Source organism: Cervus canadensis, chromosome 1 (assembly GCF_019320065.1).
Source record: "Cervus canadensis isolate Bull #8, Minnesota chromosome 1, ASM1932006v1, whole genome shotgun sequence".
Lineage (NCBI taxonomy): Eukaryota > Metazoa > Chordata > Mammalia > Artiodactyla > Cervidae > Cervus > Cervus canadensis.
Genome location: NC_057386.1, coordinates 100,258,456 through 100,319,403, shown reverse-complemented (window position 1 = coordinate 100,319,403; position 60,948 = coordinate 100,258,456). Strand labels below are relative to the sequence as shown.

Sequence of the window (60,948 nt, the reverse complement as noted above, 5' to 3'; positions counted from 1 at the left end):
ACACACGTTGCAAACGACACACACACGTTACAAACGGCGCACACACGCACGCACACACCCCTCCTTAGTCTGTGCTTCCCCGAGGGCATATCTTTGCATAACAATACATTTGGTGAGACCACAGCAGCTGCGTTCTCCCCGCCCCAGAATCGGTGCCCGAGCCCGGCTGCGGCCTCTCCATCGTCACTGCTGCGGCCTCAATCCTCGTCACCGAGGCGGGGGCGGGGGCGGGCAGGCGCGGGAGCGCGGCGGCACCCGGAGCATCCGAATTCCCTCCGCGGCCGCCGATTGGTCAGGAGCCGGGAGGCGGTGGCAGCCCCTCGGCTCCGCTCGCGGTAGCTGCAGGGAGGTGGCCATCAGGGCGCGCCGGGCCGGGGGCGCGGGCTGGGTGCGGGGTCGCCGCCGCCGCCTGGGTCCCTCGGCCGAGCCGGCGCTGACACCATGGTGAGTGGGCTCGGCCGCTCGGACCGCGCCTCCCGCCAGCCGGGCCTGGCTGCCCGAAGGAACCGGCTGAGCGCCGAGGAAGCGCGCTGGGGGCCCGGGAAGCGCAGCGCTGGCCGCGGGGCGGCCTCGCGTTTCGCCTGCATCCAGAGCGGGGAGGCGGGAACGTCGGGGTTAGCTGCAGGGGCGGTTGGTCCCTGGCTTCCCGGGTGTCCGCACGGCGCGCGCCTTCCTGAGCTCGACGAGCTGCCTTGCGCAGGGGCGCCCGGCCAGGGCCGGCCCGCGTGTGTGGCTCTGGGCGCTGCGGCTGGAGAGGCGTCGGGCTCGCGTCCTCTCCGCCGGGCTCTCCTGGGGCGCAACCTGCCCTGGCGCGGGGACAGGTGAGCGTGGGAGGGGGTGGCCTGGGGATGGGGCGCACAGTGACGGAGAGGAGCTGCCCCAGAATGGGGCGGAGGTCGCGCCCTTGTACTACCCCTCCTTAGCACCCGGACCCCAAATAGAGCGGAAGCAGGGGGCAGGGTACCAGGTTCCCCAGCGCGGTGCCGGCAGCTGCCGAGGCCTGGCCCCCAATCCCCTTCCCACCGCAGCCGGTCCCTGACGCTCGGGTCTTCCTGTCCCGCAGTATGGATTCGTGAATCACGCGCTGGAGCTGCTGGTGATCCGCAACTACGGCCCTGAGGTGTGGGAAGACATCAAGTAAGTGTAGGGTCCCCGCGCCCCGCTGCGCCCCCACTTCCTGCCCGAGGCGCGCATCTTCGGCGCAGCCGCGCTCCCACGCTCCCGAGCCCAGCCAGGGGTGGCGGGGCGGGGCGGGGCGGCCCGGGGGGAAGGATCCCCAGGGTCACCGCGGCCTCTCAACCCGGCCGGGCGTGGGAACGCGCTGCCCGCGCCCTGGCGGCTCCCAGGCTCCGAGCCCGGGAGGCTCCCACGCGGAGGGGCCCCGGGGACCGCAGAGGCCTCCGCAGAAACGAATGAAGACGGCTCGCTGGTCGTTCACACACTTTGCAGACTTGTACGATAAATGGGGAAGCCTTTTGGGTCTGCTGAAACTCACTTTTGAGACTGCCTATCGAGCAACTGTGAGTCGACCTCGTGTATTCGTCTGAAATAAAGTGAATCCCCCGCCCCGTTTATTTTTGGTTTCTATTACTGTGGTGAGGCAGGAGGGTATCCTAGTTTTCGTCTGGATCTGTGAGCCCAGTGCTTGGGATGTGAACGGAAATAGCGCAGCCACTGGGGGTTTCAACCTGCTGCAGTGACGGTCACCAGCTCTCCGAACACCTTGAGCATTTCAGTCCAACAGAGATCTCTTTTTCTCTCTCTCGCTCTGGTAGAATTTGCCTTTCACTTGTACGGTTGATCACAACCAAGCAGCCACATCAAAAGCCACCATTATGTGGACTTGCATTTTGGGACAACACTGTAACTGTCACGTTCAATTAGAGGGACAGAGAGTGGTACCCGGATGGACAGAGAACACATTGTTATTATTTACTCTCATTTCCTGTGCTCACTGATTTCATTTTGTTGTATAAAGTAGGTGATGCTTTCATGCTGTTTGTTCCTAAATATATTACAGTTGCAGTGAATTCTAACAGGCTCTATTACGAAGTTCCACGACAGTGATTTCTTACACAGATCTGTTTCCATGGAAATTACCAGAATTAAATATAGAGCAGTAGACTGCAACGTTTCCTTCCCTTGGGTCAGTATCCTTGAGCATTATTTCGTGTTCCCTGAGCCGTTTATGTTAAGACGGAGTACATCCGCATGCTATAAAGAGAAGTAGGGGTTTTGTGATTATGGGGTTCAATTAAATAAGAATCTAGGCACTAAAGCTTACTTTGGGACTTGAATTCTCTATCTACCTTATTAATACCTTCATAATTTTTATTTTGCTTGGCAGACAGTTACAGAGAGGCAGGCATCAAGAGAAAGATTTTTAACAGTGTAACCTATGTATAAGACTATTTTAAAGCCATTTTCTTTGTGAATTTATGAAGGTATCATGTATACCAACCATGTGGTAATTTCTCATCCGTAAGATAGAAATTCCCAAATTTCCTAGTGGATGTGTGATGACAATGAATATATTCAGAATTTTCAGAGCACGGGATGGCTCTTGTGGTTAAACAGTCTTATGCATAATTGGGTTTAGAACATGTGTCTTCCCCATTATTGATTTCGATGATGTCAAATACAGAAATGAAAAATTGTACCTCATAGAGAGAAGTGTAGGAGATTTAGAAATGAAATTATCAAGTGCTTCATTTATACTGGCCATATTTTCCACAGAGAAAGTCAGAAATATCTAACGATTTACAAATTCCCTTGATGTGAAACCTTAACTCTGCCAAATCACACTAAGAATGTTATTGCATTCTTTTTACAAACATATTAATTTTAGTTAAATATCAATATCTTCTAACCATGAATTTATTTTTAAGTTGCATCTAAAAGTATTCTTCATCTGTTTAAGTGCTAATAATTTAAATCAGATGAAACTTTTTTTTTTTTTTTGTAAAATGGAGCAAACCATAGGAATCTTTTTCAGGGATCATGTGCCCCTGCAAGAGAAATGCTATTAGTTTTACTAGTGTTTGCAATTCAGGTATTAAGTTTGACTTTTTTTTTTTTTTTAATTTCAGCATCCCTCCTGGTAGAGCCCATTTTGTCTTGGATACAATTTAGTATCTGGATGAGAGAACCTTGCTGAGTTTTTTGCATGGTGGGCCTTAGAATGGTTCACTGTTGGGACCCCTTAGAACCACAGAGATCCTCATTGCCTGGGCCCGGATGGGAGACTTTGGCAGGGTTTAATTTTGAAATGCTCCCTAGGAGATTCTGAGTTCTCCTCTGACCTGACCACCTACTCCAGGGAGGATCTCTGTAGTCAAAGGTCCAAGATACTTTCAGTTGTACCTTTTTATGAAAACTGAATATATGAAAAACATTTTTTTTTATCTCAGTAAATACCAAACTCCACTAGCTTCCTTTTTGCACTGTGAAAAGCTATCTAAATTGATTACAAAATTTCATATCATACTCTTTTGGTTTAGGAGGAAATGGCCATCCATCCTTCTTCAGAAAGGATGCCAAACATTTAATGACAAGTAAAATCCAAACAGGTTCCAGACAGAAAATCCTAAATGGTAAGAGCCAGAAATGCTTCATTGTAAACTCCCTATTCACTTACACTCTTACCAACAATGTAACCATTTCACAAGAGTTTTAAATTCCACTGTAAAGAAAAAGAAAGTTTGTCAAGACTGAGGGTCAGCAAACTTTCTCTTAAAAGGCTAGATAGTAAATATTATAGGTGTTGCAGGCCAAGAGTCAATTTTGAAGATATTGTGTGTATCATCTTTAAAATGTAACCATTAAAAAATGTAAAAGCCATTCTTAGATCCCAAAGTGGCAAAAACCAGCAGTGTGTGGTACTTGACTCACGGATTGTCTTTGTCCCTCTGATCTAGATCATAACTGCATGTAAAAAAGCCAAAGAAACTTCTGAATCTACCTCAGATCCTGTTTTGTTGCTTTCCTTTCAGTTTTGAGATGGCCCTTTCTGGAAGCCACGGTTCCTAAGTGATGAGAAATATCAATCATTATTTCAGGAAAACATGGAGCCAGGATATATGTGTGTATATATCTAATATATATATGTATATATTAGAAAAGCACCTCAATATGGAATTTAATAACCATTTCTGTCACCTTGCCATTGGCCCTGGCTAGACTAACTTTGATTCAAACTAGTGGGTTCAGAATCTTCGTATGAGATTTGGAAAGAAACTAATGGCTCTGTTAGTTGATAAATATTGAAGTGCATTCCTGTAGAAGACTGTCAGGAAGATGATTCCCTTGTGTAAAGAATGCATACGGATTTGGTATGTTTTTATGTGATTTACCTATACAGGGCAGCATGCTTTTTTCATTCATTGATTCAAGTCTTCTTTCATTCTCTAGTTAAGCTTATTTTTAAGGAGCATAGTCAAGTGTTTGAGTAGTGAGGATAGAAAGTTTCTGATATGTTAGTTTCTACTGTACAGCAAAGTGAATTAGCTATAATTATACATATATCCCCTCTTTTTTGGATTTCCTTTCCATTTAGGTCACTGCAGAGCGTTGAGTAGACTCCCCTGTGCTATACAGTAGGTTTTCATTAGTTATCTGTTTTATGCATATATCAATAGTGTATATATGTCAATCCCAATTATTTCCACCCTCCCTTTCCCCCTTGGTATTCATGCATTTGTTCTCTACACCTATCTATTTCTGCTTTGCAAACAAGAGCATTTATATTCCAATAAAAATTAATTAAAAAAAAAAAGACTGAATAGAATCACCTCCAAATAGCAATTGAGAACAAAGAGTGGCAGGACTTCATGTTTTATGTATTAGTTTTTGTTTATTTTGGTTTTTCTTTTCTTTTTTAGCATTTTTAAATTGAAGTATAGTTGATTTGCAGTGTCATGTTGATTTCAAGTGTATAGCACAGTGATTCATTTATACATACATATATGCATATGTATATATTCATTTTCAGATTCTTTTTCTCTTACAACTTATTACAAAATACTGAGTATAGTTTCCTGTGCTCTATCTTTCTTTTTATCTCCTTTTTTTTTTTTTTACAAAGTAAAACCATGTTGATTTGGAAAGCTTCCCCAAAAATGTGTATGATATAATCCTTGCTTTCAAATACAGTTTAGAGATATAAAACTGTTTCTAATCTTATTATATCTTGATTTTTTTTGCCTGTAGCTAAATGTGGAAACATTTGGCTGTTGGATAGTATATTCTGATCTTCCAGTTTTGAAAATAATGCTTCTTGGTGAATTTGCTCATCATGAATTAATCATTATGGTTCATGTAAGCAGATGCTTGGCTGTAGGCTAGTTATATGTGACTTTCCCAGTTGCATAAACTTCCGAAGACTAAACTCTATAAGGAAACGGATAATAACTACTTCATGGGGTTTTATACTGAATGATGCCTGCAAAGTGCTTAACACAGTTCTTGATAAATAAGTGCTTAGTAAATGGTAGCTGTTACTTGTGTTACTCTAGAACCAGAGTTTTCAGGTTTTCCCTTCCCAGCTCCCCTGAAAGATAAGAAGCACCCTCACATGACAATAATTGACTGATTCTGCACACTATACCTGTTTAAGTGTGCACTCATCGCGCTAGAACAGGTAGTGACTTCTTGTCATTTCCCTTTCTCTTTCCCTTTCTCCATCTCATGCAGCTGGTACCTGCCCTTTGGATTTGAGGTGCTCTGAAATGCTCATCTTCTCCTTCTCAGCTCTGAGCACTTTCCCTTCTTACCATGATGGCCCCCATCAAGTTTTCTGCGTCTGACTAGTCCCGCTTCTCCCACTCTGCACATTGTGGGAAGACTCACTCTCATGATGCTGTTTTTCTGCTGAAGTTTTACTTTGGAATCAATCCTACCTTATATTCTTCCACCTCCCAGTCTCTATCTGTTATTTGAAGATGCAGTGTATGTTCTTTTTCTTTTTATAAACTCATTAGTTTTTAATATTTTGGATCCCATGTGTAAATCATAACACACAGTATTTGACTTTCTTTGTCTGACATTTCACTGAGCATAATACCGTCCAGTTCATCCATGTTATTGCAAATGGCAGAATTTTACTCATTTTTATGGCTAGTAATATCCCATTGTGTATATGTTGCATCTTCTTTATCCATTCATCTGTTGATGGACACTTAGGTTGCTTCCATATGTTCTCTTTTGGTTTTGTTTTGTATTTTAGGCTGTACCATGCAGCATGTAGGATTTTAGTTTCCCTCAGGAATTGAACCTGTGACCTTTGCATTGTGGGGTATGGAGTCTTAAACACTGGACTGCCAAGGAAGTCCTCGTATGCTCTTAATATTCATTTTATCAAAACAAAACCAAATCAAGTACCACATTTTGCCTTGTTTTAATCAGATTTTCATATTCCTGTGGCAGTATAATTAAATTTTTATACCTTCCTGTATTCTTGCTCAAGTGGGCTTTAAAACATTAAGTCCTTTTTATTATAAAAGCTGTTTAAAATTTCCGAAGTCCTTTCCTCACTAATTTCACATGAGTGCCACAATACCCATTTGAAGTAAGAAAGGCCTTCCTAGCTCATTTTTTCCAACTTTATTGAGATATAATTGGCACATAACATTGGGTAAGTTTAAGGTGTTTTATGTATGGTTTAGACACATTTGTAAATTGCAGAATGATTCCCACCATGATATTCACTAAAACTTCCATGCTGTGGCATAGTGACTGTTTTTTTGTGGTGAGAAGGTTTAAAACCTACTCTCTGAGCAGCGTTTCAGTCTGTGATACAGTGTGAGCTGTAATCATCAAGCTCTGCACTGATCCCCAGACCTGTTCATCTTGTAACGGTTGTCTGTACTCTTGGAGCAACACCTCCCCATTTCCCCACTTCCAACCCTACTGAGCACTCTACACTGCTTCTCTGTTTGTCTGTTTTACTTTCTACATAAATAAGTGAGCTCAGTGCTCTTTGTTTAATGATAAAGTTGAGTCTCAGGAGGTGGAATGACTGTCTAAGGAATGACGTCAGAAAGCTGTAGATTCAGACCAGACTCTGCTCTTCTGATGGCAGATCTGCAGCTCCTTTTAAGATAGAAAGTATGAAAGTTGTTAGTTGCTCAGTCGTGTTTGACTCTTTGTGACCCCATGGACTGTAGCCCACCAGTCTCTTCTGTCCATGGAATTCTCCAGGCAAGAATACTGGAGCAGGTTGCCATTTCTTTCTCCAGGGGATCTTCTTCTTAGCCCAGGGATCGAACCCAGGTCTCCTGCTTTGAAGGCAGATTCTTTACTGTCTGAGTCACGGGCATAATACCAAAGTAGGAGCTAATGAAGTGACATACAAACATGAAGCCATATTCATTTCATCCCCAGAAACTTTCTCAGTACAAATCAATGAATACATTGAATTAAAAAATAGGTGAACCAGATAATTGTTACAATCAGGGCCTTTTTCTTTAGAAAGACCTGCTGGTCAACCTGGAAGGTGGAGGGAGGCCCAATGTATCCACTGGAAGCCACCTGTGCCTGTGGAACTGGGTGCTCAGGGCAGACTCCTTCTCATGACCCCCTAAGGAACCTGAGGTCCTTAATTCAGGGCTTTTCTTTGGTGGTCTGAAGTATCCCCCAGCCAAACAACCTGGGTCTTTATTTTCCTTACATCTGTCATCTTTGCAAAATTAAAAAAAATCATAGATGCATATTACTTAATTACATGTCAGAGGAGGAGCTTTGTCCAATAACATGAGCAGCTGAGGAGTGGCCTGAGGATCTGTGTTCCCCTCTCATTCCCAGACTTGCATGGACGAATACTGACTGGACCTTGGACCTGGTCCCCACAAACAATGTTCTTCCTGCCCTCGCTGTTCTCCAGAGTGAGAACGTCTTGCAAATGTTTCTCGTCATTGTGTCAGAAAGTGATGGTCATCGTTGATACTGTGCAGACATCACCAGGAAAGCACACTTAAGGAAAACTCTAGAACCGGCCCCACTCAGAGGCTGATGACTGCCAGGACATAGGGCCGGGGGGCTTTTCCATCGTTGCTTTGTCTCTTTGCTGATTCAACAGAAAGCAGGGGAAACAGTGTTTATGTCTGGCCAAGTGGAGTGGCTTTTTTTATACTGATACCGAGATTAGAGGTGTCTACTATATGAAAAAGGGGAACATTTTTTTTAATGTGTAAGAAATTTTATTGTAATACAGAAATTTTTCTCATAGGAATGTAGCTTGAAGAGTAGTTTAAGGTATATAGAAGGATTTAACTAGAAGGATATTGATCACAGCCCCTTATAATAGCAAAGTAGTAAGAATAGTGAAACTAATCAAAGATAGAGAACTGTTTATTTGTATACTGGTTTTAAAAGGTGTTTCAGAGAAATATGACTTTATATATGTCTTATATATAAGGCTTATATAAGACTTATATAATTATATAAGAAATATAAGGAAGAGGTGATCTGACAAGCATTTTAAAAGGAAATGGATCAGTATTTCTTGAGAGGTCCAACAGATTTTTTTCATTGAAGGTTTATTAATGAAATTAATTCAAAGTTGAAATTAATTCAAAGTTAATTTCATTGAAATTACTGAGATAATTATAGATGCAAATGCAGTACTAAGAACTGATGGACAGAAGCTGTGAACCTTGACCTTCTTTCCCCTAGTGTGTTTCAAACTGTAGTATAATGACATTAATACATCCATCTTATTCATATTTTTCAGTTTTACTTAAAATCCTTTCTGTGTATCTATTTGATTTTATCACATGCACAGGTTCACATATCCACAACCACAGTCAAGATACAGGACATTTCCATCACCACAAGGATCCCTTATGTTGTCCTTTATAACCTGGAAAGGGAAACATTCTGACATGTTTATTATTCCTTTTTGTTACCGTGCCTTTGGCTGTGCTGGGGATTCTGATCTGTTGCCACTTATTGTTGAATCATGAAACACTACCGTGTTCCTCTGTTGAGATTCTTGGTGGTCAGACTTCAGATCAGCCAAACATGGGAACGTTCAGCCCTCAAACCCCACTTGCTCTCAGCACCCTAGCCTCGTGGGCAGGTTTTCAAGCCAGTTTTCAAGTTCCTCAACCAGGCTGACCTTTGCCATCCAGGGAGGGTGACACCTGTGCTCAGAAGGGTCTCACTCCATGCTCCCCACTCCTGCCTCCCCATGAAAATATTTCCCAGCCTTAAGAAAGTGAGAAAAAATCTTACTTTTTTATTTTTTGCATTTTTATTTTTAAAATCGAGGTATAGTTGCTTTACAGTATTGTGTCTTCCATACAACGAAGTGAGTCAGCCATGTGTATACATACATCCCCTCCCTCTTGGGCCTCCTTCCCTCCCGGACCCCTGCCATCTCGTCACAGTGCCAGGCTGGGCTCCCTGTGTGGGCAGCAGCTTCCCACTGGCCGTGGTTTACATATATTGGTGTAGATATGTTAATCCTACTGTTTCAAGTCGTCCATCACCCCCAACCCGTGTTCCCGTGTCTGTTCTATATGTCTGTGTGTGTGCTCAGTCGTGTCTGACTCTTTTGCAACCCCATGGACTGTAGCCCGCCAGGCTTCTCTGTCCATGGGATTTTCCAGGCAAGAATACTGGAATCGGTTGCCATTTCCTACTTCAGGGGATCTTCCCAACCCAGGGGTTGAACCTGGGTCTCCCACATTGCAGGCAGATTCTTTACCACTAGCGCCACCTCTACAAATCTTACTTAAGGTATGGCTTCTTTCACCTCCAAAAGTATACTTTTCCTTCATAGTACATGCACACGTTTATAAGTACTTATTTGTACTGTCATTTGATTGCTCTCTGTCTTGTCTCGCTAAACTGTGGCATTGATAGCTAGCAGAAGGCCTCTATGTGTGTGTGTGTGTATAATATATGTGCATGAATTATCTTTCTGATTTTCAGAGAATAAGAGCCCGTCTGTATGTGTCACACATATTTCTTTCCTGTAACAAGGATTTATTATGTCAGAATGGTGACATCTTCAGCTTCTTTTTAATAAAATATAAGCTCTGTTGAAATGGGCATTTCTTATATAAGCAATGACAGAAGATATAGCAGTAAATTATAACATCTCTGTTTGGAAGGGTCAGAGTTCACACATGGATATAATAAAAGGATTAAGAACACTGCTTTTGGATTACCAGTTGCATAAACCCCCAAGACACTGGGTTGGATTCAGGACAAGACTGACTCCTTTAGCAAATGTCTCAAAGGCAGGCCTGTGCGGTGCTGTTTGAAGGCCATGTCTAGACTGTAGGTGGGCTTCCCTGGTGCCTCAGCTGGTAAAGAATCATCCTGCAGTGCAGGAGACCTGGGTTCGATCCCTGGGTTGGGAAGATCCCCTGGAGAAGGGAAAGGTTACCCACTCCAGTATTCTGGCCTATATAGTCCAGAATATAGGACTATATAGTCCATGGGGTCGCAGAGAGTCAGACAGACTGAGCTACTTTCACTTTCACTTTCAGACTGTAGGTAGATGTTTATGATGCCGAAAGTAAAATTTGAAACCAGATGAGGATGTTCCCCATGACCTACAGTATTGACTGTAACAACTCATGTACGTAGGACACACCATGTGTTCCGCAGTCGTGGTCCTTTTTAGGCTTTGTACTTGTTAACTCACATAATCCTCCCGCCCACCCTAGAGGACAGATTTGTTCTTTATTCTTATTTTAGAAATAAGGGAACTGAGGCTTCATGACTAACTCCTACCTCAAGCCACCCATGTCTTAATCATCAGAGCAGAGTTTGGGGCACAGGTGGGCTTGTAGTGATAGTATTATGTGCTTTCCTGTAAACACGAAGGACTCTACAACCTTCTCTTTTCCAAAGACAATTTATAAAGCATGAGGCTGGGCAGCATACGTGTGTGTTACTACTACCGTCTTTGTTTTTCTGTACTTTTCACATGCTTGTCCAGGTGCGTGTGGCTGTTATATTTTTAAAGGTGTTTTACTCAGAGATAGGGCTTCCCAGGTGGCACTAGTGGTAAAGAACCCACCTGTGCAGGAGACAGAAGAGACTTGAGTTTGATCCCTGGGTTGGGAAGATCTGGAGGAGGGCATGGCAACCCACTTTAGTATTCTTACCTGGAGAATCCTCATGGACAGAGGAGCCTGGCGGGCTACAGTCCATAGGGTCACGAGGAGTCGGACACGATTGAAGTGATTTAGCGCTTACTTAGAAATAGAACATCTACATCGACAAAGAAAATCAGAGACTCAGGACTTTTGAGCAATTGACTTTTGTGCGGTTTTGGAAACACTCTGAGCTGTGGTGTTGTGAGGAGAGGTCAGGATGAAGGAGGCACAGGGCTGAGGGAGTCATTTGTTCTTATGAAGCTGCTGAACAGGTTTGGAATGTTTGAGATTGTGTTTTCAGAACTGGGACAATTTACTTAGGAGATTCTCTTGTGCCACCACTGGACACAGTCAGAAAAAATACCGTTATGTATCCAGAGTGGGTCTTTCGTTAAACCCATGTTACCTGGGAAAGGATGACTGTCACCACTTACAGGACTTGGGTGAATGAAGACCTGGCCTTGGAGGACTGACCTTCAGCATCTGGTGAGCAGTCAGAGCAGAAGGCCTCTCTCCTCCAGATCCCCCCCAAATTAGTGTCTTCTTCAGGGACTCAGACTTTCTGGGAATCTTCAGATCGTGCTATTGAAAATCAAGGGGCTGTTAATGCTTCACAACTGTTCCCCAAAAAGCAATGTAGATTTTTAATTTGTAAATGTCATAAGTAGTTATTATCTGTGCTTCATGGTGGGAGGGTTTTAATTTTAATGATTGGACACAACCCAGCCTTGAGAATGTCCTTACCTCTCAGTAAATTAGACAGACCATTCTGGGATTTATTGTCAAGACTCTGCATACTGTCTTTAAATACAGCCTGTGGTGGGGTAACAGTGTTTACAGGATCAGCGGCCCTGGGAGCTGTCATGAGTTGGGTTGATTGATATGAGCTGAGTTTTCTGCCTGAGACCAGACTTTGAGACTCCTGTATTCAAGACGCCTGTGTTTAGCCTCTCCTGTATTAGAATTCCTGTTCTCACACCTCCCTAGGAAGCTTCTTTGCCTACTTGCCAGCAGTTTCTGTAGTATACTCAATTTACCTGAAAGGTTTATAATAGCAGGAACTCAGCGTCCGAATATGAATTCACTTTCTATCCATTCACATCTCTTAGGCAAGGAAAATCCCTTAGGTATGAGTTATGAGAAATGCTGCCTGGATATTTCTCACAGCTTGTATACCTACTTAAAAAAGATAAATAGTAAAGACATTCCTCAGTTTGAGAATAAACTGGACTTCTGCCAGTAATGTTTGATTGTTTGATTTTTGGTAGGAAGTTTTGGAACGTGTGGAGGATATTTAATTAACTCATTTCTTTTAAAACATGCACACATTCACTGAGTGCATGCTGTAATCTAGGCACCTGTGTTTAGGCATTAGTGATTCAAAACCAAAACCAAAACCACAAAACCAAAAAAATCCTACCATAATAAACATGCCCTTGTGGGAAAAGGTAATTTGTGTAAGTAAATGATCAATTTAAATTCCAGCAAATAGCCATCTCTAAAAGTAAGTAGGAAATCAGTTGCTACTGGGAAAATTTTTCATGGGTACAGGCTCAATTTTCAAATACTTTTTATGGCCACAAATGTATAGAATAGAATTGTTTCCTGTTTTGTCTCCAGGTGCAAGTCAGGACTTTATTTTTAAAGCTCTTTGGAGAGATGGAGCTTGCTTTGTTTCAGCTGCCTGAAGTCATGCATTCTGTCAGCTAATGACAGATCGCGTACAGCTTTGGTTGAACGGTTTGGATGCTGAGTGGACCCTCCCCCCTCCTTCCACTCGCTGTTTCCTTGTCCTCCTGCTGCTCCCGCCTCCTTCTTCCCCACCTTCTGACTCTTGCCAGCTAGATGTTTGGGGCATTGAGTGTGTGAAGAGCCCTCTCCCTAGATTGGTTGTGCATCTGTTGCTCGTTTCTGTCTGTGAGGGGTGAGCTTGCGCATCCTCTGGGGACATGGGGTGAGCTTGGTCCTTCTTCCCGCTGCTGTGCAATGGAAGGCTGTGACCTGGGATGCAGATGAAACCTGGTCAGCATCTTTCTATCTGGGTTTACTTGGTTAAAGAAAATGCCCTTTTACCTCATCCGGACTCACTTAGGCCAACTTAAAACTCTCTCTAAATATTTATCACTGTCTGCAGATTTCTTTCATAGAATAATGCATCAACCAGAAAGAGCTAATGCTTAACCCCCAAACAACTGTTAAGTATACAGGTAAAGATAACACACCCTGCTGTCAGTCACACTGGAAATTGTGGAAACATATTTGTTTGGGTTTATCCAAGGGATTTTTATAATTATAATGGGAAACAGCAGAATGTAATCACACAAACCCAGATCGTTTGATGATAGCAGTTTCATTGGTTGCTATTTGATAGATGAACAGTATTGAATACATTTTAATCCAATTTGCCTATGGCTTGATATGGTATTTTTTTGTCACCTAAAAATCACTGGAGGAAAAAAAGTCTTTCATTTTCAGGAAAATTTCCTATCATATTTCTCAGAGAAGCCTGTGTTTTCCTCACTTGTAAAAACTGTATGCTTTAAAATGTATCAACATATTAAACAAAATTGGTGCTCAAAAATATATTCTGAATAATGAATGAGTCTAGAAAATTTGGTCAAGGTATATGGCTGAATTTGGGTAACTTAAGCACAAAAGGAACTCTACGTGTAAAAAATAAATCAAATATTGTTAGAAATGATGTACCTGTATATTTGACTGATCCTTTGCTTTTAATGAGAAAAACACTTGGCAGTTGTAAGATGAGAAAGTGAAGGACAGAGAATTATAAGGTGATATTACCTGGATTATGGACGTTGTTAATGTGATCTGAATAGTAGCTCACATCCCAACTTTTCCTACATTTGTTGGTCACCCTCTGTGATTCTGGTTAGCTGATGAAAACAGATTTTCTTCCCTCAGAAATCAGGTATATCTGAGGGATTGTTGTTATCACATCTGTGCTCTCTGGAGGCCAAAATGTTTGGCAGAATAGAGTCTGAACAAGCCTAAATTTACATTTAAGTTAGAAGAAAAGCAGTGCTGAGAATTGAGACATTCTCTCAAAATGTCTGCTGGCTCCAGTGGCCAGGTTGCTGGAGAGTAATTTTTTGGATATTTACTTCTTTTGCACTGTAAATTCTGCTCAGTTTAATGGAGGAAACCAAGTATCAATGAAATGTTTGTAATATCCTCAATTAGCTTTTACTCCTAAAAGGAAAAAATTTGAAGAATGGGCTACAGAAAGAATTGAGTTGGGTCTAGAGAGATTAGGTCCTAGACGTATGTGGCCTCCTGGAGCCTCTGCTTGGACATAACTTCAGGATGCCTCACATAGTCACTGCATACCCTTGCATCCCGCCCCTCCTCCTACATCCCCACTTGTCCCTTCAGCCTGATCTCATAATAAATTATAAAATTTGCATATATATTATGAAAACATAATAATTTATACAGATTATAATAATATATGACCATAATAATGTATGCTTATTGTTTGTTTCCACCAGCTAAAGTGTAAACTTTAGGAGGGCAGGGATCTTTATGTTTCATTCATTGATATGTTAAACATGCTCAGAAGAGTGCTTGGAGCATAACAGGTATTCAGTTATTTGTGGCAAGACTTCTCCCCCAGGGGAAAAAAAGAATAATTAAAGGGTGCTTTCTGAGATGAAAGCAAATAAGGAATACTAAGCTTATTGAATAATTTATTGGAATTCATTGTGAAATTTTTGAGAAGGTGATTATTTCCTTTCATGTACTACTCTTTATACTTTAGGCTCCCTCCAGGGAGCATGTTGGGCTGATTATTCCAGGAAGTAAAGCTCAAAAGATAAGGGCGCTTATTTTATTAAAGCAAGAGAAAGAAGAAAGAAGAGGGATGCATTGACTCTTGGTTAGGGGATTTCTAAGGAAATGGCCGTTTCTCTGCTTTATGCAGAAGAATTTTGTATTCTGTTTAAGAGTTATGAATTGATGACTTTCTGAAAATCTAAGTGCATTACAAAAATTTATGTTGTTTGATTTATTCCAGTTGGAAGAAAAAAAAAAATAGGGCATAGTGAGAGCATGAGTAAATTTGTTCTTTATTATATATTTAATTTAAAAATTTTTGTATTTTATTAGAATACCCTAAATCAGAGTCTTCAGAATTCCAGTGTGTTGACCAATGCTGTTTCATAATAAAATGTTAGTTGTAAAATGAGAAAAATTAGACTCTATATATCCTGCAAATCAGCAATTCCATTCCTAGGGATTTATTCTAGAATAAATTAGAATTTAATTCTAAACCTAGAATTTTTACAGAGAAATAGAAGTATTAGCTACAAAGATACTGATTGCAAGATTTTGTTTGGACTTGTGAAAAAAAGGTATTTAATATCAACTAAAACTTCAGCATGCCTAACCAATGCAATTTTATGTAGTCAAGGTATAGAAATATATTTATTGACATGAAAGGATGTCCATCAAATAGTAAGTCAAAAAGGAGGTTTAAGAACTGTATGATCTGGTATGTGTTATATACAGTTATTTTCAAGCATAAACAACTTGAATATAATATTTGCAGTGAGTGAGTGAGTGATAGTTCCTCAGTTGTGTTCAACTCTGTGACCCCATAGACTGTAGCCCGCCAGGCTCCTTTGTCCATGGGATTCCCCAGGCAAGAACACTGGAGTGGGTTGCCATTTCCTTTTTCGGTATTGGCAATGTAGACAAATAATGCTTCAGGAGCTTAGAACATACTTTTGTATTCTCTCTACAGCTGTGGAAGGAGGGTTATATTATTGCTTCCATTTTAGAAGAGAGGGATTTTAAAAAATTTATTATATTGAAGTATAGTTGAGTTCGGAGAAGGCAATGGCACCCCACTCCAGTACTCTTGCCTGGAAAATCACATGGACAGAGGGGCCTGGTGGGCTGCAGTCCATGGGGTCGCTATGAGTCGGACACGACTGAGCGACTTCACTTTCACTTTTCACTTCCATGCATTGGAGAAGGAAATGGCAACCCACTCCAGTGTTCTTGCCTGGAGAATCCCAGGGACGGGGGAGCCTGGTGGGCTGCCGTCTATGGGGTCGCACAGAGTCAGACATGACTGAAGTGACTTAGCAGCATAGTTGAGTTACAATGTTGTGTTAATTTCTTCTACACAGCAGAGTGATTCAGTTATATATATATAATTTCCATTCTGGTTTGTCACAAGCTATTTTTTTTTCATTTATTTATTTATTTTTTTTTTTTTAATTTTTTTATTAGTTGGAGGCTAATTACTTCACAACATTTCAGTGGGTTTTGTCATACATTGATATGAATCAGCCATAGATTTACACTTATTCCCCATCCCGATCCCCCCTCCCATCTCCCTCTCCACCCGATTCCTCTGGGTCTTCCCAGTGCACCAGGCCGGAGCACTTGTCTCATGCATCCCACCTGGGCTTAGTTGGAGGCTAATTACTTTACAATATTGAAGTGGGTTTTGTCATACACTGACATGAATCAGCCATGGAGTTACATGTATTCCCCATCCGATCCCCCACTCCCACCTCCCTCTCCACCCATCCCTCTGGGTCTCCCAGTGCACCAGGCCCGGAGCACTTGTCTCATGCATCCAACCTGGGCTGGTGATCTGTTTCACTATAGATAATATACATGTTTTGATGCTGTTCTCTCGAAACATCCCACCCTCACTTTCTCCCACAGAGTCCAAAAGTCTGTTATGTACATCTGTGTCTCTTTTTCTGTTTTGCATATAGGGTTATCATTACCATCTTTCTAAATTCCATATATATGTGTTAGTATGCTGTAATGTTCTTTATCTTTCTGGCTTATTGAGTACAGTTGCCTGTGCTGTACCATAGGACCTTGTTTATCCATTCTGTATAACATAGTTTGCATCTGCTAATCCCAAACTCCTACTCCATTCCTCCCTGGAGAGAGATGCTCACGGGCTTTCTGTGATTTGTCCAAGTTCATTCGACAGGTGAATCCTGGGCTCTGAAATTCACCTCTCTGTGCCCACCAAAATCATGCATTTCCCCCTACATGTACTGTTATGTGGAACTGCAGGTGTATACAGGGTCCACTCTGCAGAACACACAGTGTCTGGGGGAATCTCCATCCTACCTGAACATCAGCTATCCTACTGTTTGGGGCACACACCGTGTCATGGCCACAGACCGCTGTTGTGACAGCCCTGCTTGGAGGAGGAGAAGGCAGTGAGGCTGCGGGGTGCCATGGAGGAGCCATCCCAGCCTCTGAGGTGACAGTTCACCCAGTTTCCTTCTGGAGCTTCAGGGGCTGAGACAGCTGGGTTGGGAATCAGAGGTGCAGATGCATGCTCCGTCTGTGTTTGTGCGTCTCACCCAGACAAGGTGTCTGACCCCTCAGGACACTGAACAATGGATTTTTCCTCCTCTTTAGATGCTGGTTTGAGAAAAATGGGCTTCCCTGGTGACTTAGATGGTAAAGAATCCTCCTGCAATGCTGAAGACCTGGGTTTGATCCCTGGGTCAGGAAGATCCCATGGAGTAGGAAATGGGAATCCACTCCCCTATCCTTGCCTGGAGAATCCCATGGACAGAGGAGCCTGGTGGGCTACAGTCTATGGGATTGCAAAGGATCAAACATGACTGAGTGACTAACACTTCACTTGAGAAAAATAATCCCAATCCTATCAAAATAAATATATAATCATGACCACTATTCAAATGATAATTCTGATTTCCTTTCACTAACCCCATGTGCATTTTGAGCTGCTGCATTTATTATGTGATGGATGTAATGGAAGATACTGTCTCTCCACTGGGCACCTCAGACTCACATGTTTAATATGAAGCTCTGGATCTTATCTCTTGGTCTGCATCCCAATGTGTGTCCCAGTTCAGCTCCTGGTGACTGCAACCTTCAGCTGCTCCGGCCAAAACCTGTGTCCTCTGGTGTCCTTCCCTTTCGTCCTGTGTCCAGTTCATCAGGAACGTGTGGAACCTGTCTTCAGATTCACTGGGGTCGGGGCCACTTGCTCCCTCCACTGCTTTCACTCTGAGTCCCGTCATCAGTCTTTCTCACCTGAATGTCCCAGTGGCCTCCTAGCTGGTCTCTGTCGCTGCTCTGTTCTTGCTCTGTCCTTTCTCTGACCTTGCTCTGTCTTTGCTATTACATTGCTATGACCTTGTTTTGACCTTACTATGTCTTGCACTGACCTTGCTATGACCTTGCTCCATCTCTGATGTGATCTTGCCCTGTCCTTCTCTGACCTTGTTATGACATTGCTCTAACATTGCTCTGTCCTACCTTGCTCTGACCTTGTTCTGACCTTGCTCCATTTTATACGCCTTCAGTCCATGCCCAGTGCAGCTGGAGGGTCCATCCCCTCATTGAGGCCTCCATGGTTCCCCCCACACCCTGCCAGCGCTTTGCACCTGGGAGTTTCCCGGCCTCTCAGGGCTCCCTGCAGAGATGCTTCACACCTGTCTCCACTGCCAGCTTCTCCATGATGCTTCTGGTTTTGTGCTTGAGCTCCCCCTGCCCCCCACCACCTTGCTCAGCTTTACTTTTCTCCAAACTAATTACCATTATCTATCATCTATCTGTCTGTCTATCATCTATCCATTTATCATCTGTGTATCTGTCCATCTACAGTTCAGGATCTCAAAGAGTCGGACACAACTGAGCGACTGAACTGAACTGGACCTCTTTATCTAATATATATCTTAGCTTTATGCTTCTTCTGTCCCCTGTTCTAGAATACATTTGTCCCATGAACTGCCTACTTTATCCCACTAAAGGGTGAATCTCTAGGGCCTCTAACTGTGCCTGGGACACCTAGGGACTCAACACATGTTTGCTGACTGTTTACTTAATTGAAAACTATTTCTTGATTATATTCATTATCAGGTATAGTTTTGGGCATTAGAGTACTATACAAATGTTATTCTTGTTAAAATTACTCAAATATATCATTTTTAATTTGGGGAGGGAGATGTGAAATAAGATTTTTTGATAGGTGTGTGTCATTGATTTGAACAAATTTGCCAATTCTCTTTCAAATAAAAAGTCATTTTTATATGATCCTTGTAGGTGTCACATCTGTTCTTTCCTTTCAACTTTTCACCCTGTCTGCCTTGTTTTTGTTTTCTAGAAAAGAGGCACAATTAGATGAAGAAGGACAGTTTCTTGTCCGAATAATTTATGATGATTCTAAAACATATGATTTGGTTGCTGCTGCAAGCAAGGTCCTCAGTAAGTTGAACGTGACTTTCTTTCTTTGGCTAAGCTGCACATCGATGTCCAAGGGCATGCATGGTCCAAGGTCACATTGTATAGTTGCACAGGTTGTGCATTGCACAACCCTGATGGGAGGACAGTCACATATAGTATTAGGCTCAGGTTACACTAAATCATGTTATTCTTTTTACAGACTCTTTAGAGAATAGAGGAGCTCTCTGCCCCTCCCCACAAAAAGCCATGTGTTGAGGAAGCAAAAAATTATTGATACTTAATGTAATAAGTTAATGATGTAATAATAACTTAATGTTGCCATGTCAAGATCACAATAATTACAAAAACATAATATGTAGAAAATCTTATCTCCAAATCCCTTTTGTAAACACAAGTTTTGTTAGGTAATGGTAAAAGAAACAAGAAACTGAGAGCTACATGAGACAAAACTCATGCAAAGAAGGCAAAGTAAAAAAAAAAAGCTTCACTGGAAAAAAGTTGTTCTCAAAGTAGTATCTCTTATCATTGTAGTACTTAATTTATAGTGAGGCTACAGTTTGCATAGACTAGATGGATGCTTTTTAGCTTTGTCAAATATAGCTAGAAGAGAAAATGCTACCTCTTGTAAAATACAAGAATTACCATAAAAGTATGGTAAATTATTAATAATAATCATAAGAAAAATATCCAGCATCACTAGTAATCAAAATTGACACAAATATGAAATAATTTTTATATAAATTTGACAATTGGCAAATTAAAAATCTAGTGTAGTCAAGGGTAGAGTTAAAGGGGAAATCATACACATTTAAAATCTGATGGGAAAATAAACTGTTTTGCAGAATAATTTTGCATCATCAGTCAAAGTCTGTTTAAAAATGTTCAAATTTTAGATATATTTAGAAAATTTTCATAAAGAAATAATTAGATTTATTTGCATTAAGATGTATGTGTATTTTCATTTCAGAGTTACTTATATTATCAAAAGTTGTAAAAACCTGCATTTTGAGCAAGTGGGCATTGGTGAAATGAATTGTTGCATATCTGTGTTAAACAAGACTGATTAAAATTGATATTAAGAAAAATTTTAATTTTAGGAAATAACAGTAATTCAATATTAAGAAAAAGGCAGGATCTTAGGCTATATATTATTTGTAACCTGGTTATTAAATATGCATGTTTTTATAAAGAAAAATGATTTTGCACCCAAATATCTGCCTGGTGGCTCAGACGGTAAAGAATCTGCCTGCCAATGTGGAAGGCTTGGGTTCAATCCCTAGGTTGGGAAGATATGCTGGAGAAGAGAATGGCTTCACACTCCAATGTTCTTGCCTGGAGAAGTCCATGGACAGAGGAGCCTGGCAGGCTATAGTCCATGGGGTCACAAAAAGATACAGCTGAGCAACTAACACTTTCACTTTTCATCTTCATGTGCATTCTTGATGATTTTAAAGATCTTTCTCTTATTTTTCAGAAAAAGTAAGTTATACCTTACATATAAGTTTGAAAAAGCTCAAAGTTTTGTCACAGAACCTGAGAAACTGGTTGCTTTGCTTTTAAGTACAGATTTAGACTGTTAACGTGTCAATATGCTGTCTTCTCAGATTTCATTGTATTTTCCTGGCCAGATATTTTTCCTGTGATCTGTTCACTGTGCAAAGAAATTGAGGATATTTAACATTTTTGTCATGCACTTATCTTTATTCCTGCCTCTAATGATTTTCTTCCTCTAATATGTTTTGTTTCTATTGTTGCCTCTCAAATCTATAAACTAGATCTCAATGCTGGAGAAATCCTCCAAATGTTTGGGAAGATGTTCTTCGTCTTCTGTCAAGAATCTGGTTATGATACAATCCTGCGGGTCCTGGGATCTAACGTCAGAGAATTTCTGCAGGTGAGCAGTTTGAGGTCCTGGTCCAAAAGTTCTGATTTTTTCTTCTCTCACGTGGGCTCTAGAATCCCTTTGTTCAGTTGGCTGGATGAGTGTCTAGCTGCTGAAATGAAATCATAGGGACATTTTCCCTAATTCACATAAAATAATAAGTATTAGATGGTCTTGAGTACATTTTAGCATTTTTCCTTCATATTTTTACTTTAATTTTTGGTTCTGACACTAAACATTCAAGTTCTAAGCTAGTGGTCTCTGAAAGTCTCAACGTGTTGTGATCCATTCAACTGCCTTTTAAAAAATAAGTCTTTGTGCTAGTAGCTCTGCTTTTAGGTATATAACCTGGGCTTGTTTTCTAAGTCATTCTGACTTTAAGTAATTAAATAATTCATCAGTATCTGTAAAGTTCTACCTGAAGCTCATTGTTTCAGGGAAAGAGCTTGTCACCAAAACAGGTTTAAGAATCATTGCTCTCAGTTACATATTAGTTAATCTACTCTGGAGAGGAAAATAGGAACTCTTCCAGAGTCAGTCTCAGGTGAAGTCAAGATAAATAATGTCACCAAAGGCTTTTGTTTTCTTGTTAAAACTACTTAATTTTTTTCTTTTTACTAGTGAATGACACCATCAGGTGGGAGACTATTTTGGGATCAACTGTCCTATTTTAAGCACAGGCATTTTTGAGACTCTCCTCTTAAAATGTGCTAACATTGAACATTATGTGGTTGTTTGTAAAGAATATTTCTAAACTGGCCGCTGAGAGCAGCCAGATCTTGCTGGAAAATGATGTCAGTGCAAGACCAGCTGAACTGGAGCCCAGCTTGGAGGGAATGTAAACGACTTTCAGTCCAGCTGCGTTATTGATTTAACAGCCAAAATAAGAACTTGAGTGTTTAATCAAAATGTCTGTTGTTTACATAGTGACATTTTTCTTATAAACTTAAAACAGCATTAAATCAAGATGGAAACCGGTTTCCAGTCTCTGCCATGGATTTACCAAACTACTGGTGTCCAAAAAAACTGCCACTTCCAAAGGAAGTCACTGCCAGGAGATACTTAAATTAACCTTTAACAGGCTGTATTTAAATGAATTATTTTACACGGATTAAAGTTTGAGATTTAAAAATATTTTGAGATTTGGGGGGTTAGAATGCATTCCCATTTTTAATATTTCTGTTGACTCCTGGTCGCTTTCTCAACTAAGTTCCAGTTGCAATTTCTTTCTCTTAATTTTATCTTTCTCTCTCAATGGTCACATCTGTGTTGACAAAACAATCATGCAAATAGTTTACTTTTACCTTTACTCATTGTGACTGTCTGCTAAGTGTCCAGTGGCTCAGTTGAGGACTGGAGACTCCTGGTGGTTTCTCCTGGTTCTAGAACTGTCCTGACTGCAGACTCGCCTCTATGTGACTAGGGCAAAATGCACAGTGGGCTTCAAAGAGAATGCAGATAACTCGGGCCTGTTTCATATTGATTACATGGTAAAATGATAACGTCTTGGGAATACTGAGTTATATAAAAATGTATCATAAACATCAATTTCACCTGGTTCTTTTCCCTTTTTTAAATGTGGCTACTAGAAAACTTAACATATATGACTGATGTTTGTGACTTGCTTTAATGGCTCCTAAGTCTTTTATTTTCACTGGACAACATTGTTTTAAATAGTTCTGAGTCCATTTTCATCAAAGTCAATAGGCAGTTTTAAAATTGCACACAATTTTATTTTATTACTATTATTATTTTTTTGGTGCAAGTATGAACACTAAGGAAACTGTAAAGTTAGAATACTATAAAGTTTTCATCAATATTGTTTATATTTGAATTTCTTCCTGGTTTTGAAATTGAATATCTTGATGGCAAACTGGTTGTATTAGCATATTGCTTTCCTGAAAAGTAGGTATTTATGGTATGAGTAGGCTAATTTCAAATAAATTAAATGGACTTTTTAAAAAAAGTGCCTATGAGATAAAGCAACTGATTTTCATAAAGTTTTTTAAGATTCTAGTTCACATATAAAAATTGACACTTTTCATTACATAAAATAATAAAACATTCTTTATGGTAGACATCAATCCTTTGTAAAAGAGTAGGATAAACTGGGCCTTATTTTAAAGATATTTAAAACAGTTTTTTGAGTCTTTCAACACTTGACTTTAACTAATCATTGAGTCCTTAGAGTCTGTTTCCTAAACACTGAATTTTTCAGAATCCTACCACTTGTCTTCATTTCCCCTAGCCTTACGTGGAACATTCCACTATTCTCTACAGAATGCATAGGTTTCCTCATCTCTCTGCATGACTCCATCTCCTCGCCATTCTGTAACTAGTGATTTTTCTTAAAAGCAAATATATCTCATTCCATCATTTACTTGCTTAAACCCTTCAGTGATTCCCAGTTGCTCCTTGGAAATGTAAAAAGCAATTAAAATAATTGAAACTACTTACACCCCCATCTACCTCTCTTTCTCTCCTGCAGCTCAGTCAAACAGAATTTCTTTCAGACTATATTTTTTTCTAACTAGCTTTCTCCATCTTCTGAGCTTTTGCACCTGCTCTTCCATTTGTCTGGACAGTCTTCCTTCTCCTTTTCACCTGGATTGACCTTCTTCCTTCTGCTGGTCAGATTACTTCTTCCGGGAAGGTTCCACTCCTCTGTTAAGCCTCTACCCTGTTGGAGTCAGGGAATTGACATTTCTCACGTTTTCATAGTGTGTGTATCTCCCTACCCACAGGAGTTCTCACTGTAGATCATTTCCTGTTTGGGACTGCAATGTAAATCCCATGAGGCTGGGGGTTGTGTGTAGTCCCTTAATGATAGTATCATCACAGATACTATCTGGGAATGAAAAAACATATTTTAAAAATGAATAGTTGCTGTTTATACAAAAATAGGAAGCATATACCCCAAAAGCTCAAGATTAATTCTATTAAGGGTAAAAAAAAATTCATTTTGAGTGAGACTATATAACTTTACTAAGAGATTCATTATAGATTGAAATATAGAAGAGTAGACATGCTCTAGACCAATTTCCTTTTCATATGGACATGGCAAATTACTGTTTATTAATAAATATGCAACTAACATTACTTATATCTATTGAAATTTTCAAAATGTTTACCCTGACATTTCCATCTGAAGCTCTCAGGTAGCAATAAAATAGCTACTGAAATTCCAACATGGGAAGCCACTGGCCATGCCTTGGGCCAGGCACCTCTGTTCACTTGCATCCTTCTGAGGGGTACTTCCTTGGGGTTGTCCCAGCCTCTCAGTTGGATACATTATTAAGAATTACTGTATTAAAATACATATCTTTTGCTTTTCTCGAAATAATTTTTGTGTTTTCTGAGTACCAGGCACAGTATATAGCAGGCGATCAATAGTCTTTGAATGATAGAATTAGTTAATTCTGAGTTATATATATATATATTTTTTTTATTTGGCCACTAATAGGTTATTTTATCTGGTTAATAATGCCATTCCTTTATAAAAATTTTATAATCAAGGATATGCTGTGTAGATAGTATCTGTAGTTCAGTTCCAGAAAAATATTTGTTTCTCACTTAGCTTTTGTCATTTCCTTTGATTGGTGTATTTAAACAATTTGACAATTTAAACAGCTTAAATAATGGACAATTCTCCTTTGAAAGGTTTTGCTGCCAATATAAAATTCCTGGTTCTGTTTACCCAATCTCCCTGTGTTTTCAAAGTCAATTTAAGAATTTTTACATCATGTCTATTTTTAATCTACCTCAAGACTTTCACAAAAAATAGCTAAAAATTCTAAGTAGGTAAAGTAAAAAAATATAAGAAACATTTTTAAAGGAAGCTTTTTAGAAAATTACTCTTCTCTAGACATTACACAATTTGGAATTGATTTTTCCTAAATGTCTGTGAGACCATCAGTTTGTGGACTGCTTATAAAAGTAGATAATCCTTGCAATTAATTATTATCCTTTTTCTAACTTAATAACCAGAAATATGATTTATTATAAAAAGATAAACAAAAGTAAGAAGACATTTTGATTTAGATTTTTGAATTTTATAGATTTTTTCCTGGATTTCTTGTCTTAAAGGTTAGACTGTATTTCACAAGAATTTTTTTCTCTATTTTGCCACTTTCTTATTCTTGAATTAGGAATAAAATGTGGTTTCTTGTTGCTGCTGTAGTAAATTTCTATGTGAAAGTTCTAGTGTATTGATTAAAATAGTGCAGAAAATATATCAGATTTGAAAGCTCAATAAAACTGCTGGTAAGAAATGTCCAGTCTGATGGTATTCCACCCTAATCACGTTCACCTTGACTTTTGATATCCTATTGCATTATTGCAGGTTGTCTTTTCCAAAAATTGCTGCAATATGATTGTACTTCTCCCCCATGACAAGTTAGAGCTCCCCCATGTCCCCTATGACAAGGTAGAGCTCCCATCCCTTGGATCTGGGGTGACTTTAGTGATTATTTGATCAGAAGAGTGTAGCAGAAGAAACATTCTTAATACTTCCTAGGCTAGTTCATAAGAACTCTTCAAATTTTCGTGAGTATCTTGAAGCACTTGCTCTTGGGATGTTCCCTGGAGGTACCCACCATGAGATGAGATGCTTCAACCACAGCAGCGGCGCTGCTGACTGAGCCCTCGTGTGTCTGGGTGACCCATCCTGGGAATCAGCCTGGTGGAGCATTATGGTGACTCCATGGCAAACTTCCATGTCACCCCACTCTGAAACCTTCCCACTCAGTCCAGATAACCCACAAAAACATGAGAATGATATCATTGTGTTAAGCTAATAAGTCTGAGGTGCTTTGATACATAGATAATTGGAACAGTATTCTGTGTGCTATTTTCCCCTTTGTTTTTTGTGTCTGTGTTAGTAGGTATATGTACATATGTACACATATTTAGAGAGAAGTTGAGCTTTGATTAATCTGGGTTTGAAAAGATAAGATTGCATATGGTCTCTGGGACTGGAATCTATGAGTCAGTTCATATCAGGGCTACTGATCCACTTTCAGTGGTGTTATGTTATTATCATGTAATATATTCTTTACCTCCCTAGTAATTTTACAGATATAAAATGAAGCCTAGATGAGCGTGGAAAGCTGTCAGGTTGACTACTGAAAAATAAAGGAGTCATATATAATCTTAGAGGCCAGTTAGGATTTAAATTATGAACCTGCTTAAATAGAAATAGGAATCTCAGTAGAAAAGCAAGCAAATACTATCTAATCATTAGCTGGAAACCTCAGTTTCTTCCACTTTTACTGTGGGTTTGGGGGGCTGTTTCACTCACTCTCCCAGTTCATATATGTCAGAGTCTTCTGCCAGGGCCTGTGTTCAGCCTGTAATGGGATTTCCTTAAATCTGTGTTGGCTCTAGGTTTTGGCTTCTAACAGAAAACACTGTAATTTGGCCAGCCTGCCAGGAGCAATCTGGAATTGATGGCCCATCTAAAATTCTTAAATGTTTGTGCAAAGTGTTATTTTGGGAAAGCTGAGGTTTTTTCCTGAACAGCTGTGAAATTCTAATACTTCCCTAAATTATTTATAATATTTTTTAGAAAAAAATGCACCATTCATTTTATTTTTAACTTTTGAATTTCAAAAGGAACTTTTCTCAACATCCAAATGCCAATTTCTGTAATCTGTATCTACTTGAAGAAAATGCACAATGTGAGAGCCACAAGTTGAGTTTAATTGGTGTCTTACTGAGGACTATGGCTGGGGAGACAGCATTTCAGGAGCCTCTGAGAAACTATCCCAAAAACATGAGGGTGGAGGTCAGTGTGTGTGGGGTGTTGGCAGAGAGGGGCGTGCAGTCAAGCACACATCTCCGTACAAAGCTGCTGCTGGTCACAAAGAGCAGGTATCATAGTTAATGTTTTTAGTGCTTCTCTAAGTGTGGAAGATGCAAGAAGCCAGGTTCATGAAAATTTTCTCCTGAAAATATCTGAGGGCCTGTTCTAGCAGTTCCCCTCATTCTTCATCCTCACCCTGACTTCTTTCCTGGTGTATTGAAGGTCAGCAGCTATAGGGCTCCGGGACTAAATTCTTATAGAACATGGTGGCAAGTGACATTCCTTAGTTGGCACATGAAATTTTAAAATTTGATAAGTTAGAATTTTTAAAGGAAGATAATATTTTAGAATTTTAAGAATTTTTCTTTGAATAATGTATATATTTTCACAGTTTTGCAAAATCCAGTCAAATGAAAATAAACGAATTTTTTTTTAAAACATGAATTTAAAAGCAGTATAATGTGAAATGGTTTACACAGGTAATTTTATGACTATTTTCAGTTTTTTCTTTAATTACAATTTCTCTTGAGATGATGGTAATAATAGGTAATTTTAAAAATACCATTTAAATAATTTTAGTGACTCAAGTATAATTTCTTTTTAAATAAATCCTTATGCTAAATTGATTCAGTCATGTCAGACTCTGTGAACCCACGGACTGTAGCCCACCATGCCCCATGGAATTTTCCCGGCATGAATACTGGAGTGGGTTGCCTTGCCCTCCTCGAGGGGATCTTCCCGACCCAGGGATCAAACCTGCGACTCTTATATCTCCGGTACTGGCAGGTGAATTCTTTACCACTGGTGCCACCTTTACATTATTTATTTTAGAAAAGAGTCCCTGTATCTTTTCAGTTGGAAAGCTACTTCTCAAGGAGTTGCTTGAAGCAGAAAAGACAAAAGTATCATTAAACTTTGACTCTTACTTGTTCTGACCTCATACGACTCACACCCTGACCTTGGCGTTTCCCACTATGTGGGGGTGAGTTTCTGCTTTACCTAGGTCCTGCTTGTTTCAGTTTTTCACATTAAAATTCTGACATGACATCTTTCTTAAAAACTTAAAGAATGATTTTCAAATTACATGACTCTCACAAGTAAATACTTGTTGGTCTTGCTTTTCAGAAGTGTGAGGAATCAAAAGAAAGGAAATACTGTGCCACATTCCTTTCCTTAAGTGCAGAGAGATTTGCAATGATTGATGTTTAATGCTTTTTCCTGGTATAAACTTCAGTAATGCTCTCAAATAACACAGATGGCTCCCTTTTCTCCATCCACTAGAATAAAGATTCATTTTTAAAAATTGATTAATTTTGGGAGGGGCTGTGCTGCTTGGCTTGTGGGTCTGTTTCCTGTCCAGGGATTCAACCTGGGGCCACAGCAGTTAAAGCCTGGAATCCTAACCGCTAGGCTGAGCCTAATCACCCCTAAGGGACCTCCTTAGAATAAGGATTCTTTAAAAAAAATTGTTTACTTATTTATTTTTATCTCTGGCTGTTACTGCAACGGCTTTTTTAGTTGTGGCAAGCAGGGGCTACTTTTTTGTTGCGGTGGTGGGCTTCTCATTGCAGTGGCTTCTCTTGCCACACAGCACAGCCTCTACAGGGCTCGTGGGCTTCAGTAGCTGTGGCTCACGGGCTTAGTTGCAAGTGGAATCTTCCCGGAACAGGAATTGAACCCTCTCTCCTGCATTAGCAGGTGGATTCTTAACCCCTGGACCACCAGGGAAGTCCTAAAGGTTTCTGAAGACTGAAAAATCTCTTTCTCAAAACTTTTAAGGCAAGGCCTTACTACACTTGTTTATGTGCATCATTTAGGAATTTTTAATTAGATACCCTGGAAGCAGGGGAATGATGTATTTAATTCTCAGAAACTTTTCCTCTGTACTTATATATGTGTGTATATATATACACACACACACATATATATAAAGCTTGTTTGCCATATTAGAAAGAGAAAATTTGCGTTTATTTTGAAACATTCCAAAATCTTTAAAAATATGAATCTTTGGAGTATTTGTCAAAGGACTAGTAAATCTCTTTTGTGTCCTAAATCTGTGGTGTGTACTAAATGTAGAACTTGTTTCCTAGGATGCTAGCATTGGTTTTTCCTCTGTAAATGACAAAGCTAGGAGACTTAGAGTAGCAGAATTCCTGAGAAACAGTTCTTTCATCTTGCATGTAGAAAAAATGGTAAAATGATATCAGAACATTAAGAGAAATGGAATGAAAACCTCAGACCAGTCTTTTAATATATTGAGGCAAAATAGATGAACAAAACTCCTCTTTATTCCCTTCCTGTTTTCTAGTGTCATAAGCTAAGAAGAATGATGTGAAAGCATATTTGAGGTTGGCTTTACTGTTTCCTGGGAATCTACTTGTGCTGAAATACATGTGTTGCCATTCAGCTCTTTTCTTTGTATACCCACCTCCATGGGTATATTTAGAAATTAAAGAATACCAGTTCCAATGTGAACTCTTGTTCTTCAGAATATATTGCTACAACCATGTGGATGAATAATTAGCTTTGTATGGATGGTATTATAAAGTGTAGACAGACAAGGTTTTCTCTTGGCTCTTTTGAGTGTCTTTTCTGTGACTTTTGAGGTTGCTGCAAACAATTGGAGTCTGTGAAGAAAGCACATTTTTGGCAATACTAATGTATTCAGTTGGAAATAATTTAATTTTTAATCATGAATTCTTTTTTTCATAATAGACAGGCAGTGGTAATAGCTTTAATTTTGAGAGATTAAAACTCCGAAAGGGAAGCTGTAACTAAAGAAATCCCAAGAGTATTTTTATGGTTAGATACTATCTAAAGAAAATCAATATTACATTAAGTGGTGTTAAATCTTTTATGCTCCAAGAAAGCACTTTAGTTGTCCATTTAATTAAGAGCAAATTCAACAAAACAGTCAGTCTCTGGAGAATTGGTTACCACAAAGACTTAAAAGATTAACATTTGACTTCGTGCGTTTTGGTTTCCCACTTGCTTTGAATTGATAAATTTAAGCAATGTTTTATTATTAATACCTCAGTACCATCAATAACTTTATTTAAAGTAAATGTTAAATTAAAAAGGCTTTATGTAATTAAATTATTTAAATTAAAATGGCTCCACATTTAGGGAGCAGTGCCTGTCCCTACGTGGCTCCTGACCTGAGTTCTGGGCTGCTCTGGTCCATCTCTCACTTTCTTTAGCATCAGTGATGCAGAGAAAGTAAATGGTACCATGGTTACCACCTCCTGCCGTCTGCTTAGCTGCACATATAAATGTGCACATAGTATATGACAGAAGATGAAAATAGATAAGTGTGAAAATGATATGGGCATACTGACCTAAGATACACTGTATTTGAATATTTCATAGAAGAAAAAGTAGAAAAGAATTAAAATGTATATTTCAAGTTAGTGTTTGACTCATTAAAAAATTTTTTTTCTGTAAAATGAGTCACAATCCAGTAGTTGGGCCTGACTACATTAGGAAATTTCTTAAGGAACAAGAGCAACAGCTTAATTTAGCAGCAACAAGCTGAATTTTGACTTTGTGGGAAACAGAGATATGTATAAAACCCTTCTGGTGATTTCCTTTCTCACCAGATTTTCTCTGACAGCATTTTCTGCAGCATCAGCAGAGCAGTGAGGGGTCTGGCAGGGTTATGAAGAGCAGGCCTCACGTCTTCCCTTCCCAGGAAAGGATTCCCAGGGGAAGAACTTGTCATAGGAAAACCCGCCGTGTTACTTACCAAGTGGCTTGAGGCTTCTGTAAACTGACCATCCTCAGAGCCTGCCACGTCGAGTTCCTTTCCCATGGCAACAGCAGCCTCTGGAGTCAGGACCACTTGCTATTTGAGTTAAGAATTGGCCTGGCTTAATTAGAAGAGGTGTAAATTGAGAGAAGAAAACAAGATCTTAGCACTAAACGTGAATGCATTTCAAAAAGAAACCAGGGTCACCAGTTGAGGAGACAAGATGTTTATCTGAGTCAGAATGCCAGTCTCTGAGGCCTCAGCTCTCACCTATGCTCTGCGTCTTTGGCCCCGGCTTCACCCTAAGGTGTTGCTCCCTTTCATGCACCCAAAGCCACTCTGAACATTGTTGGGTGATTTAAACCATGAACTGCTTACAGTCAGGGTCTGCGTCGTGCGGATCTGGTCCAGCTCTGTACCCTGCCCCCGCCTGCACCGCACACCCTGCGAGACATGCGTGCACGTGCTTTATACAGTGGGTGTGTGGTGCACGTACAATGCACATACAGTGAGTAGATGGCATGAGCACGTGGCGGGGGCCAGGCTGCAGTGCCCTGATGGAGTCATCTTGTTCCACACTCGCTCCACCTCCGTTCTGATGCCTTGCTGGATCCTGTTTCCCTAAACTGGCCCCTTTGAGATGTTCAGAATGCAAACCATCCTTCATTTGAGCCCATCTCCAGCACCTCCTTTTTTTCCCCCAAGAACACCATGCATGTGTGCATGCTAAGTCGCTGCAGTTGCGTCTGACTCTTTGTGACCTATGGACTGTAGCCCACCAGGCTCCTCTGTCCATGGGATTCTCCAGGCAAGAATACTGCAGTGGGTTGCCATGCCCCCTCCTCCAGGGGATCTAACACCCCAGGGATCGAACCTGAGTCTCTTATGTCTCCTGCATTGGCAGGCAGATTCTTTACCACTAGTGCCACCTGGGATACATCCCCAAGAACACCATAACAAATCTTTATTGCAAAATTGTACTTAAATTAAGTATCACATTTCTTACTGAAATCAACTCTTATTACGAAATTTACAAACCATTTAAATATGAGTTTGAAATCTCTGCATACTGAGTAATACTTACGTGTGAAATATATATGAAATGATATTATTTTTCCCAAACATATTCTTTATCTTTATTTCTGGCATTTAATCCTAGTTTTAAATGCCTTTTCATTTTAAAATTATTCCATCTTTTTAAGAGAAAATCTGAAAATTTGATATTTTATGTCTGTTGAAAAATCATTTTCAAGCGTAACTCGGGCGAGGGGGGAACTTTGAGTGCAGGTCCAGCTTGCTGCCTTCTGTCAAAAAGACCCCAGAACAGAATCCTGTCCCCATGTTCCCCTCTGAACTGGCCCCCTGCAGAGGTGAGAGGAGTCTTTTGGGGTATCAGGTGTGCTCCTGAGGCCTTTGGTATTCTGAGATCGTTTGCTTTTCCCGTTCTCTTTAGCAATAACCACCGGTTGTTGACAGATTACTATTTGATTGGTGAATTAGTATTTTTATTGTTACAGTAACAAATTATCACATGCCTAAGTGCTTAAAGGAACACAGATTTATTATTCTATGGTTTCCTAGGTTGAGAGTCTAAAAGGGGTCTCCCTGGATTGTAATGTAGATACCAGAAGGACTGGGAGGTGGGGTGGCATTTCCTTGCTTATTCAGGTGTTGGCAGAATTCAGCACCATGTAACCATACATAGACCCGTGGACCAGTTTTCTTACTGGCTGTCACTGGGGTCTGAGTAGGGCCCCAGAGGACCACCCCCCAAGGCCCTGCACAGGGTATCCTGCACCTCAAATCCTGCTTCCTTCTCAGTTTTCATCCCTCCTTGTAACCAGGAAACATTCTTGGCATCTAAGACTCAGTCACTCATGGAATTAGGCTGGGTCCACCCTGGTAATCCAGGATAATCTTCCCAACTTCCCAACCCCACTTTGCCACATGAGGTAACGTATTCAAAGAGACTAGATCTGGAAATCTTTGGGCCAATATTATTTTGCCTACTATACCTGAATGTGCTAATGTTTTATATACATCATTTTAGTTATTTCTATTTTATCAGAGAAAATCAAGTCTTAGAGTTGGGTAAATTGGCCACATTATCATGAGATGACACTTGTTCAGTCGCTCAGTCGCGTCCAACTCTGTGACTCAATGGACTGTAGCACGCCAGGCTTCCCTGTCCTTCACCATCTCCCAGAGTTTGCTCAAACTCATCTCCATTGATTGGATGATGCCATCCAACCATCTCATTCTCTGTTGCTTCCTTCTCTTCCTGCCCTCAATCTTTCCCAGCACTGGGGTCTTTTCCAGTGAGTCAGCTCTTCGCATCAGGTGGCTGAAGTATTGGAGCTTCAGCTTCAGCGTCAGTCCTTCCAAGGAATGCTCAGGGTTGATTTCCTTTAGGATTGACTGGTTTGATTTCCTTGCAGTCCAAGGGAATCTCAAGAGTCTTCTCCAGTACCAAAGTTCAAAAGCATCAATTCTTTGGCACTAGGCCTTCTTTATGGTTCAACACTCACATCTGTACATGACGACTGAGAACAGTGGCATGATTTAAATCCAAGTCTGCTTGATTCTAAAGCGACCTTCCCCATGACTCCAACACTGTGCTACACTGTGTGTGTGTGTGTGTGTGTGTGTGCTATATATGTGTAGCACACACACACACACAAACAAGTTATGAATGTGCTGAAAAGCCAAGTCAAAAGTATGGTTTGCATCATTTCTTCTGGTGATCTTTAAACAAATCTGTTTTTTTTTTTTTTTAAATATTAGAGGGTGATACTAGATAGTGGGAATTTGGGATGTTCTGAATTAATCACAAAGCTATAAGAACAGAAAATATTTATTTGCAAATTTATTAGTTTTCCAAGACTTCAGTTCTGAAAGGTTTAATTTCACAGGTTCGCTGTGAGGCTGTACCTTGATTGGAAACTGTGAAGAAATTAGACTGACTTAATTTCCAAAATATTATTTCACAAAAGAATGTACTAACATTTTCATATCCTTATAATTCTGATACAGTTTTTTGAATTAATAGCTAAGGTTTAGTATTGTTAGAGAAGCAAATGGTAATATGTGATCACTTTGGGAATTCCATACTATTTATCATAACGTAAATATACAGCTGCCCAAACTCCTGTAAATATGCATTTCTTTGCTTTAGCTCATAACTGTGTTTCTTTTTTCTGCTTCAGGCATCCTTTTATATCCCCCTTGTTTGTTTACCCTTCCTTAAAATATTTCTACTGTAACAATCAAATGTTTTTCCTTTTTTAAAGTCTACTTTAGTGAAGTATAGTTGATTTGCAATGTGTTAATTTCTGCTGTACAGTAAAGTGATTCTGTTATACATATATATTCTTTTTCATTATGGTTTATCACAAGATATTGAACATAGTTCCCTGTGCTATTATATAGTAGGACTTTGTTGGTTATCCATTCTGTATATAATAATTTGCATCTGCTAATCCCAAATTCCCAATTCATCTCTCCCCCACTCACTTCCCCCTTATTAACCACGAATCTGTTCTCTAGGTCTGTCCTCTATGTCTCTATGTCTGTTTTTGTTTCGTAGATAAGTTAGTTTGTGACACAGATTGGATTCCACATTTAAGTGAAATCACATATTTGTCTTTCTATCTTCCTTCAGTTAGTCGGACCATCTCTATGTCCGTCCATGTTGCTACAAAGGCTGAGTATATTCCATTGTACGTATTACCCTACCTTCTTCATTCATTCACACAGATGCTTTTCTTAATTGCATTACCTTAGTTTCAGGCTCTCTGGGTTCTGGCCTTGTCAGGATGCATCCAGGGAAGGGTGTGCCCTGGGAGCGTTCATGTGACCCGTCTGTCTGCCCCCAGACTCAACTCTGAGTCTGCTCTCTCAGCCTTCTCTCCTGAGAGTGACTGCCGCGCAGAAGCAGGATTTACTCATCACCGTTTCCTCTTCCCTGCAGAACCTTGATGCTCTGCATGACCACCTTGCTACCATCTACCCAGGCATGCGGGCACCTTCCTTCCGCTGCACCGATGCGGAGAAGGGCAAAGGACTCATCCTGCACTACTACTCAGAGAGAGAAGGGCTGCAGGATATTGTCATCGGAATCATCAAGACAGTAGCTCAGCAGATACATGGCACCGAGATAGACATGAAGGTAATGGGCAGTAACGGGGGCTCCTCTGAATGCGGATGACATATTTGGAGTGTTAGCAAGGCTCCCAGTTTACCCTTGGACATCGCTGTTAGTGGACCTCAGCAGAGGTATAGATCGGCCATACAGTGGTGGCACTGGCGATCTTCTATGCTTGGCCTTGGAATGCATTATACAGGAGAGTTTTCCTTGTGGGAGCAGATTTTTCTTTCCATTTATACATTACTTAAGGCAATGGGAAATTTAATTTGCATTTCCTGGGAGCCATACTTGCTGGGAAGCAGGAGAATCTGTGACTGGCTTAGCCATGGCCTTCAAAATACAAAAACCCATGGACACATTCTAAAATAATATGAAGTATTATTTCACTGTTCATGGCTTCTTTGTGAATTTTTTTTGGGGGGGTCCATCCCTGAAATGTGGCTAGAATATCTTGTTTTGTGAGCCGAAAGTTTTGCTTTAAAAAAAAAAATTAGACTGTTTTCTAAAAGCCTGGTCTCATACTTGCTTTGTTATTGATGATACCCACTGTTTTGAGTGATGATTTTAAGGTATTGATACAATAACTGTGCAGTAAAAGGAACCATTGTTTTTCCATATTTCTGACCTAGAGAGCTGCTCCCAGGCAGCTATGTTTTGTGTGTCTTCATATTTAAACACAAGAGCCACTTTTTAGTAGCCCTAAATTTGACAAAAGTGGGGAGAGGGGTGCCCTATTACTGTTTAGTTTTTTCACAAATGATAACATTTTATTATAGAAAAAACACCCCAAATATAGGATTTTATAAACACTGGTAGGTGAACAAGTGCAACTTTAAACATAAATACAAAGTAAAAAGGCAAAACCTACAAGCCTTTTGCTTTTTAGAGAAATGTCATGTTCTTCTGCGGAGGTGGTCTCACCAGACACAAATGCGACTCCATCTCCTATAGAGGCTTCAGGTTCACTTTCTGAACAGTCTGACAGTTTCAAAATGATGGCAAGAAGTGGCATGAATAAATCACTGAGACTGATTCTTAACTTTCTCTTGACTTTTACTTAGTAAAGGCTCCCCATCACACTTTGACAATTTAAAGCCTCTGCTCTGGTTGTGTTTATTCACAAAAGGACCTCCTGGAATCCTAGCCATCCTTCCTATGCTTACTCTAGAGTATTTTCATAGACGTGTGTACATTAGTTCAAGATAATACTGGCTGTTGCACATTATGCAGTAAATCCAGCTACTTTCTTCTAGCTTCCTTACCTTTTTTTTTTTAACTGTCATTCTTTCTTTATGGAAAGTCTAATAGGCAGTGTACTTTCTCACATATACAGTTACATTCTAACATATGTGGGAAGCCCAAACTTTAAGTATAGTATTACACAAATAAAACTTGTAGCATTTAGGTTGATTATATTAGGAAAGCATCCTGCTTATTTAATCTAGTAACACTGCATTACATTTCAGTTTCTTTTTTTCTTTTCTGGAGTTTCTGTTAGTTCTGACATGATTCCCCAGGTGCATTCTTTGTTTTTCTACTACTAGAAAGTGGGAAACATGGAACATGATGTTATCAAATCCAGAGACATTGAAAAATTAAAAACTTAGGTAAAGGATTGAAATTCATCCATGATTAGGAATCTCACTGGAAATCAATTAAAATTCAATATGCCTTTCATTTCCAACTTTGGGTTCTAACACCAAACTAACACCTCATCTCGAGTGAGGGAGCCTGTGTCAAGGGGGTTGTAACACTGGTCTGCTCTTGGTTTGTTAATTACTTAGCCAAGCTGAGCAAGAAGCAGGTACACAGAAACTTCAGGAAAGAAACATTAACTGGGGCACACTTGGAAAGTGCAATTGCCATGGTGATTAGAGTCTTTGCTTGGGAGGTTGATAGCAGTAGCACTTCTATATATACAATTCAGGTTTTTACTTAGTTGTGGTAATCACTTATAGACACTTTATATAATATGGGCTGTTCATTGATTCAAGTACTCCAAAATGGATGTCTGAAATATTTGTATTGGGTATTTATATTTGGTGTATTTAGTTTTTTCAAGGGCAGTGTTTTAATTTCCTGAGGTATTCCTCTTTTAATTAATTTATTTTTTATTGAAGGATAATTGCTTTACAAAATTTTGCTGTTTTCTGTCAGACCTCAACATGAATCAGCCATAGGTATACATATATCCCCTCCCTTTTGAAGCTCCTTCCCATCTCCCTCCCCATCCCACTCCTCTAGGTTGATACAGAGTCCCTCTTTGAGTTTCCTGAGCCAGAGAGCAAATTCCCCTTGGCTATCTATTTTATGTATGGTAATGTAAGTCTCCATGTTACTCTTTCCATATAGCTCACCCTCTCTTCCCCTCTCCCCATGTCCATAAGTCTATTCTTTATGTCTGTTTCTCCATTGCTGCCCTGTAAATAAATTCTTCAGTACCATTTTTCTAAATTCCGTATATACGTGTTAGAATATGGTATTTATCTTTCTCTTTCTGACTCATTTCACTCGGTATAATAGGTTCTAGGTTCATCCACCATCCTGAGGTATGCTTAAGTCTGTAAGTCTCATAAGTCTGGAGCTACCAGATAATTTAACTACTTAAGAAATAGTAGACCATGTCATGAAGTGATAAATGAAGGATAGGTTACAAATATAATCAGAAAAGCTATTTTGCAGATTTAAGCAAAGCAGAAGAGTAGAATTGAGGAATTCGTAAACTTGGCTTGCATATAGTTCAGTTCTTCTAGCTGAAATGGAAAGAGCAAAACATCAAAATTTTTAGATTGCTTTGTGTTGCTTTGGAGACTTTAGGGAATGAGTTTTCTTGGGGCAAAATTTTCCCATTATAAATGAGAATACTGATCTTTAACCAGTGTAGATTGGTGTGGCAGTTTTAATAGTACTACACTGATTTCACCATGAAATAATATGTGGAAATATATATACAAGTGTCCATATTAATTGCTATTTGTTCCTCAGTGACTGAGTTTGGTGCAGTGAACTAAGGAAAAAGGGGGAAAAGAGCAGTGCTTCCCTTATTTAGCTGCAACTGAAGAAATACTCTCCCAACTGCCTCCCATTTTGATCTGGCTGCAACTTGAGATATGTTTTTTCCTTTTTAAGAGGACATGTTGGTTGCAGTTTCTTAAACTCAAAAGAAAAAATCTTTTTTATACCTTAAGCATGCTTGTGAATAATATTTAGAAATGTAGTTATTTTTTAAATTAGAGAGTTTCGCTCATAATCAGGATTACTCCCATAGAATAAGCTTCTAGATTTGGAATTAAATCAAAGAATATAATTTGGGGAGGGGGATTTTTATGCATATTGTCAATCTATCCTTCAGAAATATTAATCAAAATACCCTTCCATTAGTGGTGTATGAAATGACTCTTTTTTTCTGTTCCTACCTAATATGGCATTGCAGTTTTATATACTTGCCAGTGATAGATAAAAAAGACATCACATATATTTTAAGATATGTGCTTCTGTCATTTAATTTTCCTCTGTTTCTACACAGCATTTTTTATCATATTAAACAGCACTGCTCTGTCTGATGTGTAGGTCGTTTACCGTACATGTGTGCCTGGCTTGAGGGGGTGCTGAGCCTATGGGGACAGGGGGTGCTTTGCTCCAGATTCTACCAAAGAGGCTGCATGAACTACTAAGGGACTCGTACCACATTTGCAGTTTTACTGTGAATAATTATTGTCTTCAAATTTCCTAAATCAGTATCCAAAAATAGTTTTCTATATTAGGCATATATAGTATTTGCATATTTTAAATTTTTAAAATTAACCTTCTAAATGCGGTTCTCATGACCAATTTCTTAGGTATTTAAATATTGTAACCAAATGGAAATGCCAGACAGTTAACACCATTTACCTCTTTGGCATCCAGGTTATTCAACAAAGAAATGAAGAATGTGATCATACTCAATTTTTGATTGAAGAAAAAGAGTCAAAAGAAGAGGATTTTTATGAAGATCTTGACAGATTTGAAGAAAATGGTACCCAGGAATCACGCATCAGCCCGTATACGTTCTGCAAAGCCTTTCCCTTTCACATCATATTCGACAGGGATCTTGTGGTCACTCAGTGTGGCAACGCCATCTACAGAGTCCTTCCCCAGGTAAAGGACATTACATTCCCTGGGAGCCTGAGATGAAAGGCCACAGAAATGCTACTGTTTCACGTGGCCACTCGTTCACTTAACCTTTGTTTATCTGTCAGGGAACATGGAGCACTTGGTACATCACAGAAGTCATATAACCGTAAACTCAGTATGTTTGAGCATACTGCAACTTGGCCTAGGACAGCTGCTTTTTTTTTTTTTTCTTTTTTAATCACAAGAGCAATGGGAGAATTTTGCAGGAATAGTGGACTTGTTTTCATGAGAAAATGACTTTCCAGTAATGATCAGCTTTCACTTAATTTATTCATCATTGAGCAAATAGTCACTGTTTATCTGCTGTCTGAAAATAATGTTCAAAATCAACCATTGACACTTTTAGGCAAAAGAAAGGAATTTAAAATACACCACAGTGCTAATTAAGTGCCCTTTTCTTTTCATCTGCATTTTAGCTCCAGCCTGGGAACTGCAGTCTCTTGTCTGTCTTCTCCCTGGTCCGTCCTCACATTGACATCAGTTTCCATGGAATCCTCTCACACATCAATACAGTCTTCGTGTTGAGAAGCAAGGTAATCAAGATGTTATTTCACTCAATGTGAGGGAGTAAGGTCTGTTACAGATTAGAAATGTTCCACAGGGATAATTAGCTACGAAAACATTCTGTGAGATTCAGAAGGTGTAGAGAGAGCAAAACCAGACCCTGAAGGGAGTCCTGTTTCAAAAGCAATGGTGCTAAATTGGGGGTTGTCTGAGGAGCAGTGGAATTCTATTCACGGATTAAATGAACAGAAGTGAATTTTGAAAATGCCTTGCCTGGATGGGCCAGTCACACGTGCGTGAACCAGTCATGCTTGGTTGCTCAGTGATGTCCAGCTGTTTGTGACCCCATGGACAGTAGCCTGCCGGGCTCCTCTGTCCATGGGACTTATCAGGCGAGAATACTGGAGTGGGTCGCCATGTCCTTCTCTAGGGGATCTTCCTAACCCAGGGATCGAACGCAGGTCTCCCACATTGCAGGCGGATTCTTTACCGTCTGCTCTGTGGAAAATCAGAAATGAGAGTCACAGAGGCTTTCCGCAAGGATGTCAGAGTAGCTCAGCTCCTGTCTTCCTGGGTTCAGTTTGCATTTCTGCAGTGATGTCAGGCTGTCTGGCTGTTACCTGGCAGACTCTGGTGAAAGGCCTCTTCTGTTCTGCCTGGGTCCCTGTTCTCCCTTATGGTTTGGTGGGAATGAGGTCCCTGTGCCCTTCTTGGGAGGGATGCTCATGTTGACTGTTGGGTCTTGCCTTTTCTAGGAAGGGCTGTTGGATGTAGAGAAATCAGAGTGTGAAGATGAGCTGACGGGCACTGAAATCAGCTGCTTACGGCTCAAGGGTCAGATGATCTACTTGCCTGAAGCAGACAGCATACTCTTCCTGTGCTCACCAAGGTAATCACTTTTGGATGAATTATGATGGATATACGCACCCATCTTTTGCTAAAAGGAAATCAGTAACATTTTATTCAATTGTTTTTACAAAGTATACTTAGATTTTACAACTCTTCTTATACATCTCTCTATAACAAGGATAATTTCGTTGAACTTACATAATAACTCAGAAGAAATCATGTATTCTCTTTTATTTGCCACATCTTAATCAATCTGTTGGGTGTTTATGCCTTTAGGTCAGTGGATATGTAATCTGAAGTTAGCTAATTCTGTAGTTTTGTACCTTCCAGAGAGTCATCATGGAGAAAATGAGTCTACAAAGCATTTATTAATAATACGATGGCGTAAATACACAGGTGTATTTGGCACCAAGAAATTACTTTTCTAATGATTTCTGGATTTAAACTATTTTATGTTAAAAACATTTTTCTACTTTAACTGAGATATACTATGCACAGTGCAGTATTAAGTTAAAATTTATCTGAATTTTGTGACACAGTAAACATCAGAGGGAAGTACAACTGTAGGCTGGCATTTTTACAGGTTGACAAAGCACTTTTCTAAAAGATGTATGGGAATTCAGAGTAAGTAATGTGTGTTTAAATTTATGTTAGAACAGTAGAAATAGATAATTACAAAACTTGTTGTTAGGTGATATTTTGTACGTTTTTAATTTGTATAGCCAAAATGTATGCATATTATTTAGTAACAGTTGACAAAGCATGTTTTGCAGGGCTATTGATTAAAAATTTAAAGTCCAAATGATCACGTTTCACTTGAAAATATTGTTTCAAAATTTCTGAAAAATTTAATGGATTTTGTAACAGCCTTCTTTAAAATTATTAAAATTTTAATAATTATTGATATATTAATATAATATAAAATAATATAATTATTATTATTATAAAAAATCTGGTATTAAAGACTATATAAGACTAATGATGGGGTTTTTCCCCTGAGAATATATATTTTGATAATAAGAGAGACAAAATTAGGGAATATAAACTCCTATTTTTTATTAATAACCTCCATTGATCAAACTGTATTTGCATCTGCTATCAATAAATGTCTTTTCCTTCTGCCTTTTTCCAAGTTGAGCATTGGTAGAAAGATAACTTCTAAATAAAGACAGTTCTTATTCATGGAGACAACCGTTTCTTTGGAAGTACAGGCAGAGATTTGGAGTCTACTTGCTACTTATCGTATGCAGAAATAGGATACATAGTAACATAATCACCAATTATTATATGGGACTTGTGTGTGTGTGTGTGCTCACCCAGTCATGTCTGACTCTTTCCTGCCCTGTGGACTGTAGCCTGCCAGGTTCCTCTGTTCATGGGATTCCTGAGTAGGTTGCCATTTTCCCCTCCAGGGGATCTTCCTGACCCAGGGATTGAACCTGAGTCTCTTGAGTCTCCTGCATTGGCAGGTGTAGCCTTTACAACTGAGCCACCTGAGAAGCCTTCTTATATGGGAACTGCTCGTGTGGTACTCACATTCCATCAGAGATCAATTAAAAGCACTTTAACTTGTAAAACGTATAGCTCCAAGAGGATAGGATAGTTTGGGGCTTCCCTGGTAGCTCAGTTGATAAAGAATCCACCTCCAATGCAGGAGACCTGGGTTTGATTCCTGGGTTGGAAAGATGCCCTGGAAGAGGGCATGGCAACCCACTCCAGTATTCTTGCCTAGAGGAGCCTGGCAGGCTACATACAGTCCATGGGGTTGCAGAGTTGGACACAACTGAATGATTAAGCATACAGCTCATTAAAATAACAATAAGTTTTTTGAACAATGACATGATTTGATTTTCTCTCTCAATATGAGCGTTTTAATGATTCATTTTCAGTTTAAGCTTATAGACATTTTTTTTTCTCTACTAATTGGCCAGTCTTGAAACCACTGGTGGATGATCTGGCTTCTTTCCCCAAGGGTATGTGTTAACAGTAGACTCTGATTGTTTTATTTTCCTTGCTTTTTTAATGGACATTCTGAGGATATATTTCAGGGAGACATTTTATTAATCCAAAATTCTTCAGTAAATTCACAGCACAATTATGTCACTTTAGAGAAATTATTATTATGAATGACTGGAAATAATTATTTGGCATTTAAATAATTAAAACCAATAATGTAACCTTAAGATATTTTAACCAAAGGCTAAATTGTTTAAAAACAGTCAACTCTTTATTTACCAGATCTTCATTGAATCAATAAATATTACATTTTCTAAAAATGACAAGTCACAAAGACGCATAAAAATCTGCAAAAATAAATAGATGAAACAAATTAGCCAAAGAAAATAAGAGTAACAGAAGAAAGTGGAGTCAGAAATTAGAGTAGTGTGTAAAAATACATGTTAGAAGTCAAGAGTACAGGATATTCATGTTGAAGATGGGTCATAAATCAGGTGTCAACCTCCAGTCATCATGCCTGAAAGAGAAAACAAGTAGTTACAAGAGTCATAGATCCCATAAGATGACAATCAACTAGTTTTGTAGAAGAAGCGTTATTATCCTTATAAAAGAGAGTAAAGATAACTTTTTTTTAAAGTTTTTTTTTTTTTTTGATGTGGACCATTTTTAAAGTCTTTGTTGAATTTGTTACAACATTGCTTCTGTTTTACATTTTGTTTTTTTGGCCTCAAAGCATGTGGGATCTTAGCTTCCCAACCAGGGATCAAATCCACACCCCCTGCACTGGAAGGCGAAATCTTCACCACTGGACCGCCAGGGAATTCCCAAGATAGCTGTTTCTTCATTTCTTTATAGTGAGGAAAACCTCTGGTAATAATAAGTAACAGCCTTGAGATAAAAACCTGAGTGGGTTTCATAAGGCAACTTTTCACATTATCTTTCAATTTAGGCTGACGGCATAAAAAAATGCAGTTGGGCAAAACTGCATTTCACGTTCACTTCTCTTTGATAGATGTTTACATGTTAAGAAGAATGAAGTCATATTCCTCTTGCTTTTATCTGAGTTTTCTTCAGCCTGAGCTTTTGAATGGCAGGCAGTGGCAGGATTAGACTTCTTGACGGAAACCAGGGTGGTGTTGCTATGGGAGCGTGGGGTCTGACTGTATGTCCTTCTCCTTGTGACAGTGTCATGAACCTGGACGACCTGACCCGGCGAGGGCTGTACCTGAGTGACATCCCTCTGCACGATGCCACCCGGGACCTCGTCCTGCTGGGAGAGCAGTTCAGAGAGGAGTACAAGCTGACCCAGGAACTGGAAATCCTCACGGACAGGCTGCAGCTCACGTTACGAGCCCTGGAAGATGAAAAGAAAAAGACGGACACGTAAGAATGGAACCTGTGGTTACAGATGACAGGCAGGGCTCTCCTGCATGGTGGATTCGGCGGCTCTCCTGCCAGACTGTGACTGGGTCCAAGCTCAGATTACTTGCCACATGACAGGCCAGTAAATCCAGAGATGGGGTGTTGGGACAAGGAATAGACACTTCATTATGAAAGCCAGCAGATGGAGAAGATGGTGAACTCATGTCCCAAAGACCTGTCTTGCCCAAGTTAGAATTCAGGCTCTTTTAACTGAAAGGGGAGGGACTCAAGCCAAGCGTTTCCCAGTTCCCAGCAGCGTCCAGAGGGGATGTGTTCATTTCTTCTTGCCTGCAGCCACTCAGAGGTGGGCCTTGTCAGGACATTTCCTGTGAGCTGAGTAAAGATATTTTAGCTTAATGCTTATCACCTGGGAGGCAAAGTGCCCAGAAATGGGACATTACATATAATTTAGGCTTCGAGGCAACATCACTTTAGTGATTAAATAGTAGTAGCATACAAGGGTTCTTTTCTGTACAAAGACTCCGAGTCGTGGAACCTGTCACAGTTATGGAGTCCTAAATAAACTGTTCCATGTCACTTAAATCTATCAGGCACACAGAAAGAAATCAGTCGTAATAGTAATAGGGATATGTCTTCTAATTTTACAAACCAAGCTGGAAGAATATACGACAAATCATGTCTCTGCAAATCATTAGAATAACTCAAGTGTGGGTTTCAAGTCTGACTGCCCATTCATCCATTTCTTCATGCAGGAGTGTGTACCGAGCATCTTCTCTGTGCCAGGGCTACCAGGTGCTGGGGTACACTGAACACTGAGCTTAGATTTGGCCATTATATTTTCAAAGAGTTCTTGAACGCCAAATTATTTTAGGATTTGGCAGATATGAATCTGACAGACTGTAGTGTCGTCTATGATGACAATGATTACATCTGTAATTTGATTCATGAACCAAAGTATCAAAATACAAAACTATATAAAACTGAATGGTGCTTTAAATTTTGAAATAACGGGTAAGTAACATTTAAGATGGTATTTCGTTTTCAGGTAATTTATTTAAACAAATACACATTGTGCATACCACTTGGCCTTGCTTGAAGAATAGAGATATATTAGAAGTATATTAATTAAAATTAATTAAAAGCTTGAAATCACTGACTTCCATAAGAGAATTTTACCCAGGGTCTTATGTGTTCATTTTTAACATTTGTATGATAGGAAGCAATCTTAGAGAATTGACCTGACCTTCCTTCCTGTAGGACTATTTCACTCTACTTGACACCATAGCATTGGTAGCGGAATCACTTCCTATTATGTCTGATGTCTAATCAGACTTTCTTGCACTGATACATGTATTGTTGCCCATGGGTGGATGCAAGGTAAACATGTCAACCGTTTGTCAACAGCATAGATGGATGGAGAATCCAGGTGAATGTCTATCTTCGTCCTTAGCCTCTTCCTTCACCTTTCCTACTCTGTATAATGAAGATGAAAATGATAGTTTATTGGAGATCACTTGACTTTCCTTGAGGCCCTAACCCCTTAGTCTTTCCAGGTATTTTTCAAATCTCCAGAAGTATATGGGATGAGGCAGGTACTCAAATCCCTCCTACTGCTCAAGAAACAGCTCAAAATTGTATATTTTATTAGTATGTGGAACAGCTTCCTTCATGAAATATAATACATTGTGAGATAGGGCTTAAAACTGAGGCTCAAAGTCGTCTGGATTTGTTAAGTTTGAGTTGCTCAGATCCTGCTCGGCTGTTAAATTGGAAAATCACCTAGGTTTCTCTCTTTGTTGATACTTGATTTTCAAAGTGATTTAATTATAAACGTTGACTACTAATTTTCGTTGAAACAAAGTCATGCTACTGCGCACATGTAATATTCAAAACAGCCTTAAAGCATTTCATAAAATGTTCTATGTTTGAGAGAGAAAATAAAAGACTGAAGAAATTCCACTGAAGCTAGGGAAAAAATGAGACCTCGGCTTCTTATACCTAGCCCCGAGTGACAGCTGGCTTCCGGGAGAAATAGGCCGGGAGGTGTCGTTTGCTCCTCTGGTTGTCTAGTCCAGGACACTCTCAGGCCTCAGCTCTGGCCTCCTGTGTGCTTGCTCCTCTCCTCCCCACGCCAGTGTCTTCTTGTGCCATCGGCCTGGTCTCAGGACTGTCAATGAAAATGAGATCTTTTCTTCTCCAGACCAGTTTCTTACCTGCTTTATCAGTTTCTTCCACAGAGAAGTGAGGCAGGAAGGAAAATCTGTTTTCCTTTCTTTCTTCCTTCTGCCCTTCCTTTCTTTTATGGAAGTCTAGTTGATTTACAGTGTTGTGTTAGTTCCGGGTGTCCAACCCAATGATTCATTTATCCACATATATTCTTTTTCAGGTTCTTTTTCCTTATAGATTATTACAAAATGTTGAGTATAGTTCCCTGTGCTGTACAGTAGGTCCTTGTTGGGGAAATCTGTTTCTTTTCATGTCAGGTGACAAATGTTGAGGCAGACAGCTTGCGCCCGAGAGGTGAATGTGTCCCTGGGAGCCCATAGTATTGCAAGAGTCAGACACGATTGAGTGACTGCATCACCACCACCACACCACAGAGCTAAGTGCTGGGATGACTTCTTTCATCCCGTGAATATCACAGTTGGAGGGTTGAAGCACAGGGTACATAGAACAACTTCAGCTTCCTGGCGCCTGTCCTTTGTTTTGTCTGTTTGTTTTGTTTGGCTTATTTTGATACACCTTGAATTGGTTTGGATTGGGAGATGTTTGGATTGGTTTAAAACAAACCAATTATTTATATTTTCTAGCCCTGACTTATAAATGTAGCTAATGATGAGCATCCTGGCAGAGCCTTCACTGTGCTCATGGCATCAAAGTCTCTAAAGTGGGCAGTAGAAGTGCTAAAGCAGCTCTCAGCATCTCTCATGATGATGGCTCTGTCCTGATCCCTCTGGACAGGTTGCTGTATTCCGTGCTTCCTCCATCTGTGGCCAACGAGCTGAGGCACAAGCGTCCGGTGCCTGCGAAGAGATATGACAACGTGACCATCCTCTTCAGCGGCATCGTGGGCTTCAACGCCTTCTGCAGCAAGCATGCGTCTGGGGAAGGGGCCATGAAGATTGTCAACCTCCTCAACGACCTCTACACTAGATTTGACACTCTGACGGACTCCCGGAAAAATCCATTTGTTTATAAGGCAAGTCCACGCCCTGTCGGAATGCAGTTCCATTCATTACTCTGAATTTTCAGACCCTGTCTTCCAATGGTGCAGCAGTCCCAGTCCCTGACTGTAGCCCTGCAGCCTGGGTACAGTCAGCTCTCATGCATTCATTGTTTACCATTTTCTTAAATAATTACCTCTTGTTCTAAAATAGTCTCTTCCCTGTAACTCAAATAAATGGAGCAGATGCTTCCCTAGTTAAAATGTTTAGCAACTTATTTGCACTTACGTGAATAAATCTTTACATGTGGTTTATCACACATAATATAAACATAGCATTCGTTTCAGTGCTCTGCAAGAGATGTTTTTACTGAAAGGTATAAATGATTTGCACAGTAGAGAAGTCATGGAGCATAGGAAGAATGCCAGGGACTCAGACCTGCTTTTAGATAACATCAGCTGGAAATAAACTTTCATAAGGCATTTCTGCCCATGGTTTCAATTAGAAAAAAATTATAATATTGGAAAAATGAAGTCAGTGGAATATTGCTTGGTAAAGGCAAGAATGTGAACCAAACCATCCCTAGGTATCTGGAGTCATAGCAATGCCACAGGGACTATTTATTCTTACCGTCATTTCCTGAGGAACATTGGAACATGGTGTGAGCACATCATAAAAATAAATGGTTAACGACCAGGATGAACCACTGAACTTAGGGAAGCTGGTGCTTTGGCCCATCAAACCATCACTGTTTTAAGGGGAAATAGGATCGTAAATTATTCTGCTGGGTTATAAGGATGTCTAAGGTGAGAAAGTAGGACTTACTAGAAGAAAAATAATACTGTGTTCTGTCCCCTGCCTGTAATCAGACTTCAAGTGCCTGGTGTGTACATTTTAATTACTGACCAATTTTCTTGTTGGAATCGAATATATTAGACTTTTAAGAGATTCAGGGGAGGAAAGTTGAAAGTTATTGATAGCAATTGGAAAAGCATGTTTTGTGTAAGGGTGGCATGTGAGTCAGTCATGTTTGTACTAACCAGTCTGCGCCCGACCAGGTGGAGACTGTCGGGGACAAGTACATGACGGTGAGCGGCCTGCCAGAGCCGTGCATCCACCACGCACGGTCCATCTGCCACCTGGCCTTGGATATGATGGAGATTGCTGGCCAGGTCCAAGTAGATGGTGAATCTGTTCAGGTTAGTAGGTAAAACACATATTTTAATGGTAGTAGGCCTTTTGTACAACTGATTTATATTCTTGACCAGCTAGTCATTAATTATGCATAAGGAGTTGCATCTTGACAACAAAGATGAAATATTTTTAATGTTTTTTTAATTGAAGTATATTTTACAATGTTATGTTAGTTTCTACTGTACAGCAATATGATTCAGTTATATACATATGTATGTGCATTTTTTTCATATTCTTTTCCATTATGGTTTAATGCAGGATATTGAGTAGAGTTCTCTGTGCTATGCAGTAGGTCCTTGTTGTTTATCTATTTTATATATAGTAGTGTGTATCTGCTAATCCCAAACTCCTATTTTATCCCTCCTCCACTCCCTTTCCTCTTTGGTAACCATGGGTCTGTTCTCTATGTCTGTGAGTCTGTTTCTGTTTCATGGATAAGTTCATTTGTGTCAAATTTTAGATTCCACCTATGAACGGTATCTCATGATATTTGTCTTTTTCTGACTTACTTCACTTACCATGCTCGGTCCCTCCATGTTGCTGCAAATGGCATTATTTCATTCTTCTTATGGCTGAGTAATATTGTATTGTATATATGTACTACATCTTCCCTATCCATTCGTCTCTCAGCGGACACTTAAGTTGCTTCTGTGTCCTGGTTATTGTAAACAGTGCTTCTGTGAACATTGGGGTGCATGTGTATTTTTGAATTAAAGTTTTCTTTGGATGTGTGCCCCGCAGTGGGATTGCTGGATCATATGGCAGTTCTATTTTTAGTTTTTTAAGGAACCTCCATACTGTTCTCCATAGGGGCTGCACCAACTTATATTCCCAGCAACAGTGTAGGAGGGTTCCATTTTCTCCATACCCTCTCCAGCATTTGTTATTTGTAGACTTTTTAATGATGGCTGTTCTGACCAGTGTGAGGCGATACTTCATTGTAGTTTTGATTTGCATTTCTCTAATAATTAGTGATGTTGAGCATCGTTTCATGTGCCTTTTGGCATCTGTATGAACAAAGCCTAATATTTTATTGAACCTATTATACTACATTCTTCCATAGAAATGGGAAATCTGTCCACCTATTTGAAATTACCTTCTTTATTCCGTGTGCTGAAAGTCATGAGGATGAGAAGAACCCCCTCTCCCTTCTGATTTATTTTTAAAAATCTCTTTCCTAAATCTAATGTAAGTGGCCAGATTCATACTTTTGAATCCTTCAAAGAATGTTTCTCTTGAAAGTCAGATTTTGTGAGGGTTTTTGTCTGTAATATGTTTGGAGTTCTAGAGAATTCTTATGATTTTTATATGATGACTCTGAATTCTTTAGTATAGCGTGAGCAATGCTTCCTATTATTGAATGTATTGAACCAGAGCTTTGATTCTGCAGATTACGATCGGAATCCACACAGGGGAGGTAGTTACCGGAGTCATAGGACAGAGGATGCCTCGCTACTGTCTTTTTGGAAACACTGTCAACCTCACAAGCCGAACAGAAACCACTGGAGAAAAAGGGAAAATAAATGTGTCTGAATATACATACAGGTCAGAGAACACATCTAGGTATCTACTGACTTGAAAAATGTCTCCTTGCAGCTGCTTTAATTCCCTGGGTGATTTTATTACCTTTTACAGCTATCAACTCTGCTTTTAGGATTACTATTATTTTTCAATTAAAAAAAAAAACTGGTGTGTTTTTCTTTTTTTTGGTCACACCATGGTATGTGCGATATTTCCCCAACCAGGGATCAAACCTGGGAGTCCCAGTATTGGGAGTGTGGAGTCTTAACCACTGGACCACCAGGGAAGGTCTTGGGATTATTTATTTTTTATTTGAGAAAATTGTGTCATTACTTCAGTTTTAAATGATTTTACATACTCTTAGGAATTTCTGCTGTGGTGTTGTTACTAAAGCCTCGAGGTACCTTTAAATAATTTACTGTGTGTCATTCCTATCTCCATTTATAATTTTGATGTATGTTACGTTCTCTGTGTGACCATAACACCAAGCTTCTCTGCCTGTTCCCTGTCCCCTTTTAGATGTCTCATGACACCAGAAAATTCAGACCCGCAATTCCATTTGGAGCACAGAGGCCCCGTGTCCATGAAGGGCAAAAAGGAGCCAATGCAAGTTTGGTTTCTATCCAGAAAAAATACAGGAACAGAGGTATGACTCATCAGAATATAATTCCTTTTTTAAGACTGGGTATGAATATGGGGAGCTAAATCGTAATCTCTGAAAATATGTTTCATTTGCAAAGAATTCTTGCTTACATGAACTTGTAAGCACAGCAGCGGAAACGCTGACCCATTAGTGAGCTGGTTAGAACAATGCAGCTTCTAGGGGAGACCTGATGGCTGACGGTTTTGTCCTCTAATGAAATTAAAACCAAAAGCACTGGAGAGAGAAGCCCGGGTTTTGGTTCTTCTGCTGTCATCTGGCTGGAACCCCGCAAGTGAGTGGGCAGTGAGGGGCGTCCCTGGCCCCCCTCCCCAGTGCCCTGGGTCGCCATGTGATCACGGCCAGGGCTGAGACACGACCGTCTTCAAGGGTGGTTTCCTAACCACGACGCTCCAGATCCTTCTTTCTAAGGCCACGCCATCGCCTCGTGGAATGTTTGGGGATCTTTGGACATTCTAGTCTCTGGTGGGTCTCTCCTGGAGAGAAGAGTGATTTATGCGTGTCCAGAATCTAAATAATTCCTCATGGAAGCCATAGGTTCGCGCTCACGCTATGGCTGTACTCCAGCCAGAACCCATGTGCTGGGGGGTAGCACTGGGGTTTGCTCGGGGGTCCTGTGGCCCACCGTGGTTCACGACACCAAGGTCCCGCCAGCCTTGCCCCTCTCTCAGTGGGCTGCATCAGAAACAAGCCCGGTGCTCTATGCCCTGTTGATGTACTGGTTCTGTAGAGGGGGAGAGACTCTTTGACTATATGTATTTTCCTGGATGTGCACATTCCCTAAAAATGCTTTTAGAATAGAAGTCGTAAAAGGAATGAAATGCCAAGTTGTGAAATATTTATCTTTATCTTCTTTTCACTGTTTTCACTTTAAATAATTTACTTCTGGCACTTGCACGCTTCCTGATGTTCTTCTGATAAATGAGTTTGCCGGAAGCGTTGTTCCTTTTATTTGGGTGGCTCTGTTTCAGCCAACCTGATGGTGGGAATGACTTAAAAAAGTGGTAGATATGAATGCAGATCAAATTTTATTTTTAAAAAAAGAAAGAAAATATTTTGAGGAATCCTACAAGCTTTCTTATCACTGAAAATGAATCCCCTATTTACTTTACTTTTTACAGGAAACAGAGCAGGATGAAAACTGAATCCTGGACAGTGGGGTTAAGACCACAGGGTGAGGTCCAGTCTCCCCCTAACAGATGCTGGGCCCGGGACCAGTGATGGCCTCGGTCCTTTTCATGGTTCCCCAAGCCTTTCTCCTGTGTATCTCTTTCCTTGTTCATTATTCAACTTTAGCTCTGCTTTTGATTATTTTTGAGGTTTAATATGTTATCTGAAGTTTGGCTTTGTGTGGCTGATGTGAGCTTCACGTGTCTTCAGATGGACTACACATCCCCTGGCATGGTGGTTTTCAAGTAGTGGGCACCCAATAAGTATTTGGTGAATTTAATTAAATGAAACTGAACAGTATTCAGCCATGTGTATATATGTCATGGTTTTCCACTTCTGATCAGTGTCTCTATATGTGTATATTTTAATGACTACAACATATAAAAAGGTTTTATTGTGTTGGTGCATATCATTATAGAAATCATTTTCTAAAGGAGTTAATTCAGAATTTTAGGGGAAAAATGCAATTTATTTTCAGACTCCCCAAATAAGAATATATCATGCTAAGAAAAATAGTATCTATTTAGAATTATGTTAATTTCCCTTCAGAAATAGAGAATATACGTCTTTGCTGTTAAAGTATCAGGTTATTCATTCAGATCATGTGGCAGTTACAGTTCCTCTAAAATGCTATCCTTTTCGTTATAAATCTCATTCACCCCATGCAGCTGTTGGTGAAGGCAGCACTGTCTCACAATGAGCTATTGCATTAGTTTGGAGTAAACGTCAGGGGCTCTAACTACATCCAAGGATGAAGCTGGAAGCACAGCTGGGGTTTCGGTTGGTCAGAGCCCCTCTTGGCCCTTTCTTCCCAGAAATGAGCTCCTTTGTCTTAGCTCACAAGAACTTGATTCTATCCAGGGTGCCATGTTGAGAAAAGTTACTTTAATTTCAACATAGAATGCATTCCTGTTGGAATCATCACCTGTTGTTCTTCATTATCTCTGATAATTTATTAATATCTATCTTTATAAAATACAGGACCACTACTTTTGTGTACAAATGTTTGTCTTTAAATTTAGCATTTCCTATCAGCACGTTGATAACTTGTATAAACGTTCCATGTTCATGTGTAAGAGAACCTGTAATAAATTATTTTTTCCACTTGTCTCTAGACGGTTTTTGATTCAATAAAAATGATGTGAATGCTCTTACCGGTCTTTTAACTAGTGCCGTTTTTGGAAATACGTCTTATCATTTTGCCTCTGATAGACTTTCATTTTGGTTCCCTGCTGTTATGGTAAAGCCGAGTGGCTCCTATTCCTCAGGACTATTCCTATATGATATTTTTCTTTAGGATCAACACAGTGACGGCAGCAAGACCAGCACTGGGTGGTAGGAGTGGACAGACAGACATGTGTCAAGTGGCATCAGCTCTTGAAGAGCTCCCCACATTTCGGGAGTGAAAGACATGTATCTAAGTAACTAAACTATTTGATATTCATGGTGATTTTATTGTTCAGTCGCTCAGTCATGTCCAACTCTTTGTGACCCCATGGACTGCGGCACACCAGGCTTCCCTGTCCTTCCCCATCTCTTGGAGTTTGCTCAAACTCATATCCACTGAGTCTGCGATTCATATTTATAAAACATATTCAAGACACAGAAAGAATACTTAGAGAATGAGAACCAAGAGGGATCGGAGGGAGGAGGAAGGAAGCAGCTGGATTTTGTGATGGTTTTGTCTAAAGCTGAATGAATTCATCCCTTCTCTGTGGTTTCCTTCTGTTCAGCCCTCTTGCGTACCACCAAAAAAAAAGAAAGAAAAGTTATGTAAAGTTCCTCACTTTGAATTGAGGATATATGTCTATGTTTTTTGGGGGGAGCTTACCAGGAGGCCCAATGGTAAAGAATTTGCCTGCCAATGCAGGAGATGCAGGAGACTTGGGTTCCATCTCTGGATCAGGAAGATCCCCTAAAGGAGGAAATGGCAACCTACTGCAGTATTCTTCCCTGGAAAATTCCATGGACAGAGGAGCCTGGTGGGTTAATGTTCATTGGGTCACAAAGAGTTGGACACGACTGAGTGACTCAGTCAGTCAGTCAGTTCAGTCACCGAGTTGTGTCTGACTCTTTGCGACCCCATGGACTAAGCACAGACAAATGTATTTTGGAACCAATTCATTATTCTATTTTATTTGCATCTATGATGCTCCTCTGTCCCTGTGAGGGGAGCAGGTTTGGAGCTTAAATCCTATCCAGGCCTCTGTGATGAAGCCTCCATAAACCTGAAAGGTTTGAGAACTTTTGGGCTGGTGGGCAAGGGGAATTGCTGGTGGGTGTGAAGTTCTGTGTCTCTTCCATCAGGCTGTTTCTGAATCACATCCTTTCATGATAAACTGGTCATCTAGTTAGTAAAATGGTTCCCTGAGTTTGTTTCTCTCTAGCAGAATAATCAAACCCAAATAGGGAGTGTGGGAACTTTGGCCCTACAGCCGGTTGGTCAGAATCACAGGTGACAGCGTGACTTTGCTTTGGTCTCTGAAGCGGGGGATGTCCTTGCAGGACTGAGCCCTTAAGCTAGGGAACTGGATGTGATCTTTGGGTCGACGGTGTCAGAACTGAGTTGAAGTGTAGGACATCCAGCTGGATTCTGAGAATTGCTCTGTGGTGTGTGAAGAAAACACACCCCACGTTATAAATGGGTGCAGATTCTTGAAGGGGGAAAAGGAACCAATTCTCTGTTCACCTCTACGATTTCCCTTTGCAACCTCGCTAATGGCTCTCAGAACCGCTAGAGGGCAGCAGAGGATGCTGTTTAGAATCTAAGGGCTGGATGGGGGCGTGAGGACACAGGGTCTCTTACAGGAAGTGCTGCTCGCTCACCCTCTCGGCTCTGCACTGAAGGGCACTTCCTGTGTGCAACCTCGAAATTTTCCCTCCCGCCGTCCCTTACCCACAGTCAGAAGTATATCATAAAAATAATTGTTTCTACCCCATTATGACCATTCGTGTAGCTTGAAATCTATTCACACGTATCATGGTCAGAAATTTCACCCACAGTTTTCATGCTAATTCTGTAGGAAGGTATGAAAATTTGTTAAAACAAGCAAATTGTTCTAGAAACTATAATTTCGTGCAGAATCATTTTAGGTGAGCTAAGTTGCATGTGGCTCATGTTAAAATGATTGCTTCTTGCTCCTTCTACCATATTGGTGAGATGACATAATATAGGGTAGATTTTTAAAACCAAACCAAAACAAAAATCACTGTTCAGAGAGTTGAGAGCCCATATCCAGTTAGGGCAAGGTTAACCCTGTGATCTTGCCACATTCTCTAACTTCTTAAATTCCTGATCTGTGAAAAGAGATGGTCAAGATGATGTCTAAAGTAGATTCTTGCTCTGAAATTCCAACATTTCTTTGGTAAAAGTTCCAGAACAGGGATGCTGTGATTTTGGCCTGACCGCTGGGGAATTCTCAGAAAAACAATCCAAATTCTTAACTGAACTCTTTTTAATACTCAAGGAACAATGAGGAGATCAACTGGGGGGATTTAAAGCTAATTTCTAAGAAATAAAGAGCTCTCTGGAAAACACTTGCTGGAGACTTGACTCCAAGCTAAACTCACAATGACTAGGTCATATTAGTGTATTTGTATTAAAGCATATGTTTCTATTATAAGCTAGCCCTATAATATTTACATAATAAGGTTCAAATTCTTTAATAAGGAGTTGGACTTTTGATTTTTTAAGTATAAGGGGAGAAAATGTACCTCTATTTCATGCAGAAATCCTTTTGAATAGAAGATAACCTCTTAAAAATTAAAGACAAGAAGTGTCAATGAGTGGTATATATAGAGGTTTTTATTATTATCAATAATATTTACTGCCCATTTAGTACTAATTTATAAAACATTCTCCAGTAAAAAAAGAAATCCATAGCCAAGAAAGCCTTCCTCAGTGACCAATGCAAAGAAATAGAGGAAAACAATAGAATGGGAAAGACTAGAGATCTCTTCAAAAAAATTAGAGATACCAAGGGAATATTTAATGCAGAGATAAAGAACAGAAATGGTATGGACCTAACAGAAGCAGAAGATATTGAGAAGAGGTGGCAAGAATACACAGAAGAACTATACAAAAAAGATCTTAACTACCCAGATAACCACAATAGCGTGACTACTCACCTAGAGCCAGACATCCTGGTGTGCGAAGTCAAATGGGCCTTAGAAAACATCACTACAGACAAAGCTAGTGGAGGGGATGGAATCCCAACTGAGCTATTTAAAATCCTAAAGGATGATGCTGTAAAATGCTGCACTCAATATGCCATGAAATTTGGAAAACTCATCAGTGGCTGCAGAAATGGAAAAGGTCAGTTTTTATTCCAATCTCAAAGAAAGGCAAGGCCAAAGAATGTTCAAACTACCACATAATTGTACTCATCTCTCACACACTAGCAAAGTAATGCTCAAAATTCTCCAAGTGAGGGTTCAAAGGTATGTGAACCAAGAACTTCCATATTTTCAAGCTGGATTTAGAAAAGGCAGAGGAATCAGAGATCAAATTGCCAAAATCTGTTGAGTCATAGGAAAAGCAAGAGAATCCCAGAAAAACATTTGCTTAATTGACTACTCTAAAGCCTTTGACTGTGTGGATCACAAGAAACCGTAGAGAATTCTTAAAGAGATGGGAATACCAAACCATCGGACCTGCCTCCTGAGAAATCTGTGTGCAGGTCAAGAAGCAACAGTTAGAACTGGACATGGAACAACAGACTGGTTCCAAATTGGGGAGGGAGCACGTCAAGGCTGTATATTGTCACCCTGCTTATTTAACTTATATGCAGAGTACATCATGAGAAATGCTGGGCTGGATGAAGCACAAGTTAGAATCAAGATAGCCGGAGAAATAGCAATAACCTCAGATATACAGATGACACCATCCTTATGGCAGAAAGTCAAGAGGAACTAAAAAGCCTCTTGATGAAAACGAAAGAGGGGAGTGAAAAAGCTGACTTAAAACTCAACATTCAAAAAACTAAGATCTTGGCATCCAGTCCCATCACTTTATGGCAAATAGATGGGGAAACAATGACAAACTATTTTCTTGGGTTCCAAAATCACTGCAGATGTTGACTACAGCCATGAAATTAAAAGATGCTTGCTCCTTGGAAGAAAAGTTATAACCAACCTAGACAGCATATTAAAAAGCAGAGACATCACTTTGTCAACAAAGGTCCATCTAGTCAAGGTTATGGTTTTTCCAGTGGTCATGTATGGATGTGAGAATTGGACTATAAAGAAAACTAAGTGCTGAAGAATTGATGCTTTTGAACTGTAGTGTTGGAGAAGACTGTTGAAAGTCCCTTGGACAGCAAGGAGATGAAACCAGTCAATCCTAAAGGAAATCAGTCCTGAATATTCAGTGGAAGGACTGATGCTGAAGCTGAAGCTCCAATACTTTGGCCATCTGATGCAAAGAACTGACTCATTGGAAAAGACCCCGATGCTTGGAAAGATTGAAGGAAAGAAGAAAAGGAGACAACAGAGGATGAAATGGTTGGATGGCATCACCAATTTGATGGACTTGAATTTGAGCAAGCTCTGGAAGTTGGTGATGGACAGGGAAGCCTGGTGTGCTGCAGTCCTTGGAGTCACAAAGAGTCGGACATGATTGATTGACTGAACTGAACTGTGCTATACAGTAGGACCTTGCTTATTCATTTTATATATAACAGCTTGCATCTGCTAACCCCAAACTCTCAATCCATCCCCCTCCCATATCCTTCCCTTTTGGCAACCATCAGTTCATTCTCTATGTCCTTGATTTTGTTTCTGTTTCATAGATAGATTCATTTGTATCATTTTTTAAGATTTCACATAAAATGAGAAAAATTAGTTCTACCAGAGATTTTTAGGAAAATATTTAAGCAATAAGAAATTGGACCTTTTTACAAGTTACTAACATTTAGTAACGTAATGTTTTGAGATGATAAAGGACCTTTCATTTTCACATGATCATTCTTTTGAAATTTTTGCATAAGAAGCAATTATGAGGCACAAAGCAGCAACTATTATCTTCTGACAAATCTAAGCCTCTTTATAAAGATCGAGTTCATCACTCAGGAACCACCCACACTCCATTTCTCCTGTTCATTTGTATTCCTGTTAAAGATTGTTCTTTCCCTGCCGACCTCAAACTCCCCAAAACTGCTATTTTTTGCACTGACAAGAATATTACCCAAGTATTAACTAAAAATGAATCATGCAAAAGACAGCTAATAGATGTTTTGCACACATATGTACTTGAACAGTTTTTACTTTGCTTGTGCTCAGCAAGTGGTCCCAGAACCATAGGGACTCTTCAGACTTTAGTGGGAGTAAATGTCTCTACCACACTGACCACAAGCCCTTCTCTGGGATTTTTGTCAAAAAGCAGCCCTTAGTGTATGAGTTTTTGAGGTTGAGAAACTCTTTAAATACAGCTCTTTGCATTTCCTAATATGTAAAGCCTTTTTAAAGGGAGTTCTTTTAAAAGGAGTTCTTTTAAAAATAGTGTCAACACTATAAAAGTTACAAACTCATTTTTAAAATGGAATTTCTTAAACTGTTGTCCATATTGTAACCACTAATTGAACTTAGAAGACAGGAACAAGCTGAGATGGGGGTGATCATAACTCCTGCTGTCCTTGAAGCGCACAACAAAATTTAAACCACCAGGTGGCAATCGGGGCAATACTACAATCACTACAGAGCACCCTTGTCCGCAGCATTGTTTAGAACATCTTGCATGTGTTGAATCCTTGTAGCAACTCATTAAGTAAATATCCTTGTTATTGCCTCCATTTTATTTAGAAGGAAACAAGGGCACATAAAGTTTGAGTTCCTCACCTGAGGTCAGAAAATGGTGAGAGAAGAGCCAGTAATTATACACTCTAAGCAGACACAGAACCTGAGCTTCCAACCAGTATCCTCTGACATATTCCAGATTACAGGTGAGCAGAGAAGCTGGCAACTGATGAGTTTTCAGAGTGCGTCTTAGAGTTAGATGATTGTTGGTCAGGTAATGAAGTTCTACTTGGACAGATGGACAAGGAGTGTCAGATGTGACAGGTGGTTTTGGCCTCAGATCTGATGACGAGCACTGCAGAACAGGATTTGGAGGCCTGTGGCACAGGCAAGGGACCAAACAGGTCTGGAGGAGGGGCACAAGGCAGTAATCACAGGATAGAATAAGAGAATCCATATGATGTGCACCAGGAGAAATGTCCTACTAGTGATGGGCCCCTCTCTGCCCGAAAACCAGATTGCCCTGGAGCTTTCAGGGTGTGAGATTGACTAGTTCCAAGAGTGAGCGGTGGTGAGCTGTGGGAGTAGAGAAATAGCATCATTAGCTGCATGCTTCATGAAGGCACCTGCTCAGAGTGCAGAGTGCAGCCTTCCAGGGGGTGGCCACATTGGACTCCTGCACTTTTCTCCAACATTAGTGTTTTCCCTTAATTATTTTCTGTTGAATTAAGCAACTACTTGGGGATGAAAGTGAAAAATCTGGTGAGTCTTAGTAATAGATCTAAAATGAAATCAGATTAACTAATAGATACCCAAAGCTAAGATATTCCACATTTTTGGCTAGGAATTTTGCTTCACTATAAAAAGTAGTTGGAGTACTTAAAAATAACTCACTGTATTATACTCTACTTAGCATAATAAGAAATTTCATTTTTCTCAAAATATGCTCAGGGAAAAACACTATACATGTATTTATAGTATATTTCCCTTTTATTGTTATATATCTTTGTATCAAATATTACACAATGCTGTGTCTAGCATACTGTATATTTGTTCGAGAGACTTCTCTAGCTTGTTGGCTAAAAGTATCAGATGCTGAGTCTCTATGTTGTTTTTCATATTCTATATGCTTAACAGATACCCAAGTTTGTCTTCTCACTAAGTCATTGTATAATAAAATTTCATGTATTCTTTCACAATATTCGAATATTGTATTGTTGTTGTTTAGCTGCTAAGTCATGTCTGATTCTTTCTGATCCCACGGACTGTAGCCTGCCAGGTTCCTCTGTCCGTGGGATTTCCCAGTAAGAATACAGGAGTGGGTTGCCATTTCTTTCTCTAGGGGATCTTCCTAATCTAGGGATCGAACCCAAGTCTCCGGCATCTCCTGCACTGGCAGGCGGATTCTTTACCACTAAAGAATTCTTTGCCGCTTCCAGCAGGGAAGCCCCAAATATTATATACGCTATTTAAATCTTTGAGAACTTTCCCTTATCTTTAAAAAATACAGAGATATATCATCAATTCAATTTAACAAAATTTTTTTTTTTTTTCTCATTAAACTTTTTTTAATGGGTCTCAAATTCTGTGACAGATTTTTGGTCAAGTTGTTTTCATTAAAAAGTACTGATTTTAAAAACTAATAACTTAAACTGCCACACACAAAACATATGGTCCACAAAAACATTCTCCTTTCCTTCTGAAGGTTTTACGATGCATTGTTATCATTAACCAGTCTTTTACTATCAAACTTAAATGGCCAATTGAGACAAACAGTTCTGAGACCGTTCTTCCACCACTGATTAAGACTGGGGTGGCAGGTGTTGGGGATAATATTCATTTAGCCTTCTGAGCTTTCTGGGCAGACTTGGTGACCTTGCCAGCTCCAGCTGCCTTCTTGTCCGCTGCCTTCTTGTCCACTGCCTTGATGACACCCACAGCGACTGTCTGTCTCATGTCACGCACAGCAAAACGGCCCAGGGGAGGATAATCAGAGAAGCTCTCGACGCACATGGGCTTGCCAGGAACCATATCAACAATGGCAGCGTCACCAGATTTCAAGAATTTAGGGCCATCTTCCAGCTTTTTCCCAGAACGACTATCAATCTTCTCCTTCAGCTCAGCAAACTTGCAAGCGATGTGAGCTGTGTGACAATCCAGCACAGGTGCATATCCAGCACTGATTTGGCCTGGATGGTTCAAAATAATCACCTGAGCTGTGAAGCCAGCAGCTTCCATGGGTGGATCATTTTTGCTGTCACCAGCCACATTGCCACGACGGACATCTTTGACAGACACGTTCTTGACATTGAAGCCCACATTGTCCCCAGGAAGGGCTTCACTCAATGCTTCATGGTGCATTTCTACAGACTTCACTTCAGTTGTTACATTGACTGGAGCAAAGGTGACCACCATGCCAGGTTTGAGAACACCAGTCTCCACACGACCCACAGGGACAGTACCAATACCACCAATTTTGTAGACATCCTGGAGAGGCAAACGCAAGGGTTTGTCAGTTGGGTGAGTTGGTGGCAGGATGCAATCCAGAGCTTCAAGCAGGGTGGTTCCACTGGCGTTGCCGTCCTTACGGGTGACTTTCCATCCCTTGAACCATGGCATGTTAGCACTTGGCTCCAGCATGTTGTCACCATTCCAGCCAGAAATCGGCACAAATGCTACTGTGTCGGGGTTGTAGCCAATTTTCTTAATGTAGGTGCTGACTTCCTTAACAAT

At 40.0% G+C, this 60,948-nt stretch overlaps 2 protein-coding genes across 4 annotated transcripts in view; one reads left to right on the top strand and one right to left on the bottom strand.

Annotated features, from left to right (window-relative positions):
* Nucleotides 1-240: 240 nt before the first annotated feature.
* On the top strand, nt 241-52,637 carry GUCY1B1 (guanylate cyclase 1 soluble subunit beta 1). Of its 3 annotated transcripts, XM_043487738.1 has the most exons (14): nt 241-444; nt 1,064-1,137; nt 19,249-19,349; nt 21,104-21,222; nt 34,732-34,929; nt 38,815-39,045; nt 39,498-39,614; nt 40,341-40,474; nt 43,576-43,773; nt 46,735-46,972; nt 47,996-48,136; nt 49,522-49,676; nt 50,172-50,298; nt 51,435-52,637. In XM_043487738.1, the coding sequence occupies exons 1-14, from the start codon at nt 442-444 to the stop codon at nt 51,456-51,458; spliced, it is 1,860 nt and encodes a 619-aa protein (XP_043343673.1). In that variant the 5' UTR covers nt 241-441; the 3' UTR covers nt 51,459-52,637. The 3 variants fall into 3 exon arrangements, with proteins under 3 accessions (XP_043343673.1, XP_043343683.1, XP_043343688.1); XM_043487748.1 differs by lacking the exon at nt 241-444 and having other exon boundaries at nt 1,064-1,141; XM_043487753.1 differs by lacking the exons at nt 241-444; nt 1,064-1,137 and adding an exon at nt 3,575-3,593.
* Nucleotides 52,638-59,754: 7,117 nt separating this feature from the next.
* The window catches only part of LOC122453644 (elongation factor 1-alpha 1-like), a 1,763-nt gene continuing 569 nt past the window's right edge, over nt 59,755-60,948 (bottom strand). The window contains exon 1 of the mRNA XM_043487727.1: nt 59,755-60,948. This exon is cut by the window's right edge and continues 569 nt beyond it. Within this exon, the coding sequence (XP_043343662.1) occupies nt 60,052-60,948 (897 nt within the window). The 3' untranslated portion in view covers nt 59,755-60,051.

Coding starts and splice junctions, on each gene's coding strand:
- GUCY1B1 (XM_043487738.1), top strand. Junction 43,774..46,734: donor GAAAAGAAAAAGACGGACAC/GTAAGAATGGAA, acceptor CCCTCTGGACAG/GTTGCTGTATTCCGTGCTTC. Junction 49,677..50,171: donor GTGTCTGAATATACATACAG/GTCAGAGAACAC, acceptor GTCCCCTTTTAG/ATGTCTCATGACACCAGAAA.